We start from the raw sequence: 60,857 nt of genomic DNA, 5'->3' as shown, positions 1-60,857 counted from the left end.
GGAGAGGGTGTTGTGAGTATGTGACATCTAGCTCGTAGGTCTGAGATTCAGAGAGAGAGAAGCCCTCATTGTGTGACACCACTGACTGAGCTTTCACTGCTCATTATATTTTGTCCAATCCGTGAGCAGCCAGCGTGACAACTGTATATTTACATGCAGCAGCAGGAATGGCAGTAATTTGGCAGTTTGGGCCAGGGTCTAAAACCCTCTCACATTGTGCTACTACATGGTCCCACTCTGAATCCTGCTCACATTGACTCAGTCTCACACACTGGAGTGCACACAGACCTCTCTTCCTAACCTACACATGGGAGCTCTCCTTCCCAAACACCTCTAATTCAAACATCCCGTCTTATACTCTTTTATACACTCTCTCACGTGCTCTCACACAGACACGACTCTAAAAGCGTCCACATTAAAAAATATATTTATTACAGCATCAGCTACTTATTCCATCATAATTACACATCCATGCAATCTCAGCCACCATTGGACAATGGAAGTGGGAGGACATTGTGAATAACAGCTACCTGTAAGAGGCTCTTTCCCCGCTCATTAAAAAGAAGGGTAGGCTATATTCTCCTAGCCAAAGTTTGTTTAACCTCCAAAGACACAAGGCTTGTCCATGACTAGGTATCAGGCGCTAGTTACAACTGGTCAAATTATACCACCACTGCCCACTGTTCAGACAAACAAAGCACAACACTTTTCGTGAGAGATGCAACATGAAAAGCAGGTGAAGCATTCCCAGTATTAGAGGGCTGAGGGTTGGTCTGCATTTCAACAATACTGAAAGGCCAGAGTGCACATAGCAATACAAACACACAGGAGGGCTTGGTGCTAAACTAAAACTGCACACAGCCACAAAACAAAGGGGTAAGTCATTCAGCAGTATGGCAATAGAGGACATCACATGCATATGCACAAAATGTCTGATTGCTGAACAGAAGGTCAGATCCAGACTTGAAGCAGGGAGCAGCATTGCAATCCAAGGGAATCAACTGAGACAGAGCAGAACACAAGGGCCACCTTGTGGCAAGAAGCTGGTCCTCTGCTAAACAGCCCACGAGAGAGAGAGAGAAAGAGAGAGAGAGACGTCTCCAAGACAAGGCATAGAACTACAACTACTAGGCATCATATGCAACTACACATTGTAACTAACGAATACTTTATACTAAACATTTTACACATAGCACACATATAGTTTGGTCTAGCACTTGAATGGACCACTCCTATGGGAGGAATTATGAGGGCACTTTAGGGTCTTAATAAGTGGAAAGCTTTAGTTGCCACTGAGATAGACGTCAAAACACAATGACCATAATCAGTTACATAGTCATTCACCAGCAGATATGACACAAAACCAGTGATAAACAAGTCTTTGAACATAATAAAACATGGGTGAAAAAAATACAATATAAATACAAAATCAATTGATATAGACAATAGATTAATTTAAAAAAGAACTTTCCAGTACTTCAATCCAGAGGTGAGAAAAATTTACAATAATCATAATTGCTGTTTTACAACACTCTGTATTCACATAGTTCTGAAATGTCAATGCTCCAAGATGTCAAGAATTATATAATTTGCTTATGTCTCCCTCAAAAGCTGGATCCACACAGTAGTTTTTAAACTTTTAACTCCATTGATAAATGAAGTGCTCTGAACAAGTCACCAGGCTGCCCTCTGGTGGGCTTAAATAATGCAAAGAAAACATTGACGCCCTTGCTGCATGATGCGCCATTTGCACAATGCTTGTTGCACACTAATAAGGGCAAGGATGAATGCCATGCATATAGCACAGAGACCTCAGGACAAGGCTACTCTAGGAATAAAACAGAAGGTATGGGACTGCTGCTTGAAGCCATGCTGCAGCCTCTCACCACTACACACTGCACTTTCACTAGCCACGATCTAACACCATGATAATCACTAAACACAGAGGACACTGAGCATGAGAATTTGACATTATTGGAAATCTGCTGACACTTAGTATATAGATGGTAGATGGTAGTATCATGAACAGGATATTGTATCAAGTGGTTTTACAGATTGTTACAATTGAGACTTGCATTGATTACCATTGAAACAGAAAGGAAACTTCCCCACGGGTACATTCAAGGCACTTCGACTTTGGGCAGAGAGGAGCTTATTCTCCAAGATCATAAAAGGTCACTATTGCAAACAATAGAAATAATACTAATTATAGGATATGTGCAAGGAGCAGGTTACAGTATATATATATCTAAAATATATATACTGTATGTATACTGTAGTCAGGGGACATGGAAGACTAGAGGAGAAGGGCTGTAGGGAGCCTGGGCCGGTTACACAGAGGTGTAGAGAGGCCGCGTGATTATGTAAAATGGGTTAAAGGATGCTGACATGGCTGAAATAGTCCAACTATACAGTAAAATAATGACCTATGAGGAACGGACTTATTAGTGTCAGTATAAAATAATGTAATAGAGATAGGCCTTCTGTAGCTCAGTTGGTAGAGCATGGCGCTTGCAACACCAGGGTTGTGGGTTCGATTCCCATGGGGGGCCAGTATGAAAAATGTATGCACTCACTAACTGTAAGTCGCTCTGGATAAGAGCATCTGCTAAATGACTAAAATGTAAATGTAATAGGGTGAACGTCCTTGTTTACAGTGCCCAGGAGAGGGTAGGTTACAGTATGTTGGTTGGTGAAGCTGGAATATTGACTATGCAGGTGCAGGTTTACTATTACTCTGATAAAAGCTTTTGTGTTAGTTATTGTTGCAGGTTATGGAGAATTTACTGAAATATGTGATTGGAGTTTACTGTACTCGATATTGATGGAATACGGAGTTATTGGTGAGCCTTCACAACACTAGAGAGGGAGGAGGAGATATACTGGGTGTTGGGTACAGAGGGCTTGGTAGCTTCAGCTAATTACTGTTGATAGTGTACTAAGTAGTCTTTGAGGTTGAAGCGTGTCATTCTTTGCCACTCACTCCGTGGCCATCTGCTCAATGTGGTCGCTCAACAGCTTGTACTGCTCTGTAAGAGAGAGAAACAGAGAGCTCTTTTCAATCAAAACCACTAAGCACGTTTTTCCAGTTATAAATATCATTAGTCTCATTCAGCAAAAAAGCCTGTATTAATGCAATGGAGCTTATTTTTTGCTTCACATGGTAAAGATGATTATTTGGCAGACTAATAATGGTTTTTAATAAGATTAAAACAGTTTAAACAGGTGAAACAAAGTACATTATATGAAAAGAAAGGAAGTGTGGCAGATAACCAAATGACCCATTTGATCTTATTGATGTGAGGAAGGTTGGTTCATGTAGGGGTACCTTCATTTAGATTCCCAATGACTGCCTGCTTCTTCAGGAAGTCATTGCAGAGTTTCTTACTGAGCCCAAAAGCCAGCATGTTGTGAGTGAATGTCCTGAAAGCAGACACAAAGAGTTAACTGACCATGAGATATACAAACCATGCAGATTCCTCTACTCCTCAGATGGAATGTTACTTAAAAGTTCGTTTTTTTATCCATAGGGTTGAGTATGTCCCCTCACTCACCCCAGTTGGCCAAAGGCAATATTCTCGTCGACTTTGGAGCTGTCATCTTTCTCTTCCTGGGTCATATGACACCATTTCTCCCTGGAGGAAGGTGAGAGCAGAGAGAGGTTAGGGGTCAAGGTCTCCAAGGTTACCTCTGACCTTCTACCCACACCAAAACAACAAACCAGACATTATTGGAATGAGATGAAAATAACAAAAGATGTAATGAAAACTCTTTCAAAGGCAAACAGGTCAAACAAAAGCGATGGCATGCTGGATATTGCGTGTTAGATTGCGGTGTCCCTCTGATTGGGGAACAGATAGAAATGTCTGTCCAAAAACTTTGGGAAGCTTTATAACCAGTGTAGTAATACATATCTAGTCATATGTACAACTGAGAAAACAGAGGACCTTTATTTATTTGTATTTTATTTATATTTTAGCAGGGAGTCACCATTGAGACCAGTGTCTCTTTTTCAAGGGAGCCCTGCATATACAATTTAATAGAACAAAAAAAATCAAATACAATATAAATCAAGTTAAATACAGCACGACACAAATACAGACAAACATAAATATACACAAAACAAACACATTCTTCATTATAAAATTCCTCTGTCCACTCTCTAAACTGCCCCAGGGACAATAAGGTGTCATGTTTTTGGGAGATTATACATATGGAGAAGAAAAACCAAAGACGGATTTATCTAACTCTGAAGACACCAAAGGAGTCTCCAGAGTTAACCAACCCTGTGAACAGGATTGATAACTTGACCTGATCAGCACCACAACATCACACACCCGTCCACTCACACTCATACATACAGTCATGGTCAAAAGTTTTGAGAATGACACAAATACTAATTTTCACAAAGTCTGCTGCCTCAGTTTTTATGATGGCAATTTGCATATACTCCAGAATGTTATGAGGAGTGATCAGATGAATTGCAATTAATTGCAAAGTCCCTCTTTGCCATGAAAATGAACTTAATCCCCCCAAAAAACATTTCCACTACATTTCAGCCCTGCCACAAAATGACCAGCTGACATCATGTCTGTGATTCTCTCGTTAACACAGGTGAGAGTGTTGACGAGGACAAGGCTGGAGATCACTCTGTCATGCTGATTGAGTTAGAATAACAGACTGGATGCTTTAAAAGGAGGGTGGTGCTTGAAATCATTGTTCTTCCTCTGTTAACCATGGTTACCTGCAAGGAAACGCGTGCCGTCATCATTGCTTTGCACAAAAAGGGCTTCACAGGCAAGGACATTGCTGCTAGTAAGATTGCACCTAAATCAACCATTTATCGGATCATCAAGAACTTCAAGGAGAGAGGTTCAATTGTTGTGAAGAAGGCTTCAGGGCGCCCAAGAAAGTCAAGCAAGCGCCAGGACCGTCTCCTAAAGTTGATTCAGCTGCAGGATCGGGGCACCACCAGTGCAGAGCTTGCTCAGGAATGGCAGCAGGCAGGTGTGAGTGCATCTGCACGCACAGTGAGGCGAAGACTTTTGGAGGATGGCCTGGTGTCAAGAACCTGCCCGCTTGACCCTATCCCCTCCTCTCTTCTCCAGACCATCTCCGGTGACCTTCTCCCTTACCTCACCTCGCTCATCAACTCATCCTTGACCGCTGGCTATGTCCCTTCCGTCTTCAAGAGAGCGAGAGTTGCACACCTTCTCAAAAAACCTACACTCGATCCCTCCGATGTCAACAACTACAGACCAGTATCCCTTCTTTATTTTCTCTCCAAAACTCTTGAGCGTGCCGTCTTTAGCCAACTCTCTTGCTATCTCTCTCAGAATGACCTTCTTGATCCAAACCAGTCAGGTTTCAAGACTGGTCATTCAACTGAGACTGCTCTTCTCTGTGTCACGGAGGCTCTCCGCACTGCTAAAGCTAACTCTCTCTCCTCTGCTCTTGTCCTTCTAGACCTGTCTGCTGCCTTTGTTACTGTGAACCATCAGATCCTCCTCTCCATCCCCTCCGAGTTGGGCATCTCCGGCGCGGCTCACTCTTGGATTGCGTCCTACCTGACCGGTCGCTCCTACCAAGTGGCGTGGCGAGAATCTGTCTCTACACCACGTGCTCTCACCACTGGTGTCCCCCAGGGCTCAGTTCTAGGCCCTCTCCTATTCTCGCTTTACACCAACTCACTTGGCTCTGTTATATCCTCACATGGCCTCTCCTATCATTGCTACGCAGACGACACACAACTCATCTTCTCCTTTCTCCTTCTGATAACCAGGTGGCGAATCGCATCTCTGCATGTCTGGCAGACATATCAGTGTGGATGACGGATCACCACCTCAAGCTGAACCTCGGCAAGACGGAGCTGCTCTTCCTCCCGGGGAAGGACTGCCTGTTCCATGATCTCGCCGTCACGGTTGACAACTCCGTTGTGTCCTCCTCCCAGAGTGCGAAGAGCCTTGGCGTGACCCTGGACAACACCCTGTCGTTCTCCGCTAACATCAAGGCGGTGACCCGATCCTGTAGGTTCATGCTCTACAACATTCGGAGAGTACGACCCTGCCTTACACAGGAAGCGGCACAGGTCCTAATCCAGGCACTTGTCATCTCCCGTCTGGATTACTGCAACTCGCTGTTGGCTGGGCTCTCTGCCTGTGCCATTAAACCCCTACAACTCATCCAGAATGCCGCAGCACGTCCTGGTGTTCAACCTTCCCAAGTTCTCTCTCACGTCACCCCGCTCCTCCGCACACTCCACTGGCTTCCAGTTGAAGCTCGCATCTGCTACAAGACCATGGTGCTTGCCTACGGAGCTGTGAGGGGAACGGCACCTCCGTACCTTCAAGCTCTGATCAGTCCCTACACCCAAACGAGGGCATTGCGTTCATCCACCTCTGGCCTGCTGGCCCCCCTACCTCTGCGGAAGCACAGTTCCCGCTCAGCCCAGTCAAAACTGTTCGCTGCTCTGGCACCCCAATGGTGGAACAAGCTCCCTCACGACGCCAGGACAGCGGAGTCACTCACCACCTTCCGGAGACATCTGAAACATCACCTCTTTAAGGAATACCTGGGATAGGATAAAGTAATCCTTCTACCCCCCCTTACCCCACCCCAAAGAAAGAAAAAAATATATAATATATATATATATATATATATATATATATATATATATATATATATATATATATATATATATATATATATATATTGTAAAGTGGTTATCCCACTGGCTATAAGGTTTTTAAGTCGCTCTGGATAAGAGCGTCTGCTAAATGACGTAAATGTAAATGTAAGAAGGGCAACATCAGGGACAGACTGATATTCTGCAAAAGGTACAGGGATTGGACTGTTGAGGACTGAGGTAAAGTCATTTTCTCTGATGAATCCCCTCTCCGATTGTTTGGGGCATCTGGAAAAAAGCTTTTCCAGAGAAGACAAGGTGAGCGCTACCATCAGTCCTGTGTCATGCCAACAGTAAAGCATCCTGAGACCATTCATGTGTGGGGTTGCTTCTCAGCCAAGGGAGTGGGCTCACTCATAATTTTGCCTAAGAACAACTTCTCCCAACCATCCAAGAACAGTTTGGTGACGACCAATGTCTTTTCCAGCATGATGGAGCACCTTGCCATAATATTGACTCTTTGCATAAACTTAATGTGATTGTCAATAAAAGCCTTTGACACTTATGGAATGCTTGTAACTATACTTCAGTATACCATAGTAACATCTGACAAAAATATCTAAAAACACTGAAGCAGCAAACTTTGTGAAGACCAATACTTGTGTCATTCTCAAAACATTTGACCACGACTGTACACATAGAAGGTAGAGGAGGATTTCTGAAATAAATAATACAATAAACTGAATGCTTAGTATTTGATGGGCTGCTACAGTAATTAATGACAATACCCATGAAGAAGAACATAGATATAAAGTGCTACAACATACTGTTCCAGACTTCAAGCCACATACCGTTCTACTTTAATGTGTTTTTCATAACAATTGTCATGCTCATTGTGGCTCAGTAAGACAGCATTCAGCGTGCAGTGGAAGAAAACTTAACAGTAGCTCTTTGTAATAACTCCACTTAATAAAGCATTTATTCTGGATGAGTAAATAATTTTATCATCATTTATTAATCATTGCTCCATTAATAAGGTGTTTAATATAAGTCCTTATAAACCATTTACTAATCATTAGTTAAGTCTTTTTGCATGGCCTCATCTAAAGTCTGGGCTATTTATACTTTATAAATGACCAGTGGTATTTCTCACCAAAAGATGGACATGCCATTGGTAGACATTCCAGCAGTACCTGCTGCTCCTTAAGGTCTCAAAATAGCTTAGAACATATCAATGGTAAAATAATAAGCACACAACACAGGATGTTAAAGGAAATATATCTAACATTTTATTCACAAAAACTGTTTTGAAACAACTATTGCAAGGACTTAAGGAAGAGTTGTAATGTGAATATTTTGCAATGTTGTCAACCTCGCCAATGCGAACTAATCATAAAACAGGGAGATGTACCCTACACACAACAGCTGGCCGGACTGGTCTGTTTTTCACTAGTGAATTTGTATTTCTTCATTACTACTGATTGAGGAAGAAATGTTACATGTATAACCTTTAAATGCTTCCTGTGCTTCAGTCTTTTAACTACAGAACATTTTCACACCTCATGCCTTTAAAGGTTGAAACTCTTTAAAACCGCCTAAGGTTGATGTCCACGCTCGCATGTAAATATAATTAGCATAATAATAAAAAAGCTAGAGATATGTTTTTGTTGCATTGGATGCGTCTCAATCCACATATGTCGCACTTCCGCATCTGCGGTGAAAGGTGACAGAGCTAGAGCGGTATTTGTCAGACCATGAGAAATCGTTCTTCTCACAAAATCGTCTATAGTGTCCGAATGGTTTGGCTTACAAACTATGACTCCTCTATGGAAAGATTAGACTCTCACGAGCACAATGGTGTTCTCTGTTTTGCTCTATGACCTCCACAAGTGTCGGGGGACTCATCTGAAGTCGGTACAGCCGATCTGCCAACTTTTGTCTGTAGTGTCATGACTTGCCCTCATGGGTTGAGGATCAAACATTCCTGCTAGGCAAAGGTTTGAACACCCCCTTTCCTGGGGACCAGTTTTATGACTTAACAGCCGGTCATAAATAGTTTGCAGAAAAGGACTCCTTTTGGTCTCTAGTATGGGAAGAAAGAATTTCCCTGTGAGACAAAGGAAGTCTTCCCGCCAAGACTCCAACATCCAAAAGTGGATAATGAAACAATATTCCTACTTAAAAGAATGTGGGAAATGGTCAGTGGGGATCTAAAGAATAATCATGTCAAATTGTTTATTATTTTGTGATGTCATTAAGGATGGTATCAAGTAATAACTGCAAATCGGCATGTGTACATATTCTATCTATCCAGTTTACATCTAAAGTTGAAGTCAGAAGTTTACATACTGTCACGGTTTCGGCCGAGGCTGCTCCTCCTCCTTGCTCGGGCAGGCTTCGGCGTTCGTCGTCCCCGGAGTACTAGCTGCCACCGTTGTATGTTATCGATGTTTGTTTGGTTTTGTCTTCCTTGTACACCTGTTTCCTTTTAGTGTTCATTATGTCCCCTATAAGTTTCTCGTTTTGTTTGTCGTGAGTTGTGTGTAGGTGTTCCGCCTGTCATTAGGTGCCGTTGATTTTGCTCCAATGATTTTGAGTACAGACGCACTATTTGCGTGTTCTGTTTGTATTTTGGTGTTTTGCACACTGTTGCGTAATCGCTCGCCTCCGGGTTAGTTGAGGCCTGTTACTTTGTATTTGTCGTCTAGTAAAGTCTGTTGGACGAAGCTTCTGTGTCCTGCGCCTGACTCCTACACCACATCCACATCAGCCGCTGACAGAATTACACACCATCATGGAGTCAGCAGGAGCAGCAGCAGCACCCGAGTCGCTGGAGGAGAGCGTCAGCGTGCAAGACGACAGGATCCTTCAACTCGGATCCGCCCTGCAGGACGTGATCAAAACTCTGCACCGATGGGAGACCAGAGGAGTGCCCACACCTCCTCCTACCTTACCACCACCATCTGTCAGTCCTACCATCCAAGCTCCGGAATCCAGTGGGATTCGGCTCTCGCTCCCGAGGGCGTATGATGGCGCCACAGCCGGCTGTCAGGGGTTCCTCCTGCAGGTGGAACTCTACCTGGCTACCATACACCCGGTGCCCTCGGGATACGAGAGCGTTTCCGCCCTCATCTCCTGTCTCTCCGGCAAGGCGTTGGAGTGGGCCAACGCCGAATGGAGGGGAATAGACGTCGCCACCATCAACTACGCAGAGTTCTCCCGCCGCTTCAGGGCAGTGTTCGACCATCCACCTGAGGGGAAAGCGGCGGGGGAGCGTCTATTCCACCTCCGACAGGGGAAGAGGAGCGCACAGGAGTTCGCCCTGGAATTCCGGACTCTAGCGGCGGATGCGGGGTGGAATGAGTGGGCCCTCATCGACCACTATCGATGCAGTCTACGGGAGGACGTTCGTCGAGAGCTGGCCTGCAGGGACACCAACCTATCGTTCGACCAGTTGGTGGACATGTCCATCCGTCTCGACACCCTGCTGGCCACCCGCGGACGTCCCGAGTGGGGGCCGTCCATTCCATCCTCCAGCACCTCCGAGCCGAGCCCTATGGAGCTCGGGGGTGCTGGCGCTAGAGAGAGAAGGAGAAGGAGCCCGAGGGGGGCCGTCCCCTGCACCAACTGTGGCCGTGGAGGGCACACTGCAGCTAGGTGCTGGGGAGGGTATCCAGGGGGACGGGACAACAGGCCACGCACTGGGGAGTCCTTCCAGGTGAGTAGGCGCCCCACTTACCCAGAGCTCTCTGTTGTTCACTCATGTATACCTGTAAGATTTCCACAGGTTGCACCTCATTCCCAGCATAAGGCGCTAGTAGATTCAGGCGCAGCTGGGAATTTTGTTGATCGGAATTTTTGTGTAAGGTTAGGGATTCCCCTCCTTCCTGTTGATGCTCCCTTCCCTGTCCATGCACTAGATAGCCGCCCGTTGGGATCGGGGTTGATTATGGAGGTCACAGCACCACTTAGGATGAGTACGCAGGGGGGTCATGAGGAAACTATTCAGTTATATCTGATCGACTCTCCTGCGTATCCAGTGGTGCTGGGGCTTCCCTGGTTGATTACCCATAATCCCTCCATTTCGTGGCAACAGAGGGCTCTCAAGGAGTGGTCTGCCCAGTGTGTAGGGCGATGTCTAGGTGTTTCCGTGGGGGCAACCTCGGTGGAGAGTCCGAACCAAGTGCCCGCAATGCACATTACCCCTGAGTATGAGGATGTAGCACTCGTGTTTAGCAAGACGAGGGCGACGCGGTTGCCTCCTCATAGACAGGGGGATTGTGCGATAGACCTCCAGGCAGGAGCAGCGCCATGTGTATCCTCTGTCTCAAGAGGAGAAGGGGGCTATGGAGACATACATAGCCAAGTCTCTGAGACAGGGATACATACGGCCCTCCACTTCCCCTGCGTCCTCAAGTTTCTTTTTTGTGAAGAAGAAGGATGGAGGGTTGCGCCTGTGTATTGATTACCGTAGTCTCAATCAGATCACTGTGAAATACAGTTATCCACTCCCTCTGATTGCGACTATGACGGAATCATTACACGGAGCACGTTTCTTCACAAAACTGGATCTCAGGAGCGCCTACAACTTGGTGCGCATTAGGGAGGGCGATGAATGGAAGACAGCATTTAGTACCACCTCGGGTCATTACGAGTATCTCGTCATGCCATACGGGTTGATGAATGCTCCTTCAGTCTTCCAATCCTTTGTGGACGAGATCTTCCGGGACATGCAGGGGCAAGGTGTGGTCGTGTACATTGACGACATTCTAGTGTACTCTTCTACCCGAGCCGAGCATGTAGCCCTGGTGCGCCGAGTGTTGGGGAAGCTGTTGGAGCACGACTTGTATGTCAAGGCAGAGAAATGTCTGTTTTTCCAGGAGTCCATCTCCTTTTTGGGTTATCGGTTGTCCGCGTCAGGGGTGAGGATGGAGGTTGACCGTGTGTCAGCCGTGCGTAATTGGCAAACCCCAACCACGGTTAAAGAGGTGCAGCAGTTCTTGGGTTTTGCAAATTACTACCGGAGGTTTATCCGGGGTTTTGGACTGAGGGCAGCTCCCATAACGTCCCTGCTGAAGGGGGGCCCGGTGCGTTTGCAGTGGTCAGCTGAGGCGGACAGGGCATTTGGGAGACTGAAGGACCTGTTTACTTCGGCTCCGGTGCTGGCGCATCCGGACCCCGCTTTACCATTCCAGGTAGAGGTGGACGCGTCAGAGGCCGGTATTGGGGCCGGACTATCGCAACGGTCCGGCACGCCACCTAAACTCCGCCCCTGTGCTTTTTATTCCAAGAAGCTCAGCCCAGCGGAGCGAAATTATGATGTAGGGGACAGGGAGCTGTTAGCCGTGGTACAGGCCCTAAAGGTGTGGAGGCATTGGCTTGAGGGGGCTCAACACCCTTTCTCATTTTGACTGACCACCGTAACCTGGAGTACATCCGGGCAGCTAGGAGATTGAACCCTCGTCAGGCTCGGTGGAACATGTTTCTAACCCGGTTCGTATTTAAAATAACGTACATCCCTGGGTCCCAGAACGGTAAGGCAGATGCCCTGTCCCGGCGGTATGACACAGAGGAGAGGTCCATCGAGCCCACTCCCATACTGCCGGAGTCTTGTCTGGTGGCACCGGTAGTGTGGGAGGTCGATGCGGAAATCGAGCGGGCAGTGCATCGACCCTAGTCCCCCAAAGTGTCCTGTGGGTCGGACGTACGTTCCGCTCGAGGTTCGGGATCGTCTGATTTATTGGGCTCATACGTCCCCCTCCTCTGGACATCCAGGTATTGGCCGGACAGTGCACTGCCTTAGCGCTAAGTACTGGTGGCCAACGTTAGCCAGGGATGTGAGGGTTTATGTCTCCTCCTGCTCGGTGTGCGCCCAGTGTAAGGCGCCTAGACACCTGCCCAGGGGGAAGTTACAACCCCTGCCCGTTCCACAACGACCCTGGTCTCACCTCTCTGTGGATTTCGTTACAGACCTTCCCCCCTCTCAGGGGAATACCACCATACTGGTCGTTGTGGATCGGTTCTCTAAGGCCTGTCGTCTCCTCCCAATGCCGGGTCTCCCTACTGCCCTCCAGACCGCTGAGGCACTGTTCACCCACGTCTTTCGGCACTACGGGGTGCCCGAGGATATAGTGTCTGATCGAGGTCCCCAGTTCACCTCCAGAGTCTGGAGGGCGTTCATGGAGCGCTTGGGGGTCTCGGTGAGCCTTACCTCGGGGTACCACCCAGAGAGCAATGGGCAGGTAGAAAGAGTGAACCAGGATGTGGGTAGGTTTCTGAGATCGTATTGCCAGGGCCGGCCGGAGGAGTTGGCGAGGTATATCCCCTGGGCAGAGATGGCACAGAACTCTCTCCGCCACTCCTCCACCAACCTAACCCCTTTCCAATGTGTGTTAGGGTATCAGCCGGTTCTGGCACCATGGCATCAGAGCCAGATCGAGGCTCCTGCGGTGGATGAGTGGATGCAGCGCTCGGAGGAGATGTGGAACGCTGCACACGTCCATCTGCAGCGGGCCTTCCGTCGACAAAAGGCGAGCGCCAATCTCCACCGCAGTGAGGGTCCGGTGTACGCACCTGGAGATCGAGTCTGGCTCTCGACTCGAAACCTGCCCCTCCGCCTGCCCTGCCGGAAGCTGGGTCGGCGGTTTGTGGGGCCATTTAAAGTCCTGAGGAGATTGAACGAGGTGTGTTACAGGTTACAACTGCCTATTGATTATCACATTAACCCCTCGTTCCATGTGTCTCTTCTCAGGCCGGTGGTAGCTGGTCCACTCCAGGACTGTGAGATAAGAGAGACTCCTCCGCCCCCACTGGACATTGAGGGGGCTCCGGCGTACACAGTTCGGTCCATCTTGGATTCGAGACGTCGGATGGGGGGTCTCCAATATCTCGTGGAGTGGGAGGGGTACGGCCCGGAGGAACGGTGCTGGGTGCCGAGGAGGGACATCTTAGACCCATCTCTCCTGACTGAGTTCCACCGTGGTCATCCCACGTGCCCTGCTCCGCGTCCTCCTGGCTTGGCGTTCGTCGTCCCCGGAGTACTAGCTGCCACCGTTGTATGTTATCGATTTTTGTTTGGTTTTGTCTTCCTTGTACACCTGTTTCCTTTTAGTGTTCATTATGTCCCCTATAAGTTTCTCGTTTTGTTTGTCGTGAGTTGTGTGTAGGTGTTCCGCCTGTCATTAGGTGCCGTTGATTTTGCTCCAATGTTTTTGAGTACGGACGCACTATTTGCGTGTTCTGTTTGTATTTTGGTGTTTTGCACACTGTTGCGTAATCGCTCGCCTCCGGGTTAGTTGAGGCCCGTTACTTTGTATTTGTCGTCTAGTAAAGTCTGTTGGACGAAGCTTCTGTGTCCTGCGCCTGACTTCTACACCACATCCACATCAGCCGCTGACACATACACTTAGGTTGGAGTCATTAAAAATCATTTTTCAACCACTCCACAAATCTCTTGTTAACAAACTATAGTTTTGGCAAGTCGGTTAGGACATCTACTTTGTGCATGACACAAGTCATTTTTCCAAAAATGGTTTACAGACAGATTATTTCACTTATAATTCACTGTATCACAATTCCAGTGGGTCAGAAGTTTACATATACGAAGTTCACAGTGCCTTTAAACAGCTTGGAAAATTCCAGAAAATGATGTCATGGCTTTAGAAGCTTCTGATAGGCTAATTGACATCATTTGAGTCAATTGGCGGTGTACCTGTGGATGCATTTCAAGGCCTACCATCAAACTCAGTGCCTCTTTGCTTGACATCATGGGAAAATCAAAAGAAATCAGCCAAGACCTCAGAAAAAAATTGTAGACCTCCACAAGTCTGGTTCATTCTTGGGAGCAATTTCCAAATGCCTGAAGGTACCACGTTCATCTGTACAAACAATAGTACGCAAGTATAAAAACCATGGGACCACGCATCCGTCATACCGCTCAGAAAGGAGACGCGTTCTGTCTCCTAGAGATTAACGTACTTTGGTGCGAAAAGTGCAAATCAATCCCAGAACAACAGCAAAGGACCTTGTGAAGATGCTGGAGGAAACATAATGACCATTGTTATGTTTGGAGGAAAAAGGGGAAGGCTTGCAAGCCGAAGAACACCATCCCAACCGTGAAGCACGGGGGTGGCAGCATCATGCTGTGGGGGTGCTTTGCTGCTGGAGGGACTGGTGCACTTCACAAAATAGATGGCATCATGAGGAAGGAAAATTATGTGGATATATTGAAGCAACATCTCAAGACATCAGTCAGGAAGTTAAAGCTTGGTCGCAAATGGGTCTTCCAAATGGACAATGACCCCAAGCATACTTCCAAAGTTGTGGCAAAATGGCTTAAGGACAACAAAGTCAAGGTATTGGAGTGGCCATCACAAAGCCCTGACCTCAATCCTATAGAAAATGTGTGGGCAGAACTGAAAAAGCGTGTGCGAGCAAGGAGGCCTACAAACCTGACTGAGTTACACCAGCTCTGTCAGGAGGAATGGGCCAAAATTCACTCAACTTATTGTGGGAAGCTTGTGGAAGGCTACCCGAAACATTTGACCCAAGTTAAACAATTTAAAGGCAATGCTACCAAATACTAATTGAGTGTATGTAAACTTCTGACCCACTGGGAATGTGATGAAAGAAATAAAAGCTGAAATAAATCATTCTCTCTACTATTATTCTGACATTTCACATTCTTAAAATAAAGTGGTGATCCTAACTGACCTAAGACAGGGAATTTCTACTAGGATTAAATGTCAGGAATTGTGGAAAAACTGAGTTTAAATGTATTTGGCTAAGGTTTAAACTTCCGACTTCAACTGTAAATGTTGTATAAAATATATGATTAAGTATGAGAGTATTTTGGTGAAGATAGGAATGTGATTTTAGTCTTCTAATGAGATAATAGTTTTTCATATAAACTATGCAGTGCCTAGCCACACCCCGAGTGACATCAGAGATCGTGTAAACATGATAGAATGCCCCTTTTACCCCGAGTGCATAAAAAGCCTTGAAAAACAAATCAACCTTTAGACTAGCAGACGTGAAGCGTGAGCTAAACGTTGCAAATGGTTGAATTTCTACCAGACCAGCAAGCCCCAAGGCTTAAAATGGCTGAAACGCTACAGACCAGCAGACGTGAAGCGTGAGCTAAACATTGCAAATGGTTGAATTTCTACCAGACCAGCAAGCCCCACGGCTTAAAATGGTTGAAACTCTACAGACCAGCAGACGTGAAGTGTGAGCTAAACGTTGCAAATGGTTGAATTTCTACCATACCAGCAAGCCCCACGGCTTAAAATGGTTGAAATGCTACAGACCAGCAGACGTGAAGCGTGAGCTAAACGTTGCAAATGGTTGACTTTCTACAAGACCAGAAAGACCAGAAAACGTGAGACTTTAGTCCACACGTTTGAAATGGAGAAACTCTGAAACTCTCAACCTCTACACGAGGTGAAGGAGCTGGCATGTACAGTCATGGTTAAAAGATTTGAGAATGACACAAGTATTGGTCTTCACAAAGTTCGCTGCTTCAGTGTTATGAGATATTTTTGTCAAATGTTACTATGGTATACTGAAGTATAATTACAAGCATTCCATAAGTGTCAAAGGCTTTTATTGACAATTACATTAAGTTTATGCAAAGAGTCAATATTTGCAGTGCTGACCCTTCTTTTTCAAGACCTCTGCAATCCGCCCTGGCATGCTGTCAATTAACTTCTGGGCCACATCCTGACTGATGGCAGCCCATTCTTGCATAATCAATGCTTGGAGTTTGTCAGAATTTGTGGGGTTTTGTTTGTCCACCTGCCTCTTGAGGATCGATCACAAGTTCTCAATGGGATTAAGGTCTGGGGAGTTTCCTGGCCATGGACCCAACATTTCAATGTTTTGTTCCCCGAGCCACTTAGTTATCACTTTTGCCTTATGGCAAGGTGCTCCATCATGCTGGAAAAGGCATTGGTCGTCACCAAACTGTTCTTGGATGGTTGGGAGAAGTTGCTCTCGGAGGATGTGTTGGTACCATTCTTTACTCATGGCTGTGTTCTTAGGCAAAATTGTGAGTGAGCCCACTCCCTTGGCTGAGAAGCAACCCCACACATGAATGGTCCCAGGATGCTTTACTGTTCGCATGACACAGGACTGATGGTAGCGCTCACCTTGTCTTCTCCGGACAAGCTTTTTTACGGATGCCCCAAACAATCGGAGAGGGGATTCATCAGAGAAAATGACTTTACCCCAGTCCTCAACAGTTCAATCCCTGTACCTTTTGCAGAATATCAGTCTGTCCCTGATGTTTTTCCTGGAGAGAAGTGGCTTCTTTGCTGCCCTTCATGACACCAGGCCATCCTCCAAAAGTCTTCGCCTCACTGTGCGTGCAGATGCACTCACACCTGCCTGCTGCCATTCCTGAGCAAACTCTGCACTGGTGGTGCCCCGATCCCGCAGCTGAATCAACTTTAGGAGACGGTCCTGGCGCTGGCTGGACTATCTTGGGCGCCCTGATGCCTTCTTCACAACAATTGAACCTCTCTCCTTGAAGTTCTTGATGATCCAATAAATGGTTTATTTAGGCGCAATCTTACTAGCAGCAATATCCTTGCCTGTGAAGCCCTTTTTGTGCAAAGCAATGATGATGGCACGTGTTTCCTTGCAGGTAACCATGGTTAACAGAGGAAGAACAATGATTTCAAGCACCACCCTCCTTTTAAAGCTTCCAGTCTGTTATTCTAACTTAATCAGCATGACAGAGTGATCTCCAGCCTTGTCCTCGTCAACACTCTCACCTGTGTTAACGAGAGAATCACTGACATGATGGCAGGTAGTCCTTTTGTGGCAGGGCTGAAATGCAGTGGAAATATTTTTTGGGGATTAAGTTCATTTTCATGGCAAAGAGGGACAAAACTGAGTAGCAGACTTTGTGAAAATTAGTATTAGTATAAACTTTTGACCACGACTGTATAGTCGTCTAGAGAACTTTCACTCAAGACACGAGATAGAGGACAATCCCTCTCAGACAACCGCTGGTACATCTGAAGTATCCATTCTAACCACTACTACGACCAGAAACTCTACCAAGGACATTGGGACCTCTGGTGGGCAAACCAGAGTCCTACATCAACTCAACTCTCGAGGACAGCTACACGTAAATACATGTTGCATTTCTAAACTGAATTAGCGTTATTAGGCTGCATAAGTATTATGATTACTGTGAGCATAGTCACCAAAGTAACTATGATAGTTTGAATCTCTGTCTCTCCCTTCCATTCTGACTCCTCCACTACCCAAGCATTCATGCTAATGTTAGTCCAGTCCACTACGGACCTGTTTTCATTGTATTACATTAGTAATCAATAACCTGTGTGTTTGTATTGTGTTATTATTTAGTTAGTTAGTAAATAAATAATTAAGCCAATTTGTGTATTGCTGATTCATCAATAAGGTTAGGGTTCTTGCAGGTTCAAGGATTATGCAACGTTCAGAATGAGACTGATAAGAGGTAATTATTTAATAAGTGACTTATCGATATATATAACATATATCTTCTAAGAGCTTAATTCGGGAGATGGTAACTCGTTAAACAACTTATTCCGTGGTGCCCCAAATTCCTCATGAGTTAATTGTTACATGATAATTTAATTGAGTGACAATTAAACATAGTTAGGTAATTCGATAAATAACAGTCATACATTAAAGTAAGTCACGTCACGACAGTAGCGTCCGAACCGTTTGGGCTACACACTAATACTTAACTCTGTGCAAAGGTGAGACTCTCACAAACATGTCGGTTCTTTTGCTATAGGACGCCCACAGGCCTCACAAGACTCATCTGAAGGTCCCCCAGTACCAGTTGAAAAGATTAATGGAGGTACAGACTGTTTAATGCCAAAAAATTAAACATGAAAGAGAGGTTCATATAGAAATGGTTTGTCGAGATCGGTGCGGAAGAACTTCACTGGCCTGCACAGAGCCCTGACCTCAACCTCATCGAACACCTTTGTGATGAATTGGAACGCCGACTGCGAGCCAGGCCTAATCGCCCAACATCAGTGCCCGACCTCACTAATGCTCGTGATTGAATGGAAGCAAGTCCCCATAGCAATGTTCCAATATCTAGTGGAAAGCCTTCCCAGAAGAGTGGAGGCTGTTAGAGCAGCAAAGGCGTAACCAACTCCATATTAATGCCCATGATTTTGGAATGAGATATTTGACGAGGTGTCCACATACTGTTGGCCATGTAGTGTATGTTCTAGGGGCCATTTTGAGACCTTAAGGAGCATCAGGTACTAATGGAATGTCTACCAATGGTATGTCCATCTTTTTACAGAAATTACACTGGTCACTCAAAACATTTATAAAGTATAAATAGCCCAACCTTTAGAGGCCATGCAAAAATACTTAACTAATTATTAGTAAATGGTTTATAAAGGACCTATATTAAAAATCTTATTAATGATTTTAGGAATCTTTATTAAATACTTTACAAGTTTAGAAAATGTGTGAATAATTAACTAGGTTACTAACATGTACAAATGTGGGAGTAATGACTTATAAATGATTAATAATCTATTTATTAATCCATTATAAATGCTTTATTACATGGAGTTATTATAAAGTGCTAGGCTTAACATGCACTGGTCTAGAGAGAGAAAACATGTCACATGCAACAGGCCCTACTAAAGAGAACCCCCCTCATGCTGTAGATAAGAGTGAACATGTCAGCATGCAATCATCTGTGAAAACAGAATACCTAGAGACTGCTGTGAATACTGTAAACCTCTCGCCATCATGAACCTAACAACTCTTTTAAAACCCTGCTTCATGCTCGAGGCAAATGTATTAATCCTGAAATAAACCCAAACAAACAGAAATAACAACAACCAAACAAACAAACAAGAATTGCATAAGTAAATGCATGCCTTTCTGATGCTCGACAAGCAAGCAGTAAGCTTTGTGGCACTTATGACAAGTAATGCCCGTACCATGATCAAAATGAGGAAAATTGTATGCAATCAACATACATTTCTATTAACAAGAGAAACACACTTAATTAGTTGTCTAAAATAGACGGCTTTGAGCTATGACTGAGGCACAGTGGATACAGTGAGTGAGAGGATAGGTTCATGCAGATATTAGAGGACGAGTTAATACGACAGAATCTATCCTACTGCTCCAATGCTGAGCCTATTATTGAACTACAGTACAAGGATCTGCCCTTACCCTGTTCTGCTCAGTGAAGCACATCCTGAACAGTGCAAATTACGCCTACGGCTCTTTCAAGATTTTCAACTCTCTCACTCTAAGTCACAATGTTGAGCATCCATCTGTTCCTTTCTCGGTTCATCCCTTTATTCATCCTCTCTCTTTCCCCTCTTCCCTCTCTTTCCCTTGTTCCTCGCTTTCCCTCCCTATTTCTCTACCTCTCGGTCTACCAGTGTTAGGGGGAGCAGACAGATAGGACAGACCTCTCCTCTTTCTCCTCCTCATCCGTCCCCCTGCCCGGCAGCAAGGCACAAGGAGACAAAGGGTTAAAGACACATGCAAAGGTTGAGAACAAGAGCTTAGAGAAGAAACTGGTGGCAACAGTCAGGAGCTCAACAAACTACAGACAGGTATACAGTGAGACTTATTTGAATACCTCATTTGTGTTGAAACTCACATTACATTCCCATACCCCTCATTTATACACACAGACAAGACAAGTGCTCACAAACAAAGAGACAAACCTCCCACCTCTTGAAAATACACCCCACGTTCACGCATATTTCAATCAATCTATCCATCTACTGCACACTCTTACACACTCCCATTTTATCCTCTGTTCTCACTACACATGCTGTAAGAGGAGCTTTACAGTAACATCCCAGTTTTGTGATATAACAGCCGTATCATCTTTCATCTCCCCTGCAGGTACATCAGTCTCTCACCTGGTGGTAGGTGACCTCTTCTTCCTCTCACAGTGGACTGCATCAAAGAACGCTGCGTTCCAAAACCTCAATGTATGCCTGTCACCAGAGACACCACAACACAGCTATAACACCAACCATGTAGGACAATAATTCACTACCTCATTGTTAATGTGTGGATTTTAAATCATCTATAAACATCTCTGTAAATGAACACCCATCTCATACCAGATGGGTTGCTGTTTCAGGTGTGTGTACAGGTACACCTTCTCGTTCTCCACTTTCTTCTTCTCTGGAGGCACGGAGGACACTGTAGAGGATAGGCAGAGAGAGCGACTGATAAAGGCAACCCATACTTTATGAGGCAAGAAAGGTGTAGTTTTTCCAGTTGGCAGGTAGGTTATAAGAACATGTAAGGACATGAAGTGAGTTATAAATCACACAGGAACTGACTGGCTTGAATCTTAAACTCTTTATGGGCATCTACCCTACAATCAACAAGAGATGAGATTGACGTACCTGGTGATTTGAGCTTTACCTCGACTGGACTCTCTGCCTCCCTGGGTAGAAAAGAGTTGGGAGGAAAAGTAGGTAAATAAACTGTCTAAAACAGTGCTTAGAAGAAACATTATTGATTGGTGTTTACAAATCATTATTGATTTGTTATTAACAGGAATACATCTCACTCATTCTTTCGAGCGGACGCCCTCAACTTGCTCTCCAGGCCTCCAAAGAAGCCTTTGACGTCCGTCTTGGCAGCAGAGGAGTTCTTCAGGAGCCGCTCGGCTGCGTCCTTCTTGCCAGACAGCCAGGAGTTCGCCTTATTCAGGTAGGAGTCCATGGCTAAAGGCGGCTGCTGCAGCAGCTCAGTGGGGGACAGCTGGGACTTACCTATGGTGCAGGGAAGGATCCTTTTACTATACACCACCATGCCCTAATCATGTTTCCTATTGAGGGTGAATAGTTACTGCATAGACCCTAATAGCACATTCATAGCATAGTAATAGCATAGTAATAGCATAGTAATAGCATTGTAATAGCACATACATTCTCATAATCTACACATGCAGAGATGCACACATCAATAGTATGTACAGTAAGCTTAAACTGACTCCGTGGTTATGTTGCAACCACATAGGGTACAACCCTGAACGTTGACCCCTCCCCATTAATGTTGGGAAACTGGGAGGAGGCCATTAAGAGAGGGGAGAATATGTCTCATTTGTGGTTCTAAGCAGGTACACATCTCACCAGTGTGGTAGTAAGTGAAACACATGGTCATGAGGTTTTTAGCTGGACTGTAGTCATCCATCTGATAGCACCTGCAACACACACAGTTATGTAATGGGGATATGATTGTGCAAATAATATTGTACAATGAAATACATCCATTCCCTCATGTGTGACTTAGGTCTAGACAAAGAGCTTTGTACACAACACCCATACGTACTTGACCACACACACAAACAAACGTGTTCACATATTGTTCTCCTGAGATGGAGAGCCGAGCCTGGAAGTTGTTTTGTCTTTACAAACTCTTTTGTGTAAAACCCATCAACAATCTAGGTGTAGAGCACTTTGGGCTTATACTTGAAGTCTCCAACACAAATAAATCAAATCAGGGAAAAAAATATGCACCTTGCAAAACATTAAAACAGTTGAAGTGAAAGAGGGAGTCAGACTTACTCGAAAAGAACAACCGCAAAAGACTGCACCAGCCTGTAGAATGTCGCTTCACTCACACACTTGGAGTTGCAGCGCTGCAAAGAAAACCTTGTGTGTTTAGTTACCATAAAACTAAAATATGTAGCGCGAGCAGCGAAGCTGTGCTGATAACTGTGCCATTACTGTGTGTCTATGTACAGAGACATACACTACCGTTCAAAAGTTTGGGGTCACTTAGAAATGTAATTGTTCTCGAAAGAAAAGCAATTTTTTTGTCCATTAAAATAACATCAAATTGATCAGAAATACAGTGTAGACATTGTTAATGTTGTAAATGGCTATTGTAGCTGGAAACGGCTGATTTTTAATGGAATATCTACATAGGCGTACAAAGGCCCATTATCAGCAACCATCAGTCCTGTGTTCCAATGGCACGTTGTGTTTGCTAATCCAAGTTTATCATTTGAAAAGGCTAATTGATCATTAGAAAACCCTTTTGCAATTATGTTAGCACAGCTGAAAACTGTTGTGCTGATTAAAGAAGCAATAAAACTGGCCTTCTTGAGACTAGTTGAGTATCTGGAGCATCAGCAATTGTGGGTTCGATTACAGGCTCAAAATGGCCAGAAACAAATAAGTTTCTTCTGAAACTCATCAGTCTATTCTTGTTCTGAGTAATGAAGGCTATTCCATGCGAGAAATTGCCAAGAAACTGAAGATCTCGTACAATGCTGTGTACTCCTCCCTTCACAGAACAGCGCAAACTGGCTCTAACTAGAATAGAAAGAGGAGTGGGAGGCCCCGGTGCACAACTGAGCAAGAGGACAAATACATTAGAGTGTCTAGTTTGAGAAACAGATGCCTCACAGGTCATCAACTGGCAGCTTCATTAAATAGTACCCGCAAAACACCAGTCTCAATGTCAACAGTGAAGAGGCGACTCCAGGATGCTGACCTTCTAGGCAGAGTTGCAAAGAAAAAGCCATATCTCAGACTGGCCAATAAAAGGAAAAGATTAAGATGGGCAAAATAACACAGACACTGGACAGAGGAAGATTGGAAAAAAGTGTTATGGAAAGACAAATCGAAGTTTGAGGTGTTCGGATCACAAAGAAGAACATTTGTGAGACGCAGACCAAATGAAAAGATGCTGGAGGAGTGCTTGATGCCATCTGTCAAGCATGGTGGAGGCAATGTGATGGTCGGGGGTGCTTTGGTGGTGGTAAAGTGGGAGATTTGTACAGGGTAAAAGGGATCTTGAAGAAGGAAGGCTATCACTCCATTTTGCAACGCCATGCCATACCCTGTGGACGGCGCTTGATTGGAGCCAATTTCCTCCTACAACAGGACAATGACCCAAAGCACAGCTCCAAACTATGCAATAACTATTTAGGGAAGAAGCAGTATTCTGTCTATAATGGAGTGGCCAACACAGTCACCGGATCTCAACCCTATTGAGCTGTTGTGGGAGCAGCTTGACCGTATGGTACGTAAGAAGTGCTCATCAAGCCAATCCAACTTGTGGGAGGTGCTTCAGGAAGCATGGGGTGAAATCTCTTCAGATTACTAGAATGGCAAAAGTCTGCAAGTCTGTAATTGCTGCAAATGGAGGATTCTTTGATGAAAGCAAAGTTTGAAGGACACAATTATTATTTCAATTAAAAATAATTATTTCTAACCTTGTCAATGACTACATTTCCTATTCATTTAGCTATATTTCCTATTCAAACTCATTTCATGTATGTTTTCATGGAAAACAAGGACATTTCTAAGTGACCCCAAACTTTTTAACGGTAGTGTACATATCTCTGTGCTTACATACTGGAACTTACCTGTGCACTGACGTATCTGGCAAACCACTCCCTGCCCTTGCCATTTTCTCCACTACACAGCTCCCCAAAGCGAGCCTTCTCCTCCTGGTCAAAGTCCTCCCTGAGAGAAAAGAGGTTCATACAGACCGACCTTAAACAGACTCACTGTGACTGAAATAAAATATAAAACGCAACATGCAACAATTTCAAAGATTTCACAGTTCATATAAGGAAATCAGTCAATTGAAATAAATTAATGAGGCCCTAATCTATGGATTTCACATGACTGGGAATACAGATTTGCATTCGGAAAGTATTCAGACCCCTTGGGTTTTCCCCCACATTTTGTTACATTACAGCCTTATTATAAATGGATTACATTTTTCCCCTCATAAATCTACACACAATACCCCATAATGACAAAGCAAAAACAGGTTTTTAGATTTTTTTGCAAATGAAAAAAAAAAAAAAAACGTACATTTGACATTTACATAAGTATTCAGACCCTTTACTCAGTACTTTGTTGAAGCACCTTTGGCAGCGATTACAGCCTCGAGTCTTCTTGGGTATGACGCTACAAGCTTGGCACACCTGTATTTGGGGAGTTTCTCCCATTCTTCTCTGCAGATCCTCTCAAGCTCTGGTCAGGCAGGATGGGGAGCGTTGCTGCACAGCTATTTTCTGGTCTCTCAAGAAATGTTTGATCGGATTCAAGTCCGGGCTCTGGCTGGGCCACTCAAGGACATTCTGAGACTTGTCCCGAAGCCACTCCTGCGTTGTCTTGGCTGTGTGCTTAGGGTCGTTGTCCTGTTGGAAGGTGAACCTCCACCCCAGTCTGAGGTCCTGAGCGCGCTGGAGCAGGTTTTCTTCAAGGATCTCTCTGTACTTTGCTCCGTTCATCGTTGCCTCGATCCTGACTAGTCTCCCAGTCCCTGCAGCTGAAAAACATCCCCACAGCATGATGCTGCCACCACCATGCTTCACCATAGGGATTGTGCCAGGTTTCCTCCAGACGTGACGCTTAGCATTCAGGCCAAAGAGTTCAATCTTGGTTTCATCAGACCAGAGAATCTTGTTTCTCATGGTCTGAGAGTCCTTTACGTGCCTTTTGGCAAACTCCAAGTGGGCTGCCATGTGCCTTTTACTGAGGAGCGGCTTTCGTGTGGCCACTCTATCATAAAGGCCTGATTGGTGGAGTGCTGCAGAGATGGTTGTCCTTCTGGAAGGTTCTCCCATCTCCACAAAGGAACTCTGGAGCTCTGTCAGAAGTGACCATCGGGTCCTTGGTCACCTCCCTGACCAAGGCCCTTCTCCCCCGATTGCTCGGCCACTGTGTTCTTGGGGACCTTCAATGCTGCAGAAATGTTTTGGTACCCTTCCCCAGACCTGTGCCTCGACACAATCCTGTCTCGGCGCTCTACGGACAATTCCTTCGACCTCATGGCTTGGTTTTTGCTCTGACATGCACTGTCAACTGTGGGACCTTATATAGGCAGGTGTGTTCCTTTCCAAATCATGTCCAATCAATTGAATTTATCACAGGTGGACTCCAATCAAGTTGTAGAAACATCTCAAGGATGATCAATGGAAACAAGATGCATCTGAGCTCAATTCCGAGTCTCATAACAAAGGGTCTGAGTACTTATGTAAATTTAGTTTTCTGTTTTTAATTTTAATAAATGTGCACACATTTCTGAAAAACCTGTTTTCGCTTTGTCATTATGGGGTATTGTGTGTCGATTGATGAGGAACATTTTTTATTTAATCAATTTTAGAATAAGGCTGTAACATAACAAAATGTGGAAAAAGGGAAGGGGTCTGAATACAAACGTATGTGGACATCCCTTCAAATTAGTGGATTCGGCTAGTTCAGCCACACCCGTTGCTGACCGGTGTATAAAATCAACCACATAGCCATGCAATCTCCATAGAGAAACATTGGCGGTAGAATGGCCTTACTGAAGAGCTCAGTAACGTGGCACCATCATAGGATGCCACCTTTCCAACAAGTCAGTTCATCAATTTCTGTCCTGCTAGAGCTGCCCCATTCAACTGTAAGTGCTGTTATTGTGAAGTGGAAACGTCTAGGCCCAACAACGGCTCAGCCGCAAAGTCGTAGGCCACACAAGTTCACAGAACGGGACCGCCTCTGGAAGCAACATCAGCACAAGAACTGTTCGTCGGGAGCTTCATGAAATGGGTTTCCATGGCCGAGCAGCCGCACACAAGCCTAAGATCACCATGTGCAATGCCAAGCGTCGGCTGTAGTGGAAACACATTCTCTGGAGTGATGAATTACGCTTCACCATTTGGCAGTCCAACGGACAAATCTGGGAAATCTTAACGCTACAGCATACAATTACATTCTAGAGGATTCTGTGCTTCCAACTTTGTGGCAACAGTTTGGGGAAGGCCCTTTCCTGTTTCAGCATGACAATGCCCCGTGCACAAAGCGAGGTCCATACAGAAATGGTTTGTCAAGATCGGTGTGGAAGAACTTGACTTGCCTGCACAGAGCCCTGACCTCAACCCCATCGAACACCTTTGGGATGAATTGGAACATCAACTGCGAGCCAGGCCTAATCGCCCAACATCAGTGCCCGACCTCACTAATGCTTGTGGCTAAATGAAAGCAAGTCCCCGCAGCAATGTTCCAACATCTAGTGGAAAGCCTTCCCACAAGAGTGGAAGCTGTTATAGTAGCAAAGGGGGGACCAACTCCATATTAATGCCCATTATTTTTTGGAATGAGATGTTCGACAAGCAGGTGTCTACATACTTTGGGTCAGGTAGTGTACTTTCTTTTTTTTTTAAAGGTAGGGACGTGGATCAGAAAACCTGTCAGTATCTGGTGGGTGACCACATTTCGCCTCATGCAGCGTGACATATTGTTCACATAGAGTTCATCAGGCTGTTGATTGTGGCCTGTGGAATGTTGTCCCACTCCTCTTCAATGGCTGTGCGAAGTTGCTGGATATTGGCGGGAACTGGAACACGCTGTCGGACACGTCAATCCAGAGCATCCCAAACATGCTCAATGGGTGACATGTCTGGTGAGTATGCAGGCCATGGAAGAACTGGAATTACAGGAATTGTGTACAGATCCTTGCATTATCATGCTGAAACATGAGGTGATGGTGGCGGATGAATGGCACAACAAATGGGCCTCAGGATCTCGTCACGGTATCTCTGCATTCAAATTGCCATCGATAAAATGCTATTTTTGTCACGATCGTCGGAAGGAGCGGACCAATACGCAGCGCGTGGAGTGAACATGATGACTTTATTTATAAAGCAACCACGAAAAACAACAAAAGACGATAGTGAAGTCCTACAGTGACAATATACTGAACTTGGAACAATAACCCACAAAACACAGGAGAAACCACACAGAATATATATGGCTCCCAATCAGAGATAACGAGCCGACAGCTGACACTCGTTACCTCCGATTGGGAGTCATTAACCAATCACCAAAAACACAAACAAATGAAACTCACCCAACCCAACACCACCAAATGAAATACACCCTGGCTCTAACACACAGTCCTTGGAGCCAGAGTGTGACAGTACCCCCCCCTAAAGGTGCGCACTCCGGGCGCACCAGCATACCAGTCTAGGGAGGGTCTGGGTGGGCGTCTGTCCCCGGTGGCGGCTCTGGCCCCGGTCGTGATCCCCACCCCACCGCAGTCACAACCTGCTTCGGTAGCCTCCTCCCAATGACCACCCTCCAACTAACCCCACCTGGACTAAGGGGCAACACCGGACTAAGGGGCAGCATCGGACTAAGGGGCAGTACCGGACTACGGGGCAGCACCAGGATAAGGGACAGCACCAGGATAAGGAGCAACACCGAGCTAAGGGGCAGCACCTGACTAAATGGCGGATCCTGGCTGGCTGGCTCATGGCTGGCTGACGGATCTGGCTGCTCATGGCTGGCTGACGGATCTGGCTGCTCATGGCTGGCTGACGGATCTGGCTGCTCATGGCCGACTGACGGATCTGGCTGATCCTGTCTGGCAGAAGGCTCTGGCTGATCCTGTCTGGCAGAAGGCTCTGGCTGATCCTGTCTGGCGGAAGGCTCTGGCTGATCCTGTCTGGCGGAAGGCTCTGGCTGATCCTGTCTGGCGGAAGGCTCTGGCTGATCCTGTCTGGCGGAAGGCTCTGACGGCGTTGGGCAGACGGGCAGTTCAGACGGCGTTGGGCAGACGGACAGTTCAGGCCCCGTTGGGCAGACGGCAGACTCTGGCCGTCTGAGGCGCATCGTAGGCCTGGTGCGTGGTGCCGGAACAGGAGGTACCGGGCTGAGGACACGCATCTCAGGGCTAGTGCGGGGAGAAGCAACAGGGCATGCTGGACCCTGGGGACGCACCGTAGGCCTGATGCGTGGTGCCGGAACAGGAGGTACCGGGCTGAGGACACGCATCTCAGGGCTAGTGCGGGGGAGTCGGAACAGGGCATGCTGGACCCTGGGGACTCCCATAACGCCTAGTGCGGGGAGCCGGAACAGGGCATGCTGGACCCTGGGGACTCACCTCACGCCTAGTGCGGAGAGCAGGAACAGGCCGGGCGGGGCTGGCGACGCGCACCGTATCCCTGGTGCGAGTGGCCGGAACAGGCCGGGCCGGGCTGGCGAGCGCACCGTATCCCTGGTGCGTGGAGTAGGAACAGGCCGGGCTGGGCTGGCGAAAGCGCACCGTATCCCTGGTGCGTGGAGTAGGAACAGGCCGGGCTGGGCTGGCGAGCGCACCGTATCCCTGGTGCGTGGAGTAGGAACAGGCCGGGCTGAGCTGGCGACGCGCACCGCATACTTGGTGCGTATGGCAGGAACAGGCCGAACCGGGCTGGCGACGCGCACCTTACACTTAGTGCGAGGGACCGGAACAGGCCGTACCGTACGGGAACACACACTACTGGCTGCACCTCGGGACTAGGAACGGGCCGGACCGAACTGGTTACACACCCCAGTACCTCACGCCGTGCCTCAACACCTTCCTTCCCTGCTTTACCCAGTAGCCCCCTTGACCTGGTAGCCCACTGAATCCGTCCCTTCTCTGCCTCCGTCAGCCCCCCTTAACCTGGCAGCCCTCTGACTCTGCCTTGTGGCAGCCTCCTGCTGCTCCGTCGCCCAAGCCATGTGCCCCCCCCCAAAAATTTCTTGGGGTTGCCTCTCGTCCTTCCGACGATGATGGCCCTGCTGATGCCGTTGCTCCTCTCGCCGTCGCCTCTCCACCGTCTCGCTCCAAGGACGGCGATCCATCCCATCGAGGATCTCCTCCCAAGTCCAGGACCCTTTACCTTCCACCAGTTCCTTCCATGTCCAGACCCTTTGTTCCTGGGACGCGCTGCTTTAGTTCCTTTATGGTGGGTTATTCTGTCACGATCGTCGGAAGGAGCGGACCAATACGCAGCGCGTGGAGTGAACATGATGACTTTATTTATAAAGCAACCACGAAAAACAACAAAAGACGATAGTGAAGTCCTACAGTGACAATATACTGAACTTGGAACAATAACCCACAAAACACAGGAGAAACCACACAGAATATATTGGCTCCCAATCAGAGATAACGAGCCGACAGCTGACACTCGTTACCTCCGATTGGGAGTCATTAACCAATCACCAAAAACACAAACAAATGAAACTCACCCAACCCAACACCACCAAATGAAATACACCCTGGCTCTAACACACAGTCCTTGGAGCCAGAGTGTGACAATTTTGTTCGTTGTCCGTAGCTTATGCCTGCCCATACCATAACCTCACCGCCACAACGGGACACTCTGTTCACAACGTTGACTTTAGCAAACCGCTCGCCCATACAACGCCACACACGTAGTCTGCGGTTGTGAGGTGGGTTCGACACACTGCCAAATTGTCTAAAACAACGTTGGAGGCGGCTTATGGTAGAGAAAAAAACATTAAATTCTCTGGAAACAGTCTGGTGGACATTCCTGCAGTCAGCATGCCAATTGCACGCTCCCTAAAAATTTGAGACATCTGTGGCATTGTGTTGTGTGACAAAACTGCACATTTTAGAGTGGCCTTTTATTGTCCCAGCACGAGGTGCACCTGTGTAAAGATCATTCTGTTTAATCAGCTTCTTGATATGCCACACCTGTCAGGTGGATGATTACCTTGGCAAACACATTTGTGCACAACATTTTAGAGAAATAAGCTTTTTGTGCATATGGAACATTTCTGGGATCTTTTATTTCAGCTCATGAAACATGGGTCCAACTCTTTACATGTTGCGTTTATATTTTTGTTCAGTACAGTACACTCATAATACACACTCATAAAAGACCTTTACCATGTTTAAGTACCACTGTAAAATAGTTCATTCTAGCTACACATACTGTACAGTCCCTCAGGGAGACCCACACCACCCCACATTCAGAGAATCCAGGGTGTTCTTACTTTCCATGAAACACCTTCTCAACGTAAGTCTTCATGAACGCCTGATTCTCCGCTGCCTCTCCCCCGACCTCTGCACTGTGATTGGACGAGGAGGATGAGCGCCTGGAGTTCCACTGCTGGGAGTGTGGGTCCATGTCATTCTCACTGTCTGCCGACTCTGTGGCATCACTGTCCCCGTCCTCTCCCCCACAATGGTGGTGGGAGCTGGGCATGGGGGCCAGGGGCTCAGGCAACAGTGGCTCCAGGGGAACCATGGAGGCAGGCTCTGGGACCAGCGGCTCAGAGGAGAAAATGTCTGTGTGGAGCAGCGCCCCACTAGGAGGACCTGCAAATAAGGGGGCTGTATCGTCTGAACATGAAGGGATATCAAAGTTAATGAGGTTGTCCACAGTTACCCCCTCCATTGTAGAGGACAGAAAACAGAGATGGCAGAGCTAAAGTAGACAGGAGAAGGCTCTTCAGACTCTGTCATCCACGAGGGGCGCAGTGGCAGAATGGACTCAATGCCCACGGACCCAGTGCACGCTGTGAAGAGAGGAGTGAGGGCATTGTTACTTATAGCACTCATAGGCCAACTTTAACAAAATAGGAAAATATAATGATGTACAGTAATGCTGCCTACTGATGAGGTTTAGCTGTTGATATGACTGTCTGGATATGGATTGATATTGTGTTTTCCATGAGTGTTGAAGCTATCCTCCTACCAAGCTCTGTATCTAAATGTTGCCCTCTGGCCATTTCTTCTGAAGTTAAGCCATTTTGCTTCTCTGTCAGGGGAACATAGTTTTGTCCTCTTCCTGGGTCTGGCAGCGCTGCCAGTCTAACCCCCAGGCTGATGTCTGGTCTGATCCAGGATCTGGCAGTGCTGCCAGTCTAACCCCCAGGCTGATGTCTGGTCTGATCCTGGATTTGGCAGCGCTGCCAGTCTAACCCCCAGGCTGATGTCTGGTCTGATCCTGGATCTGGCAGCTCTGCCAGTCTAACCCCCAGGCTGATGTCTGGTCTGACTGAATAACTGGGGATAGTATTGAGATAAGGAGGACTCTTATATAATACAGGATTGGGACAGTTTGACTGTGACCCAGCATTAGTGAACAAACATGCACACGCACGCATAAACACACCGCAATGTTTTCTAAAAGTACGAAAATAAAGAAATATGTGGCCATGCATGTTGTCCATTTTTCACACTAAACACACACAATCCCCTTTCAAATTTTCATGGCAAATGAATGAACTACAGCCCACGCTGTTGAAGCCTGAACATGTTGCATTTGATGTTACCTAAAATAGCCCTTATCTGACGTCATTATGTCAAGAGTGAAATCTCACAACTCTTTATTTTTCTCACGGCTTTATCACAAGGCCCGAGGCAAGCAGAGCTGAGTGAGAAAAATAAGGTTTCTCTGTTGTTGTGGTTCCCACTGCAGTAGAGACAGCACAGCAGAATCACCTTCCAGCTACTCCATTGGCCTATGCACCGAGCCCCCCCTGCCCTCCGAGGCAGGGGGAGACCTTCAGTTGAGCTCAGTAAATCTCAGCGGTGAGTGCACAGGCTGCAGTATTTCTGCTTCCCGAGCAGAACCGCCCCGCAGTCCCCATCTCCCGCCCAACCACCCACACACTCTCCCTCAGGGGAATGAGCATAGAGGACGGGGGGGGGGCTTTTCATCACGATGATGGGCTACTGAAAAGCTTGAGTAAGTAGGTCTACTGGATTTATGACTTGAGAGACGTGAGAGAGAAGCATTGCTAATTTATTAAACATTCAAACTGAAATATCACATTTACATAAGTATTCAGACCCTTTACTCAGCATTTTGTTGAAGCACCTTTGGCAGCGATTACAGCCTCGAGTCTTCTTGGGGATGACGCTACAAGCTTGGCACACCTGTATTTGGGGAGTTTCTCCCATTCTTCTCTGCAGATCCTCTCAAGCTCTGTCAGGTTGGATGGGGAGCTTCGCTGCACAGCTATTTTCAGGTCTCTCCAGAGGTGTTCGATCGGGTTCAAGTCCAGGCTCTGGCTGGGCCGCCCAAGGACATTCAGATACTTGTCCCGAAGCCACTCCTTCGTTGTCTTGGCTGTGTGCTTAGGGTCGCAGTCCTGTCGGAAGGTGAACCTTCACCCCAGTCTGAGGTCCTGAGCGCTCTGGATCAGGTTTTCATCAAGGATCTCTCTGTACTTTGCTCTGTTCTTCTTTCCCTCGATCCTGACTAGTCTCCCAGTCACTGTCGCTGAAAAACATCCCCACAGCAGGATGCTGCCACCACCATGCTTCACCATAGGGATTGTGCCAGGTTTCCTCCAGACGTGATGCTTGGCATTCATGCCAAAGAGTTCAATCTTGGTTTCATCAGACCAGAGAATCTTGTTTCTCATGATCGGAGAGTCCTTTACGTGCCTTTTTACAAACTCCAAGAGGAATGTCATGTGCCTTTTACTGAGGAGTGGCCTCCGTCTGGCCACTCTACCATAAAGGCCTGATTGTTGTAGTGCTGCAGAGAAGGTTCTCCCATCTCCACAGAGGAACTCCGGAACTCTGTCAGAGTAACAATTGGGTTCTTGGTCACCTCCCTGACCAAGGCCCTTCTCCCCCGATTGCCCAGTTTGTCCGGGTGGCCAGCTCTAGGAAGAGTCTTGGTTGTTCCAAACTTCTTCCATTTAAGAATGATGGAGGCCACTGTGTTCTTGGGGCCCTTCAATGCTGCAAAGGGTCGGAATACTTAAGTAAATAAGGTATTTCATTTTTTTTTTATATATATAAATTTGCAAACATCTCTAAAAATCTGTTTTCGCTCTGTCATTATGGGGTATTGTGTGTAGATTGATGAGAGAAAAAATGTAATTTAACCCATTTTAGAATAAGGCTGTAAAGTAACAAAAGGTGGAAAAAGTCAAGGGGTCTGAATAGTTTCTGAATGCACTGTAGATAGGATCTGGTACCTAGTTTTATATTGCAGACAAAACATCTCATCTTGATTTTTATTATCAAAATGTACAGTGGGGAAAAAAAGTATTTAGTCAGCCACCAATTGTGCAAGTTCTCCCACTTAAAAAGATGAGAGAGGCCTGTAATTTTCATCATAGGTACACGTCAACTATGACAGACAAAATGAGGAAAAAAAATCCAGAAAATCACATTGTAGGATTTTTTATGAATTTATTTGCAAATTATGGTGGAAAATAAGTATTTGGTCACCTACAAACAAGCAAGATTTCTGGCTCTCACAGACCTGTAACTTCTTCTTTAAGAGGCTCCTCTGTCCTCCACTCGTTACCTGTATTAATGGCACCTGTTTGAACTTGTTATCATTATAAAAGACACCTGTCCACAACCTCAAACAGTCACACTCCAAACTCCACTATGGCCAAGACCAAAGAGCTGTCAAAGAACACCAGAAACAAAATTGTAGACCTGCACCAGGCTGGGAAGACTGAATCTGCAATAGGTAAGCAGCTTGTTTTGAAGAAATCAACTGTGGGAGCAATTATTAGGAAATGGAAGACATACAAGACCACTGATAATCTCCCTCGATCTGGGGCTCCACGCAAGATCTCACCCCGTGGGGTCAAAATGATCACAAGAACGGTGAGCAAAAATCCCAGAACCACACGGGGGAACCTAGTGAATGACCTGCAGAGAGCTGGGACCAAAGTAACAAAGCCTACCATCAGTAACACACTACGCCGCCAGGGACTCAAATCCCCCTGCTTAAGCCAGTACATGTCCAGGCCCGTCTGAAGTTTGCTAGAGTGCATTTGGATGATCCAGAAGAGGATTGGGAGAATGTCATATGGTCAGATGAAACCAAAATATAACTTTTTGGTAAAAACTCAACTCGTCGTGTTTGGAGGACAAAGAATGCTGAGTTGCATCCAAAGAACACCATACCTACTGTGAAGCATGGGGGTGGAAACATCATGCTTTGGGGCTGTTTTTCTGCAAAGGGACCAGGACGACTGATCCGTGTAAAGGAAAGAATGAATGGGGCCATGTATCGTGAGATTTTGAGTGAAAACCTCCTTCCATCAGCAAGGGCATTGAAGATGAAACGTGGCTGGGTCTTTCAGCATGACAATGATCCCAAACACACCGCCCGGGCAACGAAGGAGTGGCTTCGTAAGAAGCATTTCAAGGTCCTGGAGTGGCCTAGCCAGTCTCCAGATCTCAACCCCCATAGAAAATCTTTGGAGGGAGTTGAAAGTCTGTGTTGCCCAGCGACAGCCCCAAAACATCACTGCTCTAGAGGAGATCTGCATGGAGGAATGGGCCAAAATACCAGCAACAGTGTGTGAAAACCTTGTGAAGACTTACAGAAAACGTTTGACCTGTGTCATTGCCAACAAAGGGTATATAACAAAGTATTGAGAAACTTTTGTTATTGACCAAATACTTATTTTCCACCATAATTAGCAAATAAATTCATTAAAAATCCTACAATGTGATTTTCTGGATTTTTTTTTCTCATTTGTCTGTCATAGTTGACGTGTACCTATGATGAAAATTACAGGCCTCTCATCTTTTTAAGTGGGAGAACTTGCACAATTGGTGGCTGACTAAATACTTTTTTTCCCCACTGTATATCTAGGCCTCTCTTTCATCGTCAACATACTAATATCTAGTTTCCAACAATCCAAAGTGGTCATTACATAAATTGTGACATTGTTCTATTTTGAGTCCTAATAAGGTCTTGTTATCATGTAAAATATGCCCTTGCAAATGTTCACTGAGGGCATGACACATAAAAGCTATGTTATACTAATATGCCAGTATGAAAAATGTCACTCACTAACTGTAAGTCGCTCTGGATAAGAGCGTCTGCTAAATGACTAAAATGTAAAAGAAATGTAATGTTCACCCCAGGAACTATTATTCAGTAGGCTAGTCTCTCCACAGCCATCATCCAAGCAACATATGTGATAGACTGTCGAGGAAACATCTTGTTAATTCAGTGTGGATGAGATCCTTTTCGGATTCTCTTCCTTCAGTTCTCACTGGCATTCTAAAATTACATCTCATGGCCTGCAGGCCAGGAACTGAAGTCTTGCTTGCTTGACGTGTCCTCCCTATAATCTCTTAGCTATAAAATCTAAATGTTCCTTACCCCAGTGTAGGAGGGCTGCAGTCCAGTCCAGACGCCTGACTGTCCTGACTCACACCGGACTGGGAGAGGAGGGTGAACTGGTTCAGTCGTATCTAATCACAGGCATTTGGACACTTGGATGTCCATGTAGGCTGCCCCTCTCTCCATGGGAGTGGACTAGCAACATAGATAAGACTGACTGAGTGCATAACTAAACATTTCACACTGAAGGGAATGCGGGACAGAAGAGGCTGATGACTGATAAGGGAGGTTTGGAATCTTGTTTCATTATGCCTTGCTGCTAGTGCTACGGCTGGATGCTGTATATATTATTTGACCTAACATGACATGGACATAGCTAGTTCAGAGAAAAAAGGCTGTCTGAAATAAAGGACTAAGAGGACATGCATTACTCACTCCAATTTGGTAGGCAAAATTCGGTTTCTTTGCAAAATTGGCATTTCACATAGCCCATTGTTCTTTTCACATGGCTGTTTGTTTCTCTGGTGCATCATCTCACAACAACTTGAATCTGAAGCAGAGAAAACATGTCAGTCTTCCAAGCTCCCATTTTTGTCCAAGAATCAATCAAGTATGATACCCAACAAACATGTCCTGCTGGAGACCAACATCCCTCTGTTATTAACGAGTTTTCCCAAAGAAGTCAAACCCTCCTCCCCTTCATGACTTTGATCAAACAAGGTCACTTAAATAGAGCTACCATGGTGACACAACCAAAGATAAGCTCTTTAGACCACTTGGACACAACAGCAAAGCAGGAGCCAGAAGAGACAACAGTCACTGTGTGAATGACCATATAAATATTAGCAGGAAGTTCTCTTCCATGTGCAGTTCCAGATAAAACCAAAGACAGCCCCAAAGCCAAACAAAACCAATGAGTAGCCTATTATGAGTAAGCTTCATCACTCACACCAGCCTGCTCCGGCTAGTACATTGAACTGGTGTATGAAATGTGCTCTCTATAAATAAAGTTCTTATACATGAGTAAAATAAAAACAACACATTTCCAACCGGATATGGCAATGATACTTTTATCAAAGATAGAGCTAGTTAGAGTGACACTGCATTGAAACAATGTATCATTTTGGGGGGCAAATGAAAAAAATGTAGTAGCTACTTTCCCATCAGTTAGGCTACATTGTTTTCATTGCCAATATTTGTGTACAAGGTAAGCTGCCAGAACAACATGATTGATCGTAAGAACTGCCAAGTAGGCCTAGTAGCCTGGAAACCCCCCATAAAAACAAGTTATATTTTCATTCTGAATTTAACCATTACTTCAGTACACTTGAAAGCAAGGAGCCTAGATCTCTTTTCAGGAAATAGATCGAATACTGTAAACAACACCCATTAGGTTAGGCTACAGTATGGTGGTTTACTCGTATCTTTAGTGTTCCATTTTTTAAAACACCCACTTCAGCGGGATAGCCCATGTTACCCAGCCAATAAACATATATAGGGTTGCCAGTGCCTGCCAACAACACTTGACATCTCTAGCAATCTGATGATGAATGACAGACATCTAGTAGGCCTACAGTGTGAAATCGAAATAAGATTGTAAATGGCTTGTTATTGTCACTAAAACACACCAAATTACAAGCGTAAGTCAAGAAATTGATTATATAAATGCATATGGTATAATAACAGTACATTTCCTTGTTAAAATGACAGCTGTACGTACATGAAATGTCCCAGGTTGATGAGGGGTTTAGTCTTCCCTGTATGCGTCGGAGCCTGCTCACTTCAGTAGTCTCAAAACTGGCATGCGCAATCGAGCACGACTATAAAGTGGGGGTGGGGAACCCAATGACGTCACGAAGTATCCCGTTCATGTCATGTCGAAAACTCGGGACCTCCGAGTTAAAATGATTTAAAATGGGTTAAAATGAACGTAAGCTATTTGCGTATAGCTTCTCATTGGTCGAGTCTGATATTTCCTAAGTGGGAAACTCTGGTATCATCTTTCTACAACGAGTAAGCAAGTCAGAAATGTCCGGTTTCCGAGTTTCCGACAGAATATGAACACGGAAGTAGAGGTTCGACTCCGCCTGGGTCCATGCTATTGGGCTCCTTGGGACGTCCCAACTCTGTCGTGGCCCCATTTAAATTGACGTTTAAAATGGGTAAGATAAGGGTAAGGGTTATGGTTAAGGTTAGAGTAGGGACGTCCCAAGGATCGCAGATAGCACTTGGTCAATATAAAAGTGAATTGCTATTTTGATAGGACAGTTTCATAATGCTTAGGTTTATACGATGCAGGCTACTGATATAAGTGATTTAAAACATTCCGGCAACTTTGTGAATAACGTTTTTTTTTTACCGGAGTTGTGTCTTTTGTTCACACGCGTATCTGCCCTCTCATTGGCTAGAATGTTCCCACCTGATCTCGCCTCCTCCCGCCTGCCTTTCGCCTTTATGGACATGTATTTATATTGTTAGAGCGGTCAGTCGACGATCTTGACAATATAATTGATCATCTTTGTTCTGCATCTAAACGAGAAAAGGGTCAATCATATTTGAGTAGACGTGGTTGTGATACTGATGGCCAATCAATATCATTTGTGGTTGTAGCGCACGGGCCTGTGTTATGTTTCAGCAGAGCTCATGACTCACTTGCGTTCATGTTTTTTCAGTGAGGGAGGAGGACAGTCATGAAGTGCACCTTGTCCTACTTTAGGCTCTGTGCAACCACCTGCTTTAAACCCTTCTCCATGTACTTTCTGGTCATACAGGGACCACTTTACCAGCCCCTTCCCGTTTGGTGAGCTGAGGGTCACATTTACATTTAAATTTTAGTCATTTAGCAGACGCTCTTATCCAGAGCGACTTACAGTTAGTGAGTGCATACATTATTTTTTTATTTTTCATACTGGCCCCCCATGGGAATCGAACCCACAACCCTGGTGTTGCAAACGCCATGCTCTACCAACTGAGCTACATCCCTGCCGGCCATTCCCTCCCCTCCCTCCCTCACATCAAGTCACAGTTAGTACCCAGGGATCAGTGTGCTACTTAACAGGCCTATTCATGAAGAAAAGTAGTAACTCAGGACTGTACTTCTAATAGTGTGCTGGACTGTTGTGTGAAAATCATGCAGCTAGAAGTTCTAGATCCAAGAAATAGCCATACTGTCGTCAGTTTATGTCAGAGTGCATGCGAGCAAAATTGGCCCAAAATGCCATCATTGTCTAGCACAGCTTCTCCTCCTCTTCAGTGAATGTTCTTGTAAGTGACATTTAAAGGAATATAGGGAGTGATCAGATGTTACCTTGTTTTGAAATGAATATGATCTCTTCAAGCTCTTTTTATCTATTGTGACTGACTCGTGACCTAGTGATAAAAATAGGGACAAAACAGACAGTTATAAATCAACAAATAATGGTGATTAACTGCATCTAGTGGCCTCCAGACCACTTCATTTGGTGATGCATCTTTCTTTTTTATCCCTATTATTCTTATCTTGTGAAAAGATAATGTTCATATCCTCAGCAGACAAAATCACTATCTCCTTATAACTTTCAGGTCATTGATAACCATTTTTATTAATTTGCATTGCATAATACATTGGAATTATTCTGGTGATCACAAATGGCATCAACCATGCCAAAGTAACAGTGGCTTGCAAAAGTATTCACCCCCCTTGGCATTTTTCCTATTTTGTTGCCTTACAACCTGGAATTAAAATTGATTTTTGGGGGGTTTGTATCATTTGATTTACACAACATGCCTACCACTTTGAAGATGCAAAATATTTTTTATTGTGAAACAAACAACAAATAAGACAAAAAAACAGAAAACTTGAGTGTGCATAACCATTCACCCCCCCAATGTCAATACTTTGTAGAGCCACCTTTTGCAGCAATTACAGCTGCAAGTCTCTTGGGGTATGTCTCTATTAGCATGGCACATCTAGCCACTGGGATTTTTGCCCATTCTTCAAGGCAAAACTGCTCCAGCTCCTTCAAGTTGGATGGGTTCCGCTGGTGTACAGCAATCTTTAAGTCATACCACAGATTCTCAATTGGATTGAGGTCTGGGCTTTGACTAGGCCATTCCAAGACATTTAAATGTTTCCCCTTAAACCACTCGAGTGTTGCTTTAGCAGTATGCTTAGGGTCATTGTCCTGCTGGAAGGTGAACCTCCGTCCCAGTCTCAAATCTCTGGAAGACTGAAACAGGTTTCCCTCAAGAATTTCCCTGTATTTAGCACCATCCATCATTCCTTCAAATCTGACCAGTTTCCCAGTCCCTGCCAATGAAAAACATCCCCACAGCATGATGCTGCCACCACCATGCTTCACTGTGGGGATGGTGTTCTCGGGGTGATGAGAGGTGTTGGGTTTGCGCCAGACATAGCGTTTTCCTTGATGGCCAAAAAGCTCAATTTTAGTATCATCTGACCAGAGTACCTTCTTCCAAATGTGTTTGCTTATTTCTTTCTTTAAGCAATGTCTTTTTTTCTGGCCACTCTTCCGTAAAGCCCAGCTCTGTGGAGTGTACGGCTTAAAGTGGTCCTATGGACATATACTCCAATCTCCGCTGTGGAGCTTTGCAGCTCCTTCAGGGTTATCTTTGGTCTCTTTGTTGCCTCTCTGATTAATTCCCTCTTTGCCTGATCCTTTGAGTTTTGGTGGGCGGCCCTCTCTTGGCAGGTTTGTTGTGGTGCCATATTCTTTACATTTTTTAATAATGGATTTAATGGTGCTCCGTGGGATGTTCAAAGTTTTGGATAGTTTCTCCACAACTTTGTCCCTGACCTGTTTGGAGAGCTCCTTGGTCTTCATGGTGCCGCTTGCTTGGTGGTGCCCCTTGCTTAGTGGGGTTGCAGACTCTGGGGCCTTTCAGAACAGGTGTATATATACTGAGATCATGTGACAGATCATGTGACACTTAGATTGCACACAGGTGGACTTTATTTAACTAATTATGTGACTTCTGAAGGTAATTGGTTGCACCAGATCTTATTTAGGGGCTTCATAGCAAAGGGGGTGAATACATATGCACGCACCACTTTTCCGTTATTTATTTTGTATAATTTTTTTAAAGATTCTTTTTATTTCATTTCACTTCACCTATTTTGACTATTTTGTGTATGTCCATTACATGAAATCCAAATAAAAATCTATTTAAATTACAGTTTGTAATGCAACAAAATAGAAAAAACGCCAAGGGGGATGAATACTTTTGCAAGGCGCAATAGTTCAGGTCCAGACTAACCAAATCTGGGGGCAAGAACATTTTAGATGGCCCACTTTTGGTGGCAGAGATACTAATTGTAGTTGAAGTCTGCTTTAGACCTACCTGTTATCTTTATATGTCCATTCCAAAAGCATGATCCAAACATAAGTCCAACATCATCAGCATGGTCAGACTTTACAAACCTCGGTCTGGACTCTTTGTGCATCTCTGGGCAGTGTTGGAACTCATACATGTACACTGTTGCACCTGCATCTAAAAACACAGGAGAGACATTGGAAGTGATGATGAGAGCTTTTGGCATCATATCATAAGGTGATTTACAATGTAACAGAAAGGTTGCCTTCCCCAGACTGGAACTAACTTCTGTGGTATCCAGCCACTTTAATAACAGGCAGAACCATGAACAGATCTCCCCGCATTTCAGTGAATCCATCACAAATATCTTCAGGAGTTTCTGCATTGAATCCTCCAACCAGGGGTTCTGGAAAACCAGGGAATTTATTGAAAGTTCCCAGAATTGTGCAACCCTACTGTATAGTATAGGTCTTACATTTACATTTACATTTTAGTCTTCATATCATCATCGTACTGTGGCCAGAAGTACTTTCATATTCTGGTAAATTCTCTGGTTAATAATATTAATAATTTAATTAAGTTACTATGATAATATTAGTAAGTCTTATCATGATACAATAATGTAAATTGTACATAAACACTGCTTCAGATTGATTAATATTGCAGAGCAGTAACATGTAAGGGAACAGAAGGAGGAGGAGGACAGGGTGGGTGAAAATAACTCACCCCAGCAGGATAGAAAATGTTCAGTATTGACATCGCTGACTGCCTGTGAAAGCCCTAAGATCATTCAGGTGGCGCAAAGGACTGTTACAAAACATAGGAGAACATACTGTATCAAATCCAAGCCATGAAACACACCTTCACCTTCCTAAATGAGAAAAGACAGCAAATTAATCATTATCAACCCTTTTTATTTTGGTAACCACTTAAACTTGAAGATGAAGAAATATGTAGAGATATATTGAGCAGAAGTGTTTTTGAATCAAGAAAAACTGTGACCTTGCCATAAGGAGGATCCATCCAAACTCATGGTTAGTCACTCCAAGGATCACAGGAACCTTTTGGACTTCCTTGCTCTTTAAAAGCTTATCTGCAAGGTCTTTTAGAAACACTCCATCCACAGTCGTTCCCATAAAGATTTTAATCTAAAATGCAACAATGTTGGCTCAATGGTTGAAGACATGCCTAACCTGATCTCTTGTGGCTGTTATTGGAGTAACTTTATAGTAATATCTAAGGGAGATGCTACTCTGTATGGTATAGAGGCTATTTTACACTGTAGGCACTGGTGGAAAAAGTACCCAATTGTCAAACTTGAGTAAAAGTAAATATACCTTAATAGAAAATGACTCAAGTAAAAGTGAAAGTCACCTGGTAAAAAACTACTTGAGTAAAAGTCTAAAAGTATTTGGGTTTAAATATACTTCAGTATCAAAAGTAAATGTAATTACAAAAATATACTTAAGTATAAAAAGTCAAAGTCAAAGTACAAATAATTTCAAATAGCTTATATAAAGCAAACCAAAAGGCACAGCTTATTTATTTTTTACAGACAGCCAGGGACACATTCCAACACTCAGACGAAGCATTTGTGTTTAGTGTGTACGCCAAATCAGAGGCAGTAGGGATGACCAGGGATGTTCTCTTAATGCGTGAAATTGACCGTTTTCCTGTCCTGCTAAGCATTCAAAATGTAACAGGTACTTTTGTGATTCAGGATAAATGAATGGAGTAAAAAGTACATACTTTTCTTTAGGAATGTAGTAAAGTAAAAGTAAAAGTTGTCAAAAATATAAATAGTAAAGCAAAGTACAGATACCCCAAAAAACTACTTAAGTAGTACTTTAAAGTATTTTTACTTAAGTACCTTAAACCACTGACTGACAGGTGAGGTCTAACAATTTCAACCATATGAAATTGATCATTTGAACCATCAAGAAGAAATGCACATGCAAAATATCTTCCTTATGTCTCAACTAGTAATAGCTAGTTTACCTTTTTTGTAGCATTCACCAAATCCTCTTCAGTTTTCTCTCTTATACACATGACAAGCTGCTCATTAGTAGTGTAGTCACACTCTGCCAGGTTAGACATCATTATCATCACCTACAGTGAGGGAAAAAAATATTTGATCCCCTGCTGATTTTGTACGTTTGCCCACTGACAAAGACATGAGCAGTCTATAATTTTAATGGTAGGTTTATTTGAACAGTGAGAGACAGAATAACAACAAAACAAATCCAGAAAAACGCATGTCAAAAATGTTATAAATTGATTTGCATTTTAATGAGGGAAATAAGTATTTGACCCCCTCTCAATCAGAAAGATTTCTGGCTCCCAGGTGTCTTTTATACAGGTAACGAGCTGAGATTAGGAGCACACTCTTAAAGGGAGTGCTCCTAATCTCAGCTTGTTACCTGTATAAAAGACACCTATCCACAGAAGCAATCAATCAATCAGTTTCCAAACTCTCCACCATGGCCAAGACCAAAGAGCTCTCCAAGGATGTCAGGGACAAGATTGTAGACCTACACAAGAAAGCACATATACATGCCCATCTGAAGTTTGCCAATGAACATCTGAATGATTCAGAGGAGAACTGGGTGAATGTGTTGTGGTCAGATGAGACCAAAATGGAGCTCTTTGGCATCAACTCAACTCGCCGTGTTTGGAGGAGGAGGAATGCTGCCTATGACCCTAAGAACACTATCCCCACCGTCAAACATGGAGGTGGAAACATTATGCTTTGGGGGTGTTTTTCTACTAAGGGGACAGGACAACTTCACCGCATCAAAGGGACGATGGACGGGGCCATGTACCGTCAAATCTTGGGTGAGAACCTCCTTCCCTCAGCCAGGGCATTGAAAATGGGCTGTGGATGGGTATTCCAGCATGACAATGACCCAAAACACACGGCCAAGGCAACAAAGGAGTGGCTCAGGAAGAGCACATGAAGGTCCTGGAGTGGCCTAGCCAGTCTCCAGACCTTAATCCCATAGAAAATATGTGGAGGGAGCTGAAGGTTCGAGTTGCCAAACGTCAGCCTCGAAACCTTAATGACTTGGAGAAGATCTGCAAAGAGGAGTGGGACAAAATCCCTCCTGAGATGTGTGCAAACCTGGTGGCCAACTACAAGAAACGTCTGACCTCTGTGATTGCCAACAAGGGTTTTGCCACCAAGTACTAAGTCATGTTTTGCAGAGGGGTTAAATACTTATTTCCCTCATTAAAATGCAAATTAATTTATAACATTTTTGACATGCGTTTTTCTGGATTTTTTTGTTGTTATTCTGTCTCTCACTGTTCAAATAACCCTACCATTAAAATGATAGACTGATCATTTCTTTGTCAGTGGGCAAATGTACAAAATCAGCAGGGGATCAAATACTTTTTTCCCTCACTGTAGACATCAACTGGCCACAGAGAGTTGTTCAAACATCACATAGCATTCCAAACTTTTATATAATTTATTGATAAATCAGTAAACAGTTTGAACTGATTCAAATCATGGTGTGTTGTCAGTCATATGCAGATTTGCCTTTGTGTTGATGATTTGTGAGACAGTGTCACGCCCTGACCTTGAGAGCCCTGTTATTTCTCTAGTTAGTTTGGTCAGGGTGTGAATGCTAGATAATCTAGTTTATCTATTTCTATGTTGGCTGGGTGTGGTTCCCAATCAGAGGTAGCTGTCGATCGTTGTCTCTAATTGGGGATCATACTTAGGCAGCCATTTTGCCTACCTATGTTGTGGGATCTTGATTCTGTTTGGCTTGTTGGATGGTTAGCCTCTTGAACTTCACGGTCTGTTGGATTTAGTTATTTTGTTGGTTTTTATAATAATAAACGACCATGTACGCATACCACGCTGCACCTTGGTCCGATCCTTTATACAACAAACGTGACAGAAGATCCCACCACATACGGACCAAGCAGCGTGAACAGGAAGAGCAGACAACATGGACATGGGAGGATATTTTGGACGGTAAGGGATCCTGGACTTGGGAAGAGATCCAGGCAGGTATGGATCGCCTTCCTTGGGAGCAGACGGAGACAGCGAGGGAGAAAAAACGGTGACTCAAAAGGTCCCGATCACTAAGGAAGCCTAGTCCAGCTCCGGTCAGCTGCTTCACTCCAGTGCCAGAGCAGTCCGCTCCACCGGTGCCTAGTCCAGCTCTGGTTATCTGCTCCCTAACAGAGCCGGGGCAGTCCACTTCACCGGTGCATAGTCCGGGTCCGGTCGTCTACTCTCCCCCCATGCCGGAGCCATCCGCTCCACCGGGGTCTTTGCCCCAGTCTGAGGTCCTGAGCGCTCTGGAGCAAGTTTTCATCAAGGACCTCTCTGTACTTTGCTCCGTTCATCTTTCCCTCGATCCTGATTAGTCTCCCAGTCCCTGCTGCTGAAAAACATCCCCACAGCATGATGCTGCCACCACCATGCTTCACCGTAGGCATGGTGCCATATTTCCTCCAGACGTGATGCTTGGCATTCAGGCCAAAGAGTTCAATCTTAGTTTCATCAGACCAGAGAATCTTGTTTCTCATGGTCTGAGAGTCCTTTACGTGCCTTTTGGCAAACTTCAAGCGGGCTGTCATGTGCCTTCTACTGAGGAGTGGCTTCCGTCTGGCCACTCTACCATAAAGGCCTGATTGGTGGAGTACTGCAGAGATGGTTGTCCTTCTGGAAGGTTCTCCCATCTCCACAGAGGAACTCTGGAGCCCTGTCAGAGTGACCATTGGGTTCTTGGTCACCTCCCTTCTCCCCCGATTGCTCAGTTTGGCCGGGCGACCAGCTCTAGGAAGAGTCTTGGGGGTTCCAAACGTCTTCCATTTAAGAATGATGGAGGCCACTGTGTTCTTGGGGACCTTAAATGCTGCAGAAAAGTTTTGGTACCCTTCCCCAGATCTGTGCCTCAACACAATCCTGTCTCGGAGCTCTACGGACGTTTCCTTCGACCTCATGGCTTGGTTTTTGCTCTGACATGCACTGTCAACTGTGGGACCTTATATTGTCAATTGCTGCACCAATTGACAAGTCACCTCCATGAATCCAAAAGAACAACTGAGCAGGATAAAAACACATAATCCTTTTATACATTATTCCAATAATTTAAAAGTTATATATCCAGAAATGCTATTATAAGACTTAAGACATTATAAGGGGGTCATTCATGTTAAAGCAGTTTTCCTGTTAGTTACCAAGTTTCTTCTTTAAACAGATATTGTATAACATGTTAATAAAACTGTTAATGTATAACTTACAGGTAGTTTTCCGCATGTTGCTGCCTCTTTAGGTGTGTATACATTAAGATAAAGACAATAATCTGACACGTCTGTCAGGTCGTATTCAATGGCTATTACATTTACCATGTGTTGAGAAATAACTGGATCCTGAATACACCTAGAAAGAGAGACTGAGAGAGACTGAGAGGTCTCTCTGTCAATGCCATATCGGTTAGCACTCCATATCCAATGAAACACATTGTAAAAAGTGGGACGGCACTGTTGTTCATCTGAAGTGCTTTTTCTCATTGGTATGATCCAAAATTACGCTTTGGTTCGTTCACCCTATTCAATTTGTCTGAAATCCCCCAAAATGTTTTTTTTTTATTGAATGAAAGCTTCTAAATTGCTTTCAACACCTCATGTACATTTGCATTGTATAGCGGTGGGAGCAATGTAGCGGCGGCAGCCTATCAGAAGAGTTGGAGGCGCAGCCTATTGGGGGTGTGGATTTCAGGCTGTTCTTTTTGGCCACCCGTAAGAGTGAATGTCATTCCAGGTGATGTGTTCTTTATTTTTTATTTTTTTGAATATATGTTTACTGCCAGCACTAATATAAAGGCGAAAGAAACGCACACCTATTTAGGCGAGGTGCTGGCTGACTGCGCCGCACACTCTTGGAGCTCAGATGCAGTAATTTAATATCCTAATAACCAACGTTTCGACAGACAAGCTGTCTTTATCAGGGTATAATCATACTGCCAGCACTGAATCTTAACCAAAGAGGAAAAGTAAGCTGATTGTTGAAAGAAATAGGTTGCAACTTGAAATATAGGTTTGTTACTAATCAAATACATATATAACAGTTGGCATTGAATCATGTATTTGGTTTCAACAAATGTCTTTTTTTTCTCATGTACTTGTAACCTGTTGACACAATTGGTTTTTAGGTTGATCCAAAGAGTAATTTTTTACAGTGCAGAAGTACAAAGGTTAAACCATCTGACATGTGAGGTTGGCGTGTGCAGTCCCTCTTTGGCTCCCATGGCTCTGCAGGTTGTGGGGCAGCCAGGCGCAGGGGACCCACAGGTGGATGGGCAAAGGGTATCTCCAAATACTGCTGCACCATCTGCTGTATACCTTTCACAGTCATGTACTCACCCTGAACTGTTACAGGAGGGGGGTTGCAGTTCCGGAACGACCCACTAGGTGTCATCCTCCGACAACCTTAGGCACCTCCTCACTCACAGTCTGGACTAATCATTATCTTATTGGTGTCACCTGTGTCTACCTGTTCACCTGTGTATTTATGCCCTCACTTCCCTGTGTTCCCTTGCTCAGTTTTCTCTGCTATTTTCTCTATGTCCAGCAGTACTACGCAGTGTCTGATCGGAGACCTATGAACAGGTACTTGAGAAGTGTTCTCCCTGTTTCGTTATTTGTTTCAGTCTTAGGTAGTATTTTGTCTGTCAGCCGGTTTTTGGAGACGTATTTGTTCCGCCTTTCTTTTATCATGATATGTCCATTATATTGTATTCTGGCTTCGGGACCACCAGTAAAGATCCTTGTTTCACCATCTCTGCCTACTGCCTACTGTATATCCTGCACCGCACCTGGGTCACACCTCACACCAAACCTTACACTGATTTCTTACCTGTTGTGCCCAGCGAAGCACCTAAAAAGACTATAGTCAGGTACACGTTAAGAAGTGTTGTTCACATCATGGCTGTGTCTTTGGAAAGACAGACAGACACTCAGTTTACATTCAAGCAAATACCCCTCCCTACACCAAGTACCTGCCCCTGAATGGGTACACACACACACATTGATTTAACTTCTGTTCCACTAGACCCTGCCCTAACCGCCTACAGCCCAGCATACAAAACAACAGTCTTTGAACAACACGCTTAATGAAGCTATTCAGGGATACCTGAGTTGTCGAAGAGCTGGTTTACTCCGACACTTCAAGGACTTTAAAAGAAGGGATGTAAAAAAATAAGAAAACATATTTGCTGGAGTGAGCTTGGTCAGAGTTGGCAACTGTATTTCATGGTGATAAGGTCCGGTGATACATGAAGGGACAAATAAGTTACATTACAGTAGATTGCATTTAATCCTCTTTGCCTCTTTTGACAATAACAAACCTCTTTACTTGGGTTTTATCCTTTAGTGAAGCACTGCCCTGTATCTCACTGCAGATTTGCAGTATAAACCAGCTTTGCCCTTGTAACCTTATGCCAGTTTTTTGACCAGCTGGTGTTCATAGCAATGCTCAATATCCTTTGGGTTTAGTGTACTAGTCCTGAATGACTTTCTGACTGTCTTTTTCTACTGCTCTCTGTTGGAAATGTTACTAGACTAGATAGTGCTATTTTTAGTTGTATAGTTTATTTGCACCATGATTTAAGCATAAGGCTCTTAACTATACCCAGAGCCACTTCATGCATGCTGCCGTGCCACTATATATATAACATCACACGTAATGCTGTCTGGATTAGGATTTTGTCAGAGACTGCCGCAACATACTATGTGACCAGTATAAATCCCAAGTTTGAAGGGCAGGCAGTGTGTGGCTGACCAGGTCAAAGAAAGCTGTTATCCATGGAACTTCAACACTTTAATGTCAGTGGAACAGGTGGTAACAGGTAAATGCATTCTGATTTATATCATTTACATTACATTACATTTACGTCATTTAGCAGACGCTCTTATCCAGAGCGACTTACAAATATCATTGGCTTTGTGTTCTTAAAGGTTTACTCCTTTTCTTCACAAGATTGTCTTACAAGTTAAATATTTATAGTGGACATAGTGATATATTGAACATTGTCTTCTATTGATATATATATTTTTTAAACCATGTTATAATTTTTTAAAATTAAAAGTAACATAATTAAGCACCTTCACTTGTTCCTCTCTTTTAAAATCTCTCCATTACTTTCAGTAAAAAAACAGAAGACAGTGGAACATGTCAATGCATGAGGTTTCCCCATCAGAGGTGTTTTGTGCTTCTCCTGGCTGTGGGGATCCTGGTGATCTTCTACGTAACCACCCTCTTCACTCTTCATACAAGCCAGACCCCACTCTGGCTGCTAGGAGGTCAGGATCTAACTCCTCTCTCTTATACCAATGAAAATGAGGAGGAGTTTTTTTCACCATACCATGTAGCCTACCCACAGAAATATCAGTTTGTCCTGGATGAGCCTCATGAGTGCCAGGACCGCAGCCCCTTCCTGCTTCTGATGGTGCCAGTAGCTCCTGGTAATCTGGTAGCCCGGGAGGACATCCGGAGGACTTGGGGTAAGGAGAGCCTGGTTCTGGGCCGGGCTGTGCATCTGTTCTTCCTGCTGGGCCTGCCCAGTGGAGCAGGGGCACAGAGGATGCAGGAGGAGGTGCTGCTGGAGAGCCAGGAGTACCATGACATGCTGCAGAGTGACTTCCAGGACAGCTACTTCAACCTGACCATCAAGACCATGGTGATGCTAGAGTGGCTTGCCTCTCGCTGCCCCGGCGCCTCCTTCGCTATGAAGATTGACTCTGACATGTTCCTCAACGTGCACAACCTGGTCAACATGCTGATAGACCCAACCACACCAAAGCACAACTACATCACTGGGAAGTTCAGCCAAAACACACAAGTGGTGAGAGACAGCACCTCAAAGTGGTACATTCCCAATAAGGTTTACCCCAGTACCAAATTCCCTCCCCTACCTTTTGGGAAATGGTTATGTCTTTTCCATAGATCTTCCTGAGAAAATAGTGGAAGCATCCAAACAAGTCCGTGCCATATTTTTAGAGGATGCCTACCTGGGTATGTGTCTGAGCTATTTAGGGATTGCAGCCAGTTACCCACCTAACTCTGCCCTCTTCAAGCTTTCCATGCCCTACACTCACAATCGCTGTTACTACTCTACTGTCATCACTACTGAAATGGACCGTGTGAGTGACCTGCTGCGAGTCTGGGAGGACTTACAGAGACCTGGCACTCCCTGCTGAGAACGATGAACAACTCTTAAAGCTTTGAATCCTTACCCTGCTAATAATCCTTATAAGTATTAAACACACTATATGTAAGCACATGCACACAAGTATTTAAAAAATAGGTAAGCACACGCACACATACACACACACTCACACATACACATACACAGACACGCACTCACACACACACAGACTCTGGCATCACGGTATCATTGTATAATTCACTCAGCATTTTAATTTCATTCTAAAGTAGTAACATGTTATTACACAGTAATTACCATATGATATGACCAGATAATGTTGTTACAATAACAGCATTACTACACAAGTAGAAGAGCAACGTAATGTGAAGTGTTACCGATCGGTCTTGCCAGTATCATTTCTCATGACTGTCTTAAATCCAAACGGTAATGTGTGATCTTAAAGACACCTGTATAAAAGACACCTATCCACAGAAGCAATCAATCAATCAGTTTCCAAACTCTCCACCATGGCCAAGACCAAAGAGCTCTCCAAGGATGTCAGGGACAAGATTGTAGACCTATACAAGAAAGCACATATACATGCCCATCTGAAGTTTGCCAATGAACATCTGAATGATTCAGAGGAGAACTGGGTGAATGTGTTGTGGTCAGATGAGACCAAAATGGAGCTCTTTGGCATCAACTCAACTCGCCGTGTTTGGAGGAGGAGGAATGCTGCCTATGACCCTAAGAACACTATCCCCACCGTCAAACATGGAGGTGGAAACATTATGCTCTTGGGGGTGTTTTTCTACTAAGGGGACAGGACAACTTCACCGCATCAAAGGGACGATGGACGGGGCCATGTACCGTCAAATCTTGGGTGAGAACCTCCTTCCCTCAGCCAGGGCATTGAAAATGGGCTGTGGATGGGTATTCCAGCATGACAATGACCCAAAACACACGGCCAAGGCAACAAAGGAGTGGCTCAAGAAGAGCACATGAAGGTCCTGGAGTGGCCTAGCCAGTCTCCAGACCTTAATCCCATAGAAAATCTGTGGAGGGAGCTGAAGGTTCGAGTTGCCAAACGTCAGCCTCGAAACCTTAATGACTTGGAGAAGATCTGCAAAGAGGAGTGGGACAAAATCCCTCCTGAGATGTGTGCAAACCTGGTGGCCAACTACAAGAAACGTCTGACCTCTGTGATTGCCAACAAGGGTTTTGCCACCAAGTACTAAGTCATGTTTTGCAGAGGGGTTAAATACTTATTTCCCTCATTAAAATGCAAATTAATTTATAACATTTTTGACATGCGTTTTTCTGGATTTTGTTGTTGTTATTCTGTCTCTCACTGTTCAAATAACCCTACCATTAAAATTATAGACTGATCATTTCTTTGTCAGTGGGCAAATGTACAAAATCAGCAGGGGATCAAATACTTTTTCCCTCACTGTAGACATCAACTGGCCACATAGAGTTGTTCAAACATCACATAGCATTCCAAACTTTTATATAATTTATTGATAAATCAGTAAACAGTTTGAACTGATTCAAATCATGGTGTGTTGTCAGTCATATGCAGATTTGCCTTTGTGTTGATGATTTGTGAGACAGTGTCACGCCCTGACCTTGAGAGCCCTGTTATTTCTCTAGTTAGTTTGGTCAGGGTGTGAATGCTAGATAATCTAGTTTATCTATTTCTATGTTGGCTGGGTGTGGTTCCCAATCAGAGGTAGCTGTCGATCGTTGTCTCTAATTGGGGATCATACTTAGGCAGCCATTTTGCCTACCTATGTTGTGGGATCTTGATTCTGTTTGGTTTGTTGGATGGTTAGCCTCTTGAACTTCACGGTCTGTTGGATTTAGTTATTTAGTTGGTTTTTATAATAATAAACGACCATGTACGCATACCACGCTGCACCTTGGTCCGATCCTTTATACAACGAACGTGACAGAAGATCCCACCACATACGGACCAAGCAGCGTGAACAGGAAGAGCAGACAACATGGACATGGGAGGATATTTTGGACGGTAAGGGATCCTGGACTTGGGAAGAGATCCAGGCAGGTATGGATCGCCTTCCTTGGGAGCAGACGGAGACAGCGAGGGAGAAAAAACGGCGACTCAAAAGGTCCCGATCACTAAGGAAGCCTAGTCCAGCTCCGGTCAGCTGCTTCACTCCAGTGCCAGAGCAGTCCGCTCCACCGGTCCCTAGTCCAGCTCTGGTTATCTGCTCCCTAACAGAGCCGGGGCAGTCCACTTCACCGGTGCATAGTCCGGGTCCGGTCGTCTACTCTCCCCCCATGCCGGAGCCATCCGCTCCACCGGGGTCTTTGCCCCAGTCTGAGGTCCTGAGCGCTCTGGAGCAAGTTTTCATCAAGGACCTCTCTGTACTTTGCTCCGTTCATCTTTCCCTCGATCCTGATTAGTCTCCCAGTCCCTGCTGCTGAAAAACATCCCCACAGCATGATGCTGCCACCACCATGCTTCACCGTAGGCATGGTGCCATATTTCCTCCAGACGTGATGCTTGGCATTCAGGCCAAAGAGTTCAATCTTAGTTTCATCAGACCAGAGAATCTTGTTTCTCATGGTCTGAGAGTCCTTTACGTGCCTTTTGGCAAACTTCAAGCGGGCTGTCATGTGCCTTCTACTGAGGAGTGGCTTCCGTCTGGCCACTCTACCATAAAGGCCTGATTGGTGGAGTACTGCAGAGATGGTTGTCCTTCTGGAAGGTTCTCCCATCTCCACAGAGGAACTCTGGAGCCCTGTCAGAGTGACCATTGGGTTCTTGGTCACCTCCCTTCTCCCCGATTGCTCAGTTTGGCCGGGCGACCAGCTCTAGGAAGAGTCTTGGGGGTTCCAAACGTCTTCCATTTAAGAATGATGGAGGCCACTGTGTTCTTGGGGACCTTAAATGCTGCAGAAAAGTTTTGGTACCCTTCCCCAGATCTGTGCCTCAACACAATCCTGTCTCGGAGCTCTACGGACGTTTCCTTCGACCTCATGGCTTGGTTTTTGCTCTGACATGCACTGTCAACTGTGGGACCTTATATTGTCAATTGCTGCACCAATTGACAAGTCACCTCCATGAATCCAAAAGAACAACTGAGCAGGATAAAAACACATAATCCTTTTATACATTATTCCAATAATTTAAAAGTTATATATCCAGAAATGCTATTATAAGACTTAAGACATTATAAGGGGGTCATTCATGTTAAAGCAGTTTTCCTGTTAGTTACCAAGTTTCTTCTTTAAACAGATATTGTATAACATGTTAATAAAACTGTTAATGTATAACTTACAGGTAGTTTTCCGCATGTTGCTGCCTCTTTAGGTGTGTATACATTAAGATAAAGACAATAATCTGACACGTCTGTCAGGTCGTATTCAATGGCTATTACATTTACCATGTGTTGAGAAATAACTGGATCCTGAATACACCTAGAAAGAGAGACTGAGAGAGACTGAGAGGTCTCTCTGTCAATGCCATATCGGTTAGCACTCCATATCCAATGAAACACATTGTAAAAAGTGGGACGGCACTGTTGTTCATCTGAAGTGCTTTTTCTCATTGGTATGATCCAAAATTACGCTTTGGTTCGTTCACCCTATTCAATTTGTCTGAAATCCCCCACAAAATGTTTTTTTTTTTATTGAATGAAAGCTTCTAAATTGCTTTCAACACCTCATGTACATTTGCATTGTATAGCGGTGGGAGCAATGTAGCGGCGGCAGCCTATCAGAAGAGTTGGAGGCGCAGCCTATTGGGGGTGTGGATTTCAGGCTGTTCTTTTTGGCCACCCGTAAGAGTGAATGTCATTCCAGGTGATGTGTTCTTTATTTTTAATTTTTTTGAATATATGTTTACTGCCAGCACTGATATAAAGGCGAAAGAAACGCACACCTATTTAGGCGAGGTGCTGGCTGACTGCGCCGCACACTCTTGGAGCTCAGATGCAATAATTTAATATCCTAATAACCAACGTTTCGACAGACAAGCTGTCTTTATCAGGGTATAATCATACTGCCAGCACTGAATCTTAACCAAAGAGGAAAAGTAAGCTGATTGTTGAAAGAAATAGGTTGCAACTTGAAATATAGGTTTGTTACTAATCAAATACATATATAACAGTTGGCATTGAATCATGTATTTGGTTTCAACAAATGTCTTTTTTTTCTCATGTACTTGTAACCTGTTGACACAATTGGTTTTTAGGTTGATCCAAAGAGTAATTTTTTACAGTGCAGAAGTACAAAGGTTAAACCATCTGACATGTGAGGTTGGCGTGTGCAGTCCCTCTTTGGCTCCCATGGCTCTGCAGGTTGTGGGGCAGCCAGGCGCAGGGGACCCACAGGTGGATGGGCAAAGGGTATCTCCAAATACTGCTGCACCATCTGCTGTATACCTTTCACAGTCATGTACTCACCCTGAACTGTTACAGGAGGGGGGTTGCAGTTCCGGAACGACCCACTAGGTGTCATCCTCCGACAACCTTAGGCACCTCCTCACTCACAGTCTGGACTAATCATTATCTTATTGGTGTCACCTGTGTCTACCTGTTCACCTGTGTATTTATGCCCTCACTTCCCTGTGTTCCCTTGCTCAGTTTTCTCTGCTATTTTCTCTATGTCCAGCAGTACTACGCAGTGTCTGATCGGAGACCTATGAACAGGTACTTGAGAAGTGTTCTCCCTGTTTCGTTATTTGTTTCAGTCGTAGGTAGTATTTTGTCTGTCAGCCGGTTTTTGGAGACGTATTTGTTCCGCCTTTCTTTTATCATGATATGTCCGTTATATTGTATTCTGGCTTCGGGACCACCAGTAAAGATCCTTGTTTCACCATCTCTGCCTACTGCCTACTGTATATCCTGCACCGCACCTGGGTCACACCTCACACCAAACCTTACACTGATTTCTTACCTGTTGTGCCCAGCGAAGCACCTAAAAAGACTATAGTCAGGTACACGTTAAGAAGTGTTGTTCACATCATGGCTGTGTCTTTGGAAAGACAGACAGACACTCAGTTTACATTCAAGCAAATACCCCTCCCTACACCAAGTACCTGCCCCTGAATGGGTACACACACACACATTGATTTAACTTCTGTTCCACTAGACCCTGCCCTAACCGCCTACAGCCCAGCATACAAAACAACAGTCTTTGAACAACACGCTTAATGAAGCTATTCAGGGATACCTGAGTTGTCGAAGAGCTGGTTTACTCCGACACTTCAAGGACTTTAAAAGAAGGGATGTAAAAAAATAAGAAAACATATTTGCTGGAGTGAGCTTGGTCAGAGTTGGCAACTGTATTTCATGGTGATAAGGTCCGGTGATACATGAAGGGACAAATAAGTTACATTACAGTAGATTGCATTTAATCCTCTTTGCCTCTTTTGACAATAACAAACCTCTTTACTTGGGTTTTATCCTTTAGTGAAGCACTGCCCTGTATCTCACTGCAGATTTGCAGTATAAACCAGCTTTGCCCTTGTAACCTTATGCCAGTTTTTTGACCAGCTGGTGTTCATAGCAATGCTCAATATCCTTTGGGTTTAGTGTACTAGTCCTGAATGACTTTCTGACTGTCTTTTTCTACTGCTCTCTGTTGGAAATGTTACTAGACTAGATAGTGCTATTTTTAGTTGTATAGTTTATTTGCACCATGATTTAAGCATAAGGCTCTTAACTATACCCAGAGCCACTTCATGCATGCTGCCGTGCCACTATATATATAACATCACACGTAATGCTGTCTGGATTAGGATTTTGTCAGAGACTGCCGCAACATACTATGTGACCAGTATAAATCCCAAGTTTGAAGGGCAGGCAGTGTGTGGCTGACCAGGTCAAAGAAAGCTGTTATCCATGGAACTTCAACACTTTAATGTCAGTGGAACAGGTGGTAACAGGTAAATGCATTCTGATTTATATCATTTACATTACATTACATTTACGTCATTTAGCAGACGCTCTTATCCAGAGCGACTTACAAATATCATTGGCTTTGTGTTCTTAAAGGTTTACTCCTTTTCTTCACAAGATTGTCTTACAAGTTAAATATTTATAGTGGACATAGTGATATATTGAACATTGTCTTCTATTGATATATATATTTTTTAAACCATGTTATAATTTTTTAAAATTAAAAGTAACATAATTAAGCACCTTCACTTGTTCCTCTCTTTTAAAATCTCTCCATTACTTTCAGTAAAAAAACAGAAGACAGTGGAACATGTCAATGCATGAGGTTTCCCCCATCAGAGGTGTTTTGTGCTTCTCCTGGCTGTGGGGATCCTGGTGATCTTCTACGTAACCACCCTCTTCACTCTTCATACAAGCCAGACCCCACTCTGGCTGCTAGGAGGTCAGGATCTAACTCCTCTCTCTTATACCAATGAAAATGAGGAGGAGTTTTTTTCACCATACCATGTAGCCTACCCACAGAAATATCAGTTTGTCCTGGATGAGCCTCATGAGTGCCAGGACCGCAGCCCCTTCCTGCTTCTGATGGTGCCAGTAGCTCCTGGTAATCTGGTAGCCCGGGAGGACATCCGGAGGACTTGGGGTAAGGAGAGCCTGGTTCTGGGCCGGGCTGTGCATCTGTTCTTCCTGCTGGGCCTGCCCAGTGGAGCAGGGGCACAGAGGATGCAGGAGGAGGTGCTGCTGGAGAGCCAGGAGTACCATGACATGCTGCAGAGTGACTTCCAGGACAGCTACTTCAACCTGACCATCAAGACCATGGTGATGCTAGAGTGGCTTGCCTCTCGCTGCCCCGGCGCCTCCTTCGCTATGAAGATTGACTCTGACATGTTCCTCAACGTGCACAACCTGGTCAACATGCTGATAGACCCAACCACACCAAAGCACAACTACATCACTGGGAAGTTCAGCCAAAACACACAAGTGGTGAGAGACAGCACCTCAAAGTGGTACATTCCCAATAAGGTTTACCCCCAGTACCAAATTCCCTCCCTACCTTTTGGGAAATGGTTATGTCTTTTCCATAGATCTTCCTGAGAAAATAGTGGAAGCATCCAAACAAGTCCGTGCCATATTTTTAGAGGATGCCTACCTGGGTATGTGTCTGAGCTATTTAGGGATTGCAGCCAGTTACCCACCTAACTCTGCCCTCTTCAAGCTTTCCATGCCCTACACTCACAATCGCTGTTACTACTCTACTGTCATCACTACTGAAATGGACCGTGTGAGTGACCTGCTGCGAGTCTGGGAGGACTTACAGAGACCTGGCACTCCCTGCTGAGAACGATGAACAACTCTTAAAGCTTTGAATCCTTACCCTGCTAATAATCCTTATAAGTATTAAACACACTATATGTAAGCACATGCACACAAGTATTTAAAAAATAGGTAAGCACACGCACACATACACACACACTCACACATACACATACACAGACACGCACTCACACACACACAGACTCTGGCATCACGGTATCATTGTATAATTCACTCAGCATTTTAATTTCATTCTAAAGTAGTAACATGTTATTACACAGTAATTACCATATGATATGACCAGATAATGTTGTTACAATAACAGCATTACTACACAAGTAGAAGAGCAACGTAATGTGAAGTGTTACCGATCGGTCTTGCCAGTATCATTTCTCATGACTGTCTTAAATCCAAACGGTAATGTGTGATCTTAAAGACACCTGTATAAAAGACACCTATCCACAGAAGCAATCAATCAATCAGTTTCCAAACTCTCCACCATGGCCAAGACCAAAGAGCTCTCCAAGGATGTCAGGGACAAGATTGTAGACCTACACAAGAAAGCACATATACATGCCCATCTGAAGTTTGCCAATGAACATCTGAATGATTCAGAGGAGAACTGGGTGAATGTGTTGTGGTCAGATGAGACCAAAATGGAGCTCTTTGGCATCAACTCAACTCGCCGTGTTTGGAGGAGGAGGAATGCTGCCTATGACCCTAAGAACACTATCCCCACCGTCAAACATGGAGGTGGAAACATTATGCTTTGGGGGTGTTTTTCTACTAAGGGGACAGGACAACTTCACCGCATCAAAGGGACGATGGACGGGGCCATGTACCGTCAAATCTTGGGTGAGAACCTCCTTCCCTCAGCCAGGGCATTGAAAATGGGCTGTGGATGGGTATTCCAGCATGACAATGACCCAAAACACACGGCCAAGGCAACAAAGGAGTGGCTCAAGAAGAGCACATGAAGGTCCTGGAGTGGCCTAGCCAGTCTCCAGACCTTAATCCCATAGAAAATCTGTGGAGGGAGCTGAAGGTTCGAGTTGCCAAACGTCAGCCTCGAAACCTTAATGACTTGGAGAAGATCTGCAAAGAGGAGTGGGACAAAATCCCTCCTGAGATGTGTGCAAACCTGGTGGCCAACTACAAGAAACGTCTGACCTCTGTGATTGCCAACAAGGGTTTTGCCACCAAGTACTAAGTCATGTTTTGCAGAGGGGTTAAATACTTATTTCCCTCATTAAAATGCAAATTAATTTATAACATTTTTGACATGCGTTTTTCTGGATTTTGTTGTTGTTATTCTGTCTCTCACTGTTCAAATAACCCTACCATTAAAATTATAGACTGATCATTTCTTTGTCAGTGGGCAAATGTACAAAATCAGCAGGGGATCAAATACTTTTTTCCCTCACTGTAGACATCAACTGGCCACATAGAGTTGTTCAAACATCACATAGCATTCCAAACTTTTATATAATTTATTGATAAATCAGTAAACAGTTTGAACTGATTCAAATCATGGTGTGTTGTCAGTCATATGCAGATTTGCCTTTGTGTTGATGATTTGTGAGACAGTGTCACGCCCTGACCTTGAGAGCCCTGTTATTTCTCTAGTTAGTTTGGTCAGGGTGTGAATGCTAGATAATCTAGTTTATCTATTTCTATGTTGGCTGGGTGTGGTTCCCAATCAGAGGTAGCTGTCGATCGTTGTCTCTAATTGGGGATCATACTTAGGCAGCCATTTTGCCTACCTATGTTGTGGGATCTTGATTCTGTTTGGTTTGTTGGATGGTTAGCCTCTTGAACTTCACGGTCTGTTGGATTTAGTTATTTAGTTGGTTTTTATAATAATAAACGACCATGTACGCATACCACGCTGCACCTTGGTCCGATCCTTTATACAACGAACGTGACAGAAGATCCCACCACATACGGACCAAGCAGCGTGAACAGGAAGAGCAGACAACATGGACATGGGAGGATATTTTGGACGGTAAGGGATCCTGGACTTGGGAAGAGATCCAGGCAGGTATGGATCGCCTTCCTTGGGAGCAGACGGAGACAGCGAGGGAGAAAGAACGGCGACTCAAAAGGTCCCGATCACTAAGGAAGCCTAGTCCAGCTCCGGTCAGCTGCTTCACTCCAGTGCCAGAGCAGTCCGCTCCACCGGTCCCTAGTCAAGCTCTGGTTATCTGCTCCCTAACAGAGCCGGGGCAGTCCACTTCACCGGTGCATAGTCCGGGTCCGGTCGTCTACTCTCCCCCATGCCGGAGCCATCCGCTCCACCGGGTCTTTGCCCCAGTCTGAGGTCCTGAGCGCTCTGGAGCAAGTTTTCATCAAGGACCTCTCTGTACTTTGCTCCGTTCATCTTTCCCTCGATCCTGATTAGTCTCCCAGTCCCTGCTGCTGAAAAACATCCCCACAGCATGATGCTGCCACCACCATGCTTCACCGTAGGCATGGTGCCATATTTCCTCCAGACGTGATGCTTGGCATTCAGGCCAAAGAGTTCAATCTTAGTTTCATCAGACCAGAGAATCTTGTTTCTCATGGTCTGAGAGTCCTTTACGTGCCTTTTGGCAAACTTCAAGCGGGCTGTCATGTGCCTTCTACTGAGGAGTGGCTTCCGTCTGGCCACTCTACCATAAAGGCCTGATTGGTGGAGTACTGCAGAGATGGTTGTCCTTCTGGAAGGTTCTCCCATCTCCACAGAGGAACTCTGGAGCCCTGTCAGAGTGACCATTGGGTTCTTGGTCACCTCCCTTCTCCCCCGATTGCTCAGTTTGGCCGGGCGACCAGCTCTAGGAAGAGTCTTGGGGGTTCCAAACGTCTTCCATTTAAGAATGATGGAGGCCACTGTGTTCTTGGGGACCTTAAATGCTGCAGAAAAGTTTTGGTACCCTTCCCCAGATCTGTGCCTCAACACAATCCTGTCTCGGAGCTCTCACGGACGTTTCCTTCGACCTCATGGCTTGGTTTTTGCTCTGACATGCACTGTCAACTGTGGGACCTTATATTGTCAATTGCTGCACCAATTGACAAGTCACCTCCATGAATCCAAAAGAACAACTGAGCAGGATAAAAACACATAATCCTTTTATACATTATTCCAATAATTTAAAAGTTATATATCCAGAAATGCTATTATAAGACTTAAGACATTATAAGGGGGTCATTCATGTTAAAGCAGTTTTCCTGTTAGTTACCAAGTTTCTTCTTTAAACAGATATTGTATAACATGTTAATAAAACTGTTAATGTATAACTTACAGGTAGTTTTCCGCATGTTGCTGCCTCTTTAGGTGTGTATACATTAAGATAAAGACAATAATCTGACACGTCTGTCAGGTCGTATTCAATGGCTATTACATTTACCATGTGTTGAGAAATAACTGGATCCTGAATACACCTAGAAAGAGAGACTGAGAGAGACTGAGAGGTCTCTCTGTCAATGCCATATCGGTTAGCACTCCATATCCAATGAAACACATTGTAAAAAGTGGGACGGCACTGTTGTTCATCTGAAGTGCTTTTTCTCATTGGTATGATCCAAAATTACGCTTTGGTTCGTTCACCCTATTCAATTTGTCTGAAATCCCCCCCAAAATGTTTTTTTTTTTTATTGAATGAAAGCTT

At 44.8% G+C, this 60,857-nt stretch overlaps 1 protein-coding gene and 3 pseudogenes across 6 annotated transcripts; 2 read left to right on the top strand and 2 right to left on the bottom strand.

The window, feature by feature from the left end:
- Window positions 1-2,561: 2,561 nt before the first annotated feature.
- kiaa0513 (KIAA0513 ortholog) lies at window positions 2,562-37,293 on the bottom strand. Of its 6 annotated transcripts, none has more exons than XM_041890047.1 (15): window positions 37,207-37,270; window positions 35,922-36,036; window positions 35,526-35,681; window positions 30,418-30,942; window positions 24,018-24,117; window positions 22,207-22,280; window positions 21,772-21,842; window positions 21,207-21,411; window positions 21,040-21,080; window positions 20,749-20,830; window positions 20,542-20,619; window positions 20,080-20,109; window positions 3,555-3,635; window positions 3,329-3,423; window positions 2,562-3,029 (listed from the first exon to the last, which is right to left on the bottom strand). In XM_041890047.1, exons 4-15 carry the CDS (start codon window positions 30,819-30,821, stop codon window positions 2,980-2,982), a joined length of 1,311 nt encoding a protein of 436 aa, XP_041745981.1. In that variant the 5' UTR covers window positions 30,822-30,942; window positions 35,526-35,681; window positions 35,922-36,036; window positions 37,207-37,270; the 3' UTR covers window positions 2,562-2,979. The 6 variants fall into 6 exon arrangements, with proteins under 6 accessions (XP_041745981.1, XP_041745983.1, XP_041745987.1 ...); XM_041890049.1 differs by having other exon boundaries at window positions 35,526-35,584; XM_041890053.1 differs by lacking the exon at window positions 20,080-20,109.
- Window positions 37,294-38,154: 861 nt separating this feature from the next.
- LOC121577122 lies at window positions 38,155-42,896 on the bottom strand (annotated as a pseudogene).
- Window positions 42,897-48,338: 5,442 nt separating this feature from the next.
- LOC121576691 lies at window positions 48,339-50,503 on the top strand (annotated as a pseudogene).
- A 5,726-nt stretch (window positions 50,504-56,229) lies between these two features.
- Window positions 56,230-57,720, top strand: LOC121576690 (annotated as a pseudogene).
- Window positions 57,721-60,857: the final 3,137 nt, after the last annotated feature.

The sequence above is a fragment of the Coregonus clupeaformis genome, chromosome 29 (genome assembly GCF_020615455.1).
Source record: "Coregonus clupeaformis isolate EN_2021a chromosome 29, ASM2061545v1, whole genome shotgun sequence".
Taxonomy (NCBI): Eukaryota; Metazoa; Chordata; class Actinopteri; order Salmoniformes; family Salmonidae; genus Coregonus; species Coregonus clupeaformis.
This window is presented reverse-complemented; position numbering and strand designations above follow the sequence as displayed.

What these genes read in the sequence shown, in the direction of transcription:
- kiaa0513 (XM_041890050.1), bottom strand. Translation starts at nt 30,821, where the DNA reads ATGGAGGGGGTAACTGTGGACAACCTCATTAACTTTGATATCCCTTCA. An exon ending in GAGAAGGTGTTTCATGGAAA is followed by an intron (nt 24,118 to 30,417) that starts GTAAGAACACCC and finishes CTTTTCTCTCAG; the next exon opens with GGAGGACTTTGACCAGGAGG. An exon ending in GGTAAAGCTCAAATCACCAG is followed by an intron (nt 20,831 to 21,039) that starts GTACGTCAATCT and finishes TATCCTCTACAG; the next exon opens with TGTCCTCCGTGCCTCCAGAG.